General features: G+C 52.3%; 15 protein-coding genes, 1 non-coding gene and 1 pseudogene across 17 annotated transcripts; 6 read left to right on the top strand and 11 right to left on the bottom strand.

Moving 5' to 3' along the window:
• Positions 1-943: 943 nt before the first annotated feature.
• On the top strand, positions 944-2604 carry CTHT_0044530 (uncharacterized protein; the record flags this gene model as incomplete). The annotated part of the gene is made up of 4 exons (XM_006694780.1): positions 944-1646; positions 1704-1733; positions 1895-2099; positions 2151-2604. 4 exons carry the CDS (start codon positions 944-946, stop codon positions 2602-2604), a joined length of 1392 nt encoding a protein of 463 aa, XP_006694843.1.
• Positions 2605-3959: 1355 nt separating this feature from the next.
• CTHT_0044520 (homogentisate 1,2-dioxygenase-like protein) lies at positions 3960-5433 on the bottom strand (the record flags this gene model as incomplete). The annotated part of the gene is made up of 2 exons (XM_006694779.1): positions 3960-5307; positions 5366-5433. The coding sequence occupies 2 exons, from the start codon at positions 5431-5433 to the stop codon at positions 3960-3962; spliced, it is 1416 nt and encodes a 471-aa protein (XP_006694842.1).
• Positions 5434-5633: 200 nt separating this feature from the next.
• Positions 5634-7051, bottom strand: CTHT_0044510 (annotated as a pseudogene; the record flags this gene model as incomplete). The annotated part of the gene is made up of 5 exons: positions 5634-5865; positions 6382-6518; positions 6586-6769; positions 6822-6873; positions 6937-7051. Coding segments are annotated over 5 exons (720 nt in total).
• A 2296-nt stretch (positions 7052-9347) lies between these two features.
• CTHT_0044500 (uncharacterized protein) lies at positions 9348-10145 on the bottom strand (the record flags this gene model as incomplete). The annotated part of the gene is made up of 1 exon (XM_006694778.1): positions 9348-10145. The coding sequence occupies one exon, from the start codon at positions 10143-10145 to the stop codon at positions 9348-9350; it is 798 nt and encodes a 265-aa protein (XP_006694841.1).
• Positions 10146-18754: 8609 nt separating this feature from the next.
• CTHT_0044490 (uncharacterized protein) lies at positions 18755-20620 on the bottom strand (the record flags this gene model as incomplete). Its single annotated transcript, XM_006694777.1, has 2 exons — positions 18755-20528; positions 20580-20620. The coding sequence occupies 2 exons, from the start codon at positions 20618-20620 to the stop codon at positions 18755-18757; spliced, it is 1815 nt and encodes a 604-aa protein (XP_006694840.1).
• A 4953-nt stretch (positions 20621-25573) lies between these two features.
• CTHT_0044480 (uncharacterized protein) lies at positions 25574-28576 on the top strand (the record flags this gene model as incomplete). Its single annotated transcript, XM_006694776.1, has 4 exons — positions 25574-26612; positions 26719-28296; positions 28349-28466; positions 28534-28576. The coding sequence occupies 4 exons, from the start codon at positions 25574-25576 to the stop codon at positions 28574-28576; spliced, it is 2778 nt and encodes a 925-aa protein (XP_006694839.1).
• A 2518-nt stretch (positions 28577-31094) lies between these two features.
• On the bottom strand, positions 31095-31220 carry CTHT_0044470. Its single transcript has 2 exons — positions 31185-31220; positions 31095-31130 (listed from the first exon to the last, which is right to left on the bottom strand). It is a non-coding gene; the product is annotated as a tRNA-Arg (tRNA).
• Positions 31221-31552: 332 nt separating this feature from the next.
• Positions 31553-32487, bottom strand: CTHT_0044460 (uncharacterized protein; the record flags this gene model as incomplete). Its single annotated transcript, XM_006694775.1, has 2 exons — positions 31553-32203; positions 32260-32487. 2 exons carry the CDS (start codon positions 32485-32487, stop codon positions 31553-31555), a joined length of 879 nt encoding a protein of 292 aa, XP_006694838.1.
• A 995-nt stretch (positions 32488-33482) lies between these two features.
• CTHT_0044450 (uncharacterized protein) lies at positions 33483-33811 on the top strand (the record flags this gene model as incomplete). Its single annotated transcript, XM_006694774.1, has 2 exons — positions 33483-33653; positions 33716-33811. 2 exons carry the CDS (start codon positions 33483-33485, stop codon positions 33809-33811), a joined length of 267 nt encoding a protein of 88 aa, XP_006694837.1.
• Positions 33812-34595: 784 nt separating this feature from the next.
• Positions 34596-35459, top strand: CTHT_0044440 (RNA recognition motif-containing protein; the record flags this gene model as incomplete). The annotated part of the gene is made up of 2 exons (XM_006694773.1): positions 34596-34672; positions 34736-35459. 2 exons carry the CDS (start codon positions 34596-34598, stop codon positions 35457-35459), a joined length of 801 nt encoding a protein of 266 aa, XP_006694836.1.
• Positions 35460-35985: 526 nt separating this feature from the next.
• On the bottom strand, positions 35986-40503 carry CTHT_0044430 (uncharacterized protein; the record flags this gene model as incomplete). The annotated part of the gene is made up of 3 exons (XM_006694772.1): positions 35986-36015; positions 36075-38413; positions 38463-40503. The coding sequence occupies 3 exons, from the start codon at positions 40501-40503 to the stop codon at positions 35986-35988; spliced, it is 4410 nt and encodes a 1469-aa protein (XP_006694835.1).
• A 2767-nt stretch (positions 40504-43270) lies between these two features.
• Positions 43271-44406, bottom strand: CTHT_0044420 (casein kinase II-like protein; the record flags this gene model as incomplete). Its single annotated transcript, XM_006694771.1, has 2 exons — positions 43271-44176; positions 44248-44406. 2 exons carry the CDS (start codon positions 44404-44406, stop codon positions 43271-43273), a joined length of 1065 nt encoding a protein of 354 aa, XP_006694834.1.
• A 950-nt stretch (positions 44407-45356) lies between these two features.
• On the top strand, positions 45357-46577 carry CTHT_0044410 (uncharacterized protein; the record flags this gene model as incomplete). The annotated part of the gene is made up of 1 exon (XM_006694770.1): positions 45357-46577. The coding sequence occupies one exon, from the start codon at positions 45357-45359 to the stop codon at positions 46575-46577; it is 1221 nt and encodes a 406-aa protein (XP_006694833.1).
• Positions 46578-47207: 630 nt separating this feature from the next.
• CTHT_0044400 (uncharacterized protein) lies at positions 47208-47821 on the bottom strand (the record flags this gene model as incomplete). Its single annotated transcript, XM_006694769.1, has 2 exons — positions 47208-47487; positions 47541-47821. The coding sequence occupies 2 exons, from the start codon at positions 47819-47821 to the stop codon at positions 47208-47210; spliced, it is 561 nt and encodes a 186-aa protein (XP_006694832.1).
• A 7550-nt stretch (positions 47822-55371) lies between these two features.
• Positions 55372-57873, top strand: CTHT_0044390 (phosphoenolpyruvate carboxykinase-like protein; the record flags this gene model as incomplete). Its single annotated transcript, XM_006694768.1, has 4 exons — positions 55372-55535; positions 55597-55672; positions 55736-55936; positions 56530-57873. The coding sequence occupies 4 exons, from the start codon at positions 55372-55374 to the stop codon at positions 57871-57873; spliced, it is 1785 nt and encodes a 594-aa protein (XP_006694831.1).
• Positions 57874-61213: 3340 nt separating this feature from the next.
• CTHT_0044380 (lysyl-tRNA synthetase-like protein) lies at positions 61214-64113 on the bottom strand (the record flags this gene model as incomplete). The annotated part of the gene is made up of 8 exons (XM_006694767.1): positions 61214-61335; positions 61922-62142; positions 62199-62929; positions 62979-63049; positions 63100-63191; positions 63244-63473; positions 63553-63758; positions 63816-64113. The coding sequence occupies 8 exons, from the start codon at positions 64111-64113 to the stop codon at positions 61214-61216; spliced, it is 1971 nt and encodes a 656-aa protein (XP_006694830.1).
• An 878-nt stretch (positions 64114-64991) lies between these two features.
• CTHT_0044370 (uncharacterized protein) lies at positions 64992-67163 on the bottom strand (the record flags this gene model as incomplete). Its single annotated transcript, XM_006694766.1, has 1 exon — positions 64992-67163. The coding sequence occupies one exon, from the start codon at positions 67161-67163 to the stop codon at positions 64992-64994; it is 2172 nt and encodes a 723-aa protein (XP_006694829.1).
• Between the last annotated feature and the right edge of the window lie 1133 nt (positions 67164-68296).

Genomic DNA, 68296 nt, shown 5'->3' with positions numbered 1-68296 from the left:
GGCTCGCTTCAGGGTCATCAGCACCACACTCCTGGCACCCTGATCCTAGCCACAGCCTGATGCACCCTTCACTCTGGGATTTTGGTCCTTTCTGGGCGCTGGCCCTTTTCGCTTTTCTGACCTCTCGTCCACGCTGTCGGTGCCGGATTGGTCGCGACTTGCCTATTGCGGGAACTGAGTGCCAGTGACGAGACGTTGCGTTCCGTTGCTGCGCTCCTTTTGTGCCAGCGTTTCGTCTGGAAAAGAATCCAGTCGTTCTTTCCCCTCTCTTCTGCTGCTGCGTTACTGCCACTGTGGGCCACACGGGACACATTTCGCCAATGCGTCCCTGGTTGCCGCTGCAATCACTGCAATTGAATCCCGTCCGTCAAATCGACCAATCTATCCATTGTCCAGTCTCGGTCTCCATTTCCGGTCAGCGTCTCCATCCCCAATCTCTTCCATTATCCTTCCCGGACCCCCTCCTTTACTTCCCCATCCCGCCGTCGCCTTTTCATTTTCTCTGCGAACCGTGTGTGTCGAGCCACCCGACCCAGATCTTCGGGTCACCCTCCTGGTCCAGCTCAAGCGTTGGTCTAGCTGAACATAAGCTCTGGCTCTGCGTTGTCCCGTCCACGACCCACGAGCCGAAGCTGTTTTTTTTTTATCGGCGAGGCCCCCCGGTGCCACGGCCTTCATGAACCCTCGCTCACTCGTTCATCCGTCCATACACGACCTGTCGTCAATCTGGGCTCGGCTGTGGAAAGTTCGGCTTTCTCCCAAACTGCTGTTACTGCTGCAACTGCTTTCGCTCAGCGCTAACCCCACTAGCTGTCCAGTAGCATTGCTCCAACTCATACTAGCGTTGTCAGGCCAAATCATCGTCGACCGCCAATCCGCTGACAATCACCTCCTTTAAATGTTGTATATTCCGCACTCGATATCGCCGTGAAGGAAGAAAAGAATGTCGTCGCATCGCCCTCATTTACTTCGTCAGTCCGCTGCCGACGACGACGACCATTCAAGCGTCAGCAGTATCATCGAGCCTGGCGGCGACATGGACCCGAACTCCGAACAGGAACTGACTGTCACGGCCGAGGCTCTCTACAACCGACACGTCACCAGTCCGAGGATGGCCACCCGCTCCCTGAGTCCTAGGTCCCCTACGGCATCTCCTTCACCTCCTCCTCAGTCACCACCTTCCCAAAGTCCCCATCAACCAAACCTCATCGCCCAGATGTGCATCAACCATCAAGTTGGCCCATCCATCCCCAATATCGACAGCATCACCACGACCAGCATCAGGGGCAGCAGCCTCAACACGAGTAGCATCAGTGGTGCGAGCATGCACACAGCCGTCAGCGCCAGCAACACCAATGCCACCCCCGCCTCGTCGGATGCCGACTCGTCCGACGAAAGCAACGATGACGATCTGGAGAAGCACGCAGACGTGTCCATGACGTCGTCTGTGCAGAACCATGTCTTCGAAAGCGGCATCCGTTACCATGCTTACCGCGCCGGCAAGTATCCGCTGCCGAACGACGAGACGGAGCAGGCTCGGGATGACATGAAGCATGCTATGACCTTGGGGCTTATGGGCGAAGAATTGTTCTATGCGCCGGTCGAGGAGAGACTTGCAACCCCTGGAGCGCAGGTGCTGGATTTGGGTGAGTCGTTGTGTTCACTAGTTGAGATGTAAGGACTGGGCTAACCCAAGTATGCAGGTACGGGAACAGGCATCTGGGCTATCGAGTGTAAGTGATGTTGTTCTGTTCGTGGCCTCGCCTTAAGACAGGGGTCGTTTCACTGGCAGTTTTGGCTTTGCAACACTGTCTGCGAAACGTCAAGCTCGAGCTCTCATAAACTGCAAACTCATCGAGTGTTCTGGTATCACATCGTCGCTAACATGCCCCAGTGGGCGACAGGTACCCTACCAGTACCATCACCGGTGTAGACCTCTCCCCCATCCAGCCGTCCTTTGTGCCGCACAACGTCTCCTTCTACGTTGACGACTTCGAAGAGGAATGGGTCGACAGCGACGAGAAATATGATTTCATCCACATGCGCTACACTCTTTTCGCCGTCTACGACCCAATTACTCTCGTAAACCGCATCTACCGGTAAGCCCCCGGCTCACCAAAGAGTCAAGCATCCCCATGCTGACTTGTCAGTCACCTCAAACCCGGAGCCTATTTCGAGGCCCAGGAACTCCTCTATGTCCCTAACTCCGACGACAATACCCTCACTCCAAGTACCCCGTACGCTCTTCGCGATTACATCAACTACATGGCTGCTGGCTTGCGTGTCATCGGCACAGACTTACACGCAATTCTCTCTCTTCCCGATATCATGCGTCAAGCGGGGTTCGTCGACGTCAGGGTGATCAAGCACAAGGTTCCCATCGGCCCTTGGCCGCGCGACGACGCTCCCAAGGCCGTAGGGTCCTTGATGAAGAAAGCAATCTTGGAAGGGTTGAGGGGAGTGAGTCGCAAGCCGCTTCTGGCGTTGGCCTGGCAACCGGTGCAGATTGAGATTTTCCTGATGGAAGTCAGGCAGGCGTTGATGAGAAGCGATTTGCATGCGTACTTTACGCTGCATGTTGTCGTGGGGAAGAAACCGGAGTGAGAGGTAAAGACAAGGCTTGGAAATGGTCTGGTTGCTGCTCACAAAATGAGCTGATAGGACCATTGACCAGATGAGTTCAGCTATGCCATGCTTTGAGCGGTCATGGCATACAGGTACCAGAGAGTGTAACACTCAAGTCCACTCTCCGCAAGCAACCTCTAACGAGGACCCTTCCTGGCAGCACCATGGGTAATATGCATGCCCAGTCTGCTCATGGAAAAACTCCCAACAGGAGTGGCTTGTGGGTTCAGCCCCTAAATTCGCACTAAGATCGCCATCTGCGGCTGAGTGCGTTCGATGAAACCATTGACATCAAGCCAATGTCATCTAAAGGTCTCTTGAGATGGAGAGCATTGACAGCTGCACCAAAACAATAAGTGCTCCCACAGCGCTTTCACAGCTGCTGAGCCAGCAATGATTCATTGATCACTCTGGCTACTCATCCCAGCCCTTTTAGTGCTTCTGATCTCACTTCATGGGAAGTCGATCAAAGATCGATGTGGATTGCATCCCATATATTTGATCGCTCCCATATTCTTACCGGTCCAACTGAGGTACTGGGCTGAAAGCTTACCAACTACTTGGGCAAAGCGGTCACAGTGAGCAACCATTTACTGCTTGATAAGCCCCAACGCTCATTAGTGAGCTATGGATATGCAGACGGACTATGATCAGTCCTCTATTCCACTGGCACATGTTAATGTGTGTATACATTATCACTTTTGAAAAGTGCATACGTTTTGGTATCTATCTGTTTGTCTGCATGAACACTTTTTGGATAACGGATTGCATGAGTTCTTATCTTATTTTGCATGCAATGTTAGCAGTGAGTCGGTTAGTTAAAGTTAATTGGTTTGACTTAGGCAACGAAATGATACCCCTTGGTTTACATATACTTTCTATCACTGTGGTGATGAAGTCATGAGCAAGTCAGTGAGGTGAAACCTCCCGGTTGTATGCTGGTTAAGTCGATGCGGTGTAGGGCCGTCCAAACACTTCGCTGAATGGTTTTTAAGCTCAAGGCCAGAGTTCTCGGGTGCCATGTCTCTCCCTCCGCTCAGCCACTGAAAGACAACCTAGCTTTGGGGTAGCTCACAAGTTTACTCTTTGTTGGCGTACTCCGTTGGTCTGAGGAGGCCTGGAAGCCCTCTGTTTAAATGCTTAATGGTCTCAGGATTCAAGTGCGAGCCCTGCCCAGACCTGCTTCCTAAATTAACACAAAACATTAAAGGCTTGATTGATATGACAATCCTTATTCAGGGCACAGGATGAAATACGAAGCATAAGTCAGGTTTATTCCAGGGAACACTACATGAAATAGTCCAAAAGTCAAGACTCGGAATCATGTCCGACATCTACTGCCCTCTCCCCCGCTCACACTCGATCTTAACACCCTTCCAATGCACCTTAACACCGCCCCAACTCCGTTCATTATACTGCTCCTGCACCTTCCGACATGTCTTCAAACCCCACTCGGTCACGCCCATCATTAGACAACTCTCAAACATAAACGCACAGCTTCCCTCACCAACCTTCGCCGGCTTCAGTTCTGCATTCCTGGCCCCCTCATAACTGTCAACATCCGGACCATGCCCACTCATTACATTATGCAAGCTGGCGCCTCCGGGAATAAACCCTCCTTCACCACCCTTTTTAGCATCATAGTCGCCTTTAATCAGGCCCATGAACTCAGACATAGTATTGCGATGGTACCACGGCGGGCGGAAAGTATCCTCGCCTACAAGCCAGCGGGGCGGGAAGATGACGAAGTCAGCGATGCTTGTACCAGGCTTGTCCGACGGGCCGGAGAGGACAGTGAAGATGCTCGGGTCGGGATGGTCATAGCTGATCGTGCCAATGGTATTGAACCTCCCCAGGTCGTACTTGTAAGGATAGTAATTCCCATGCCAAGCAACGACATCAAACGGGGTATGCGGCTGCAGCGTTCGGAACAGTGCGTTATTGAACTTTGCCGTGATGGTGTACACATTCGCGCCATCAAACGCTGTTGTGCCGCAATCCTCATCGAAGCTGGCCACAGGGATCTGGAAATCTCTTGCGTTCGCCAGGCCATTAGACCCGATCGGCCCCAGTTCAGGCAGGACAAACCTGCCCTGGAACAACTCCAGTGCGTAGCCCCTCGCTGGCTTCCCCTCCTCGACCAAGCGAACTTGATACCGCACGCCGCGGGGGATAACACAAATCTCCATCGGCCTGACCAGCAACCAGCCAAACTCTGTGCGAATATCCAGTGCCCCCGTTTGTGGCACAATCAGAATTTCGCCATCAGCAGAGTAGAAAGCCTCCTTATCCCCCATAGACTTTCCCACCGCATATACATACATCGCACACCCCTGCTTCATCGCCGGATCGCCCGCTGCCGCTACCAGATGCAGCCCCCTGACCCAATCACTCCCCCGGTCAAAGTCAAATGGGTCCCATCTCAACTGGTTCGGTAGATATTTCAGTCCGGTCTTGAAAACTTCACCTCCCTGACCAAGGGACTCATTTTTCTCGCTGTCAGGGACGTCCTCGAAGGGCGGGTGCGCGCACGAGGGCAGGATACGGTAGAGCCAGGACTGCTTGTTTTCGTGACGGGGTGCGGTGAAGGCTGTGCCGGAGAGCTTTTCTGCGTAGAGCCCAAGGGGCGGTTTTTGTGGGGAGTTTTGGGCTGTAGGAAGGGCGCTGGGGACGGCCTCGGACCTGGGGGGTTGTCAATGACGTTCAGCGTTAAGACAGCAAGGGATGGGGGAAAACGTACTCTATGTACGAGTCAAAACCATTCTTGTACTCGTATTTCTCGGGAATGTCGAACTTTGTGACGGGCATATTGACTGTGTTGAACTCGACCTGCTATCCCAATTGCTTCAATATGACAAAGTAGGTAGGGAGTGCAGACAGACCCGACGTCAAGATAACATTGCACTCAACACTTGATACAACCCAAACTTCCTCAGGTCAATACCGGGCGACACAACCCTAAATACCCCAGCGCAGTATCACACGTGCTCCCCAGATCCATTCTCCCATCAACCCCCCGAACTATCAAGGCGATCCGAGGCGATCCGAGCCGACGCGACCACCGTAAGTAGGACATACAGCGCAATTCCGCGCCGTTGTGGTGCGGCCTGCGCCCGGGACAGACCGAAGGTAGCCGCGCCTACGCGCGCCACCTGCTTGCCCCGTGCATAGCCAGCCCCACCCCGCAGCTGGCCATCCCGGTCGGAGATGTCTTGTACTGAGCCGAGGGGCACCGCAAGTCTGTCCGGTACAAAATCTTGGGGATGTGCAGTGAGAAACTTACTGCGAAGTTTCCAGAAAAAATTGAGCCTGCACCGGCATCAGTGGCGGAGGAGATCCATGGAGATGAACTGGGAAAAGGTCTGCCGGGGATGCGCTGCTGGGCTCCACACCACCAGGCGGGGTCGTGATGTCATCGACCCACCCTCAGCTCCAGCCCACGCTCACCACAACATCGACGATGGCGAGAGTATAGGTGACAAGAAATCATGACACTGATTGAGATTGGAGAGACTTGCTGACCATTAGGTTCCGCTGAGTTCACCTTAAGAAACCAAGAAGCACACAGAACAAGTCATGATAACCTTGAGCACGCCCAACCCGCCCGGTACATTCTACTGCGTAGCATTCCGTTGACCGCATCGACCTTGACTGATTCGATCATTACCCGAAGAAGCCAACCGACCGAGACGGCAAAGCGACGGACTTGCTGATGATCCTGATCAGAGCGATTCGCCGACTGAAACAAAGGCTCACTACTCTTCGCTCTTCTTCTTCTTCTTGCCCACCGAGACGCCAGCGTCCTTCGACAGGTGGACGATCAGCTTGGTCCACGACTCCTCCTTGTCCCACTCGAAGCCCGCCAGATAAGGCGTGTCGAGTTCGTCATCCGCCTATGACCCAGAGAGGGGGCACACATTAGTGTGGGATTGGAGCAGAACCGCTAGAGTGCATACTCACCCGCTTCTTGTACGCCTTGTAGATGGCATCTAAGGCATCCTTGATGGTGACGCCCTTGAGGTTGCGTGCTGTAACTTCCAGGCCAAGAGGGAAATGGAGGTCGATCTTCTTGACTGGCGGCGTTGTAAGAAACTTCTTGAGGACCTCCTTGTCCTCTACTGTTGTTGGCGAGGTATTGATTTTCCTGGTGGAGGTTAGTGATGTTGGCAATGTGAGTAGCCATTACTGCTACCTACCAGCCCGTTTTTTGGGTCTCCTTAGCAATCTGAAGCTCAATTCCTTGCGCCTCTGCACAAATTGTCAGCAATTGATATAACCATAACGACAAATCGACTAGTAATCGATGCATACCCAGGTCATTGATGTTGTACACGCCGCTGGTATCGGCCTTCTTCACACGCGACTCCTTGGCCGGCTCCTCGAGGCCCTGCACGGCCGAGTCAACCTTGGTCAGCGGTGCCGACATGGTGATTAATTAGGTAGAGGGTAAATTAAGATTTGAGTTAGAGCTGATGAAGTTTGTGAGTGCCTAGGCTACTATGGAACAAAAATGTTTAGCCAATTGATGCTCTCCGTACCTGAATTACGCAGTAAAAGGGTTGGACAAGATTTGATTGAAGAAGAGGACAGAATCTAAGGAGGGGAAGTGCGCGGGGATGAGTTCCAATTTACGTCGCCCACAAAAGCGGCCTTAGCTAAGCCGTGCGTCCAGCAAACGATTCCCTCCTCAAGTTCAGACGTCCATCCATGGCTTCGTCAGCTAAAAGAAGCGACCCAACCACTCATCAAAAGGCGGGGTAGGCAGCACCCTGACAAGCCGCATCACGTTACCAACTCAGTCCTCGGTCAGATCGCGTGACAAGGACATCATGATGGAACGAGCCGTCCGTTAACACCCGGCAGCGGTGTTGCACCCGTCAGCCAGCCAAAGTCGCGGGCACCCTTATGGCCTGCTGCTAGTGGCCCGAGCGTCTTGCAGCACCACTAACAGGCGGCCCGGCCAGCTCCATATCTGGGGTAAAATCTGGGGAAGCCAGGGGGCCCACAAGTTGTTGGCCAATGTTTGTGATTGTCGGCGTGTTGTTTCCGAGCGGCATCTCCTAAATAAGTTATCAGATCTCGCGTTTCCGCTGTATTGGGACCAGATCGCATTTGAGTTTGTTTTTCTCGGTTTTTGTGCTTTGTGGTTTTGCATGATCGTGAGCCTTCATGTCCCAACCACTTGCTGCAGGTACAAGTACATCTGCCCTCCCAACATCCCAGTATGAACATATCTCGCAACTGGTGTGGAGTAGAGTGGAGTACGTGCTATACTGACAGGCTCGGCAGGTTCGACTTCACACTGCGCCACCGGACACCTATGCCTAACTGATTGGGCACTTCTTTGTTTCGGCTCTTCTTTGGCGGTTGTTTTCATCCAGAGTAATATATTTTAATGTTATCGCCGTTCATCAGGGGATGGAAGGATCCGGCGAAGCCCTTCGCAGGACTTAGAGAGCAGTTTTCGTGTCGTATGACATCTCACAGTGAGGGGAAGCGGCGAGCAGCAGGTTCTGTTACAAGGCAGTGGCTGCCCTGCCGCTCTCTCAACATCGCGCAGCGGGGTCGCTCATCATCCGGCACTCGCTCCCACTTTCCACATCTGTGCCGGAACTGGCCCCTTTGGTTCCGCTGTAATTGTGCTCTACCCCTGAGTACGTCCATCCGAGTCAGTTCGGTCGATCTCGCTGACGGTGGGGTTCAGGGGACGAAGACGATATGTCGGCTGTCAATTGTGTTTGGGAACTCGACGAAATGGAAGAGACGTGGTATTTGACAAGAATCCCTCGGTCAGGCCTTCAAACCTCCTCTTGGGGACTCGAGAATCCAGGGACCAGGATTTTCACGGTCCAACGCTGCTTGACAAACCAGGTAAAGTGTCCATTAACAGCTTTTTGTGAGGGAATTATGCGAAGGTCTCCGTTGTGACGTGTTGACACCAACAATCCAGCTGCCTGGACTACTTACAAACACCTTGGATAACAGGAGAGCTAGATTAGCAAAATAGTTCGCAGGTCAGATGCTCCAGCGTCAATGACTCGGATGAGTGCTTACCCTGATCAAGGACAAAGGCGATGGAGAACTGGATATGAGCTTGGTGAGATCTATAACAGGGACCGGGCTCGAGGTGCTGATCTTGTACAGACTCAACGGAACTTCATCCTCGAATCCTCGCTCTTTTCCGCACTTCTTGTTTGTATCAATCTGATCGCCGATAGATAAGATCCTCATGCGCCCCTTCTACAACCGATGATAAGGAAATCGAAAACTTGAGCCAATGGCATATGGTGGATATTAACTGTCCGCCACCTCAGTCTACTTCAGCATTGAACCAAGCAACAGTTTGCGGAGGAATTATGAAGACCAGATTATCGATGCCCCGCTGTGAAATGGGTTGCAATCTGCTTCAAAAGATAGCGCGACAAAGAGCAAGCTCAGTAAGTAAAAAAAACGCCTTGAAGTGGCATATAATCTGCTATACAAACGTTTCACCCATCAATCATTACCATCATCGTTAGCTCGTAAAAGTCTAATCCCGGGAATGCAAAAAACCGTCGAACAAAACGCCAGCACCCGATGCAACATGATGCAGCCCGCCATCCAATGCAATGTAAACCACGATGCAGGAACCACAAGGACCCGATGCACTCAACAAAAAGATACACCACACGCAAGCATCACCAAAGACGCCTCAAAGACATGAAACGAATACACCATGCACCTCAAGGACTCGGCTGCCCCGAGAACCGATATCTCCCCTTGCCCATCTCGCCATCATCAACCCACCTATCACTTTCAACCGGCCACTGGGCCGACTCCAACGCGCGGTCTATACTCTCAAAGTCCACCTTCTCGAACCGGGTGTCAATAGGCGACCACCGCCCATCAAATGAAGGTGTCCGATAATGAGTCCAATGCCCACCATGGGCCCGTTCCCTCCGCGCACGTCCTGACATCCACACAGCCTGTAGCACCACGCCAACAACCATCAACGCTTCGATAACAAGCAAGCTGATCCAGATCAGGTTCAGGAGGTGGTTCTCATCCCGTGGCTCGGTCAGCCACGCCCGGAAAGCATCAATGCCGCGCGACCACGTCTCCCCTATTGAGGTCGTCGATGGTGTTGTGGAAAGGATAAAATTAATCTTCCCCATGGCCCCCTGACACCCCGAGCTAGTCAGACCCTTCAACGTCGTTGCTGCCGTCTTCAACGCATGTGATGCCGCGCCCAAGCTAGCATGCAGACATTGTAACGAAGGCAGATGTCCCGTTGTAAGGTTGCCTACGCCCGTGGAGAAGCTTTGACCCAGTGTGCTTGTAATGAGGTTGAGGTTGAGTTGCAAATTGAGATGCACGGAGCGGAGAAGGCTGGCAAGGACGTTGGGGGCGTTGGCGGCGTTGCTGGCACCGGTTGAGGAGGAGGACGCGAAGACGTCGCGGGTACAGGTTGCTGTGATGCTGGATACGGCTGAGTAAGCGGCCGCGACCGCGGTTGAGGGGTGGGAAGGGAGGTTTGGCATTGAAGAGAAAGGTGAGTTTGACAATTTTATTGCGAGGATGGTTGACGTCCGGACGGAGATGCCCAAAGCGCGAGGTTGGAACGGGAAGTGGAGTGGGTCCGTCGTCTCGTGCTCGCTTGGCTGTGATCTGCCGTGATATATGACTCTGAGATCACAATCGCGCGGGCGTGACAACCAGATATCTTAAGATCTAATAAGTTCGAAGGGTATCGTTGACCAGAACTCCGAAAATCTGGCACCGAGAGGCAGAGCAGTTTGAGATCAGAATTTTTTCAACGCCCGACGTCGAAAACGTGGTGGGATGTTGGCAGTCGATCGCCTCCCAAGCGGTGAGGGTGCAGCAGAAGAGGGGTGGCGCCACCCCTGTCGGCGCTTATGCAATGCGCACTGCAACAACACTTTTGAGATCTTGCGTTTGGGTTTTGGGCACTCTCTTTTGTTGTTAGGCGTGTTGATCGTATTCGCTCTGGATTGGACGTTGCGGCTTCAAGTGTGTAAAAGGCCGTTGCCTTGAGTCAACTCAACAGTTGCCAAGTAATTTGATTATGTAGAGGCATGCATTGTATGAGAAAGGGGGATCCGCTTTGCTTCGCGTTTGCTTTGTTGGCGAAAGTTGGCAGGCTTGATCTCTTGAGCGACAGCTTGGACAAGAAATTTTGCTTCTGGCTACGCCGCGTGGTTTTTCTTTGTCAAGCTACTTCGAACCCGGCCTGTTCCTCCTATCGCTGCGGATTGGGACGGGGTCTCGGCTAGGCCTTTGTGTTGTTTCTTTGCCTAAGGGCCATTATCAATCTCAATCAGTTGAGGTGTCGGGCTGGATAGAGATGTGTTTTCAGGGTTGTTTTGAAGAATGAGACTCTCTTCTTCGAAGGCTAGCGCGCGACCGCGTAAGGAGCTGAATGCTTCGATTTGCGGTGTGGAACTCTCTGAAGTTGCAGGTCACTGCACGAGCTGCTACTGTGTTGCGGCAGGAAAGTGGAGGATGGGAAGGATCGCAAGAGAGAATGGATGGGTGGGCACACACCGCCTGCCATACTTGGCTGGGCTTTGAGTTGGGATGTGCCACGGTTGAGAAGGGATGGTGATGAGGTTGGCGATGGTAGTCGTGGGTGAGGGAGACGCGTCTTCGATTTGAACACGTTGATCAATTTGATTACATCTCTCCTTGTGTGTTACCTTGCCTTGACTTTTGATCCGGTCAAGGCGTCGGCCTTCGAGCAGCGGCACCGAGATTGCGTGGTTACAGTCTTAGGCTGTTGAATATTATTGAGTTTATGCGTCTGACGAGGGAGGGGTACGCGGTGGGGTCTCGGGGTTCCATTCCAGCAAAACGACAACCGCTTTTTTACCCCCGCCCTACATCGCCACCGCAGGCACCTCAGCCAGCCAAGAATATTGAATACTGAGACGTGAAGTCAATTGAACTTTTGACAGCTTCAAGTTAACAGCAACAAATGTGCAAGAATTTCATTACAAGTGCTTGTAAAGCATTGACAGATTATTTAAATGAGTATGTACAATTCTTTCGGATGGAAACGGTATCTTGTGGGTGCAAAACTTGTGTGCAAATGTGTCACGACCAACAATGACTCTATCTGGGAGAGTAGCTTCCGTGCTACTCACTGATCGAAGTAGAAGAGAGTTATGACCCATCAAACTTGGATATCCGCCCCCAACAACCGAACATTGGGAAAGTGTTCCTCAACACCCAAGGATGTTGACTCTCAACAGTCTGTGCTGTTGAGGAAGAGGGAAGGGAAGCCACAAGAGTGCATGAGATGTATATAAATTCCAAGTAGGGCCAACTGGCCCAAGAAAACTCTAGTCAGCAATACAAAGTGTTGCTTACCAACTGGTGACCACAACGGCCACTTTGGTTGTGTGAGAACTCCTGTCTCTCAATCCAGCAGCCTGGCAACCATTGAACCCATCTCAGGAGGTCTGTCTGGATCGTTACAAAATGTGCGGAAACATGGTTGTCGTTTCGCAGGGTTCGCAGAGCGAAGGGCTGGGGAGGAGAAGTCTTTGTTGGTGTCGAGGAGGACCAGAAGAAACTTGACATTTTGAGATGATTGAGAAAGAATTGTATCAGTACTACTGCCTACTTACACATCGGATTACACAAAAAATATAATAAGGTTTTGATGCCATATCTAAGTCATATGGAGGCTTCGTTCGAGCTTGCTTGCCAGATCGTTTGCACAGGGTAATGCTGGACTCTTGCATTCTCCGACTGGTGGAGCCTGCCAATCGCCGAGTATATCTGTGTAATCAGCCAAGCTCAATGCTGTGTGCAAAATCTATCCCTTAAAGTCGTGTGATGAAGAACCAAAATCTCTCATTCACACTACACATCACCAACGGCTAGTTATGACGGCATCGCCGCTTTCAGGGTTGACAGATACTCAACGAGTTTACGTCAAGACCGAAGCGCTGCCTTGTTTTACTTGTTGGATACTCATGGATCTCCTCCTGGCCACAGTTCAGGCCGCTTTCCTATACGCAGTAGGCTTCGTTCTGCCTTATCAACTTCGAAGTTGTTTAATAGCCCACACCCGGCGTGTCTTCAATCGGTTCAACCTTCAGTCCTATGTATCTTCACCGGCTCGAATCTGAATTTTGCCCATATGAAGTAATAAAGTTGAGGTCTGAGCCTAAACCGTACACAACTCATATCTCTTTTCTTGAGGGGTTGGATAGTCCCCTGTCAATTTTTAGAGACAAGCCTCGAGACCTTATGGTTTCCGCTGGCAATCTTGTCCTCTAGCATCATTGGCCGAACGAGATGCTTGTGGGTGTGATGCGGGCACTGGCTAGGTATTTCTCGCACTGCCTCTTTATATCTTCAGCCACTCAGGACAACTGCTGTTGTTCCACCGCATGTTCTGAGGCGGCAAAAAGTTGTGAGAGATGCATACGTTACGGTAAAGCTTACAGAGACGTGGTTGATCTGGCAACGCAGCGATGCTCAGCCATTGCTTCTAGGCAGTGCCAGCTTATTAGACAAGGTCACAGCCATCAAGGCAGTCTTTTCGCTCTTCGATCTCTTAATCCATCAGGATCCCGCCACTGGGCCATGTTGAAACTGCGGGTTCACTTCACAGAGGGAAAACAACTGCGGTTCCCTTCACCGATATTGACTAACTTGCCACCTCCAGCGCCCTTCTAAACTCCAAGTTGATTTTGGCAACGACATGGAGCCGGTTACAGCAGTTGGCCTTATTGCGAATATCTTACAATTTGTGGAGCTCGCCGCAAAACTGTTCAGGAAAGCACGCGATATCCGGGATGCCAACTCAGGCGAATATAATGATATTAGAGTTATCGCAAAAGAGCTGCGTGCCAAGGCTGGGATTATAATCAGTGCCTCTAAGGATGGCACCCTCCCAAAAATTCTACAAACTCAAGACGAGCATCTCAAAAGTCTCGCAATCCAATGCGATCAAACCGCGAGTCAGCTTCTGGAGGCTACTGAGTCGTTGGAGCTTCGACAAGGACAGAATTTTTGGACATCCCTTCGTCAAGCGTTAGCATTGGTCTGGCAGGAACGGGAGATCAACAATCTCTAAGCCAGAGAGTCGACAGGATCGGAAACGCTTTGAGCAACAGCATAGTTACCGAACAGCTGAGTGCAATGTCCCAGAGACTTACAAAACTCGAACATCAAAACAAGATCCTCGAAGCAGCCAGGACTAGTGAAATACAACGGTTAATTGAAGCCGTTGATGATCTCAGGGAATCGCTTAAATCTGGCGACCACAGGGCTCGAGCAAATGATGCATTGCTGCTTTTGAGCGTAGCAAAAGACGAGGCCCGGTACACAGTTGAGCAGAGGGTTTTGAACAATTTTCGATTCCATAGAATGGATGATCGATATTGGAACATTGCAGAACCGCACAAGAACACATTTACATGGGCTTTCGGGACTCAGGAAGGTGTCGACGTGCCCCTTTCATCCATTGCAAAGTGGTTTTTGTCTGACAGTGACTTATTCTGGGTATCGGGAAAGCCCGCATCCGGCAAGTCAACTTTCATGAAATACCTATACAACCATAAAAAGACCAAGGATGCCTTGAGATCATGGGCGGCAGAGAAGCCGGCGATCTTGGCTGGTTTCTTCTTCTGGTATGCCGCAAAAGATTCGTTGCAGAAGTCTCAGCAAGGTCTTCTCCGATCTTTACTGTACCAGATCTTCCGCCAAAGCCCGGATGCTATCTGGAATGTGTTTTCAGACCTCGTCAAACTGCCACAACAAAACCATGGTAGCAACCTTCAGCTTGCATCTTTACAATTGCCAACGCCACCTGGGACGGTTCGTGAACACATTGATCTACTTCGAAGTGTCTGCACTTGGCTTTCTAAAAGTGGTCAGCGTTGTTGCTTTTTTATCGATGGACTCGACGAATACGAAGGTTGGCCGAGTGATATGGTCCGACTGATCCATACTCTCCAAACTATTCCTGGTGTCAAGCTCTGTATCGCCAGCCGTCCATGGAATGAATTTGAGGAGGGCTTTGGCAAGAGAAATACCTACAAGCTTTACATGCATGATCTCACCCGTGACGACATCAGAGTATATGTGCGTGAAGAATTTGCAGGCGACGAAAACTACCAGGCCTTTGAAGCGAGAGAGAATGGCGCTGGTGCCGAGTTGATTCAAGAGATTATTGATTCCGCACAAGGAGTATTTCTTTGGGTCATCCTTGTCGTCAGATCATTGAAAGAAGGACTTGTCAACGGAGATAGTGTTGCATTTCTCCGGAAGCGACTCCAGGAGTTTCCAGCAGACCTCAACAAGTGTTTTGAGAAAATCTTGTTTACCGACATCGATCAACTTTACCGACGAATGAGCGTACTTATGTTCACTGTGGCTCTTAAAAGCAACATGAACCTTCCACTTACAGCCTACTGGGTCTTCACGCGGAACCTAGACCTTCAGGACATGAAGGAATATGCACTGGGAGATATCACTCCTGTCGAACCCAGCAAAGTCGGCACTCTATTTGAGCAAATGAAAAGACAACTCAATGCTTATTCCAAAGGTCTCTTGGAAGCAAAACGCATGCAAAACCGACCATACATCGCAATAAATGACACAATCACTTCGGACAGAGATTGGCTGGACTACCCTGTAGAGTTCCTCCACAGAACTGTCAGAGATTTTTTGGCTAGCAGCGATATATCTTCTAGGCTGTTGACTTGGAACTCGGAGGGCCCGTACTTGGATGCTGTTATATGCTCCGCATCACTCGTCTACTTGAAGATGTCACCGACGAAACTAAGACGACCCCCAGAATGCTCCAGAGCGGTCCTTGATTCGTTCCTTGTACACTGCAAAGCTCTCTACGACATGGATTCATCCCAATCCAACATAGATTTATCATCAAACTCCTAAAGGAGTTTTTGAAGACCACATGGGACCCCGATGATCTTCAGCTTGGCCCTGCCCTGTTTGGAGACTGGAAGCTTCCTCCACATTCTACAAAAGTCAACAGGCTCACGGAGCCAGTCTCCACAGATGCGATCTATGAGGGCCTTTTGGGAGTCTGTGTTCTCAACGGCCTGGACAGTTGTTTTTACCGGGTCTTAGAAGATAACAAAAACCTATTGGATCGAGTTGGCTGCCGTACACGCCTTCTTTGTGTGTCTTTAATCGTACATCACATTACCTTGGCTCAATATTTTCTCCAAAAGCTCCATGTCGATCCAAATTCTTCAATCCCTGATCTCTACTTCAAGTTGAAATCGAGCGAATACACCATCTGGAATCCTTCTATATGGATGCTATATTTGCTGACGGTAGCGGGAAGTCGTTATCCCATGTATTATGCGCCGCATTTTCTACCAAGCCGCTGGGACATGGACAGTCCCAAGCAGGTACACGAACTACTTCGGTTACTTCTTGCAAGTGGCGCTGATCCCAACGTTCGCATTCCCCTGCGTGTCAAGCGCACCGTTCTCATGCAGCCTGTACCCCTACGAGATTTGATCAAGGACCATATAGCTGCATTAAGTCCTGAACAGAAGGCCTCCCTTTCGGAATTCCTCTCCGGAAAAGATTTGGACGGACTCCAGGCCAACCAAAAAGAAGGATGGAAACGGAGGATCCAACGAATGCGCTCAAGAATCTCGAGGCGTCCTCGCAACGGAGATGTGGGCAGTTTATGAAGCGTTCGGTCTTCGGCTTCATTGATATCTGAGAGAAGACGCCCATTATATCTTTTTACCGATAAATCCGGAAAATTCTTTGTTGCATGAGTCCTATATTTGACTTGCAGCCACATATATCCTGCTCGAAATCGCAGCGATAGCATCGTTGACCTTTAGTTCCGACTTTGTGAGTTACTGCGAAACACGGATGAAAACTTCGAAAAACATTGCTATCAGATGTTGAGAAACATTATAGGTTCAAGGCGGCTTCAGTGTTTGAGACTACGCTAAACGGCTATTCTGGATTTCCACTATGGCCTACAGGTATATTTTCCACTCAGGCGAAAATCCAAACTACACATACAAATCTGGGATTCGACCAGTCACAGTTAAACAGATGAACACCCGCTTCAACTAAAAGCGGAGACCAACTCCATGCTTGCCGCAAAAGACTCCTGAAGACGAGAGACTGTACAGTCCATCGTGAGATGATGGCATGGCATAATCTCCGTATAACTCTCCTACATAGGACAGTAAAGGACTTCCGCATCAGGCCAACTCTGCGACAACGTCTTCAGAGATGGGCTCAACTTAAAGTCCAACATGACTTTGTCATATGTTCTGCACTACTCTCACTAGTCGAAGTTCTTCCAAAGAAGTCTTGGGCCTTCCACGTTCCAAATGCTATATAGTCTTGAGACAATTCGTACACCACTGCAAAGCTCTCAACGATGTTAGCAGCGAGAACCTCGACCAAGTAAAACGGATATTGAAGCACTTGCAAAAAGCTGTAGACAGAAAGGGATGGATCCTTCAGGACGCCTGCTGGATTTCGAGCATACCAGATAACATCTTAACTCTAATTCTCACATTTATTCGAGAAGACCTGGACGTTCATGCTCACAATTTCTCCTAATGGGAATTTCTTGCTTGCAGCGGTCTCAACCATTACTTTATTACAAAACTGAACACGAACAGCAGTACCAAAGCTCACCAGAATAAGTTGAAAATCTCCTGCTGACAGCCGTTTAAGTGGAAACAGGCCCCTTGTTGATACCTCTTTGACAATAAGAAAATCGGTGTAAATGCAATTCGTGCCTTTTCATGTGACCTGAGCTGCTAGCGTTTTCTATCTGAGTATGCCTTTTGTGGGTTGTTAAGCACACAGCAGGGATGCCCAAGCATTCATCAAACTTGATATTGATCTTGCGAACGGCGGAGGATCTCCTTGACCACTTTTCAGATCTGCGCATCTTGATCTCCCTCGTATAAATACCTCCACGAACATTTTATCCAGACAAGAAGGCAGATTAGAGTCAGGAAAGGGATTTGAGACGAAGAAACAGTTCACCGGACGAGGACAATGAAGAGTGAGAATTAGGAACCAGCTCATCAAAGGAGGAAGCAGAATACTTGGAGTCAAATAATTGTTCATCAAAGAAGGAAGAGAAGCCGGAATCAAAAGATAGTGAATGAGAGAATGGACAAGGAAACCTGGAGGAAGAAAAGCGGGCATCAGGGAACAGTTTAGCAGGGGAAAAGAAAGCTCAGTTGGCTGCTGTGATCGAAGTCGGAAAATGGGAGCAGAACCGAGAGCAGTTCATGTCTAAGGTAAGCTGGTTACAGCAGTGGCAGTCGAAATTGGACGCCTGGCCTGGGCTAAGTAGGGAGAAGATAAGGGACGGAATCAGATGTGTTTAATTGTAGCCAGAAGGGAGTCCAGAAGGAATGTTTGGATGGCTGGCGCTACATGTATACAGCGACAGGAAAGGAGCATTCGCGTGAGGTGCTACGTGCTCGAATCAGTGGGACAGCAGTTGAAGCAACTGTGGCACTACGGTCATTGAGGTTTTGTTTTCACTGGCGGCAAGGGAAACTAGGTCACGAGTGGTAAGCTGGCACGATCAGGAAAGGCGAACAAATGGCTGGCAACCCCCAAGATCAGCGATAGGGGCTAGAATGACGTAAAGGGCGGGGGTGGTCTGAGTCCTGACCAACCGTCACCACCCGAGTATGAAAGAGGGCAGACTGTTTGATGGGATTGCTGGTCAACTTCTGAAACGTACCTAGCTAAGCCATTTATCTCCAAGTAAAGCAAGATTGCAAATATCCAAGCCAAAGCCAAAGCCGAAACCATTCGCCGTTCCAGGGAACCCAAAGTGACGCCTTCCACTGGTCACCGGAAGACGTCTCCACAAAAAAGGAGGATTCAAACGAGAGGAAATACACAAAGAAAAAGGAAAGATACAGTAACGAACGAAAGAAACCGATTCCTGGTCCCACATCTCGAGCCCTACTGATTCCCCTTCAATATACCGACCCATCCAGCGTAGTTGCCATATCCAATTCATCCATTCACCCAGTCATTACCCTTAATCCTTGACCAACAAACATCCCATCTATCCAATCCATCACCAACGACTTAACCATCCTTTACAACCGTTATTCCCATCCGAAACTCATGCGCTCGGCACAGGCACCACACTAACCCCACTTCCCGCTGCCTTTTCCCACTCCCCTTGCCCCAGTCCCTGCACCCCCTTCACCTTATCCCTCTCCCTAACCTCAAACACATGTATTCCCCCTCTGTCCTCACCTACAAACAAGAATCCTCCGTCCTCACTAAACGCCATCTCACTCACAGCCCTTAAACTTCCCCCCAACTCCCTCTCCAAATCCTCCTGCCCGCCAACAGGCGCATCCGGATCCGGCCAGCACCAGAGCATCTTGCCTGACATGGCATCCAGCAGGGCTAGGCAACCCCGGGCTCCAGACTCAACGCCGGAGGCGTCGCAGTACGCGATGAAGCGGCAGTCAGGGGATATACACGCCGCCTGGGCATTAGGAATGCGGAAGGTACGTGTGCTGTTGACGGAGAAGTCCCAGACAAGCACGTACCTGTAGGGCACCTGGACAGGCTGGATGTGGAAGCCGCCCTGGCCTCCGGGGATCGGGACTGCCTTATACGAGGCCGGGATCCAGATGGACACAGCCACACTGCCGTACGTGGCGAGGCCAGACGGCAAAGCAGTCTCGATCTCGGGGTGCTGCCAAGGAGTGACGAGCTTGTAGGGAGTGTTAGCGGGCGCGCCGTCGTGGATTTCCCAGGCGACGAGGAGGGTTTCGTTTTGCGGGGGAGGGTGGCCGGGCCGTGGGGGGCGGGGGCCAGAGGCTGTGACGAGGAGGGGTGAGGTGGAGGAGAAGGCGAGCTCGGGGAATTTGGGGAGGATGGGGAGGTTGCACTTGGTGAGGTCGATGGAGCGGGCCTTTTTGAGGGGTTTCTTGGATAGGGCGGAGGTCCGAGCTACTGTGTATAGGTCGATGGTGTGGGTATCGGAGCGGTAAGTTGCTAGGGGACACCAGGTTGTGTCTAGGGAGTTGGAGCTGCGGGCCGCCGCCCAGCGGTTGGCGGCGTCGATGGTTTGCAGGCGCTTTTTGCGGGACCAGTCGTAAATCTCGAGGGTGTCGCCGAAGCCGGTTGCAATTGCGATGAGGGACTGGGGCTCGGAGAGAACCGCATGAGAGCGCACAAAGTACTCGCGGGAACGTCGCTGCGCGGTCGTGTAGCAGGAGATTTTGAGAGAGGATAGAACTTCGCCTGTACTGACAGACCAGACTTTCACGAGGTTGTTGCCATGTTTAGAGGCGAGAGTTGCAGAGGTCACGCTCACGTCGAAAAAGTAGATGGTTGGGTCCTTTGAAGGCTTATCGGTCGAAGTGAGCTGCTTCCAGTGGTGCAGGGTGACTCCAGAATCAGCGATAGGAGGCTGAAGAGGCTGGTAAAGCTTTTTCCTGAGCTCAGACAGCTTCAGGGGCGACAGAGGAGGGGGCGAGAGAGGCGATGCGGCGCTGCCACTTCCATTCGTAGACGTTCGTTCCAAAGTCGATGCTGCCGAAGACTGTGAATAGTGCGAGGTGTCACCCGAGACACCGGCCTCGGAGCCGTCGATCGATTGCTGGAGAGACGTGCGGTGGGAGTTGGCGCGGTTCAGAGGCGGCACGGCGGGCAGAGGACGATTCGGGGCCGGACCCTTGGGGGCTGGGAAGATGCTAAGGCCGAGGGTTGAGCCCCGCGACGGCCGGCGCTCGGAGCCTGCTTGTGATTTAGCGGTGCCGGGGCGCGGGATGAAATCATCGAAGAAGGTCCTCGGTGAGTCGGAACGGGGGATCGACGGGATTCGCGGGCGGTCATCGTACGGCTGGGACGAAGTGCTAAGCTGGCTGAGCTTGTCACTGCAGCATAGTTAGCAGTGATGTCTTCTATGGAGACGAGAGAGTACATACGCCATGTCGTCTAAGTCGTTGGCATGGGCAAAGGGCTCCATGCTGCCTGCACTCGTCCGGTTCATGAAGCCTCCAGGAATCGGTCTCAACGTTATTAGACCACGTCTGATATTGAAGAAAATCTCAACACAGCTCGCTCTCAAACAGAGTATGTCAGATCAAGTGGAGAGCAAACTTGAAACAGAGAGATGACACAATCAGCGATAGCCGGGGGCCATCCACTTGTTGTTTCTCCCAGAGTCAGCAGCTGCAGGAATCGGCCGACAACCTAGGACCGAGAGAATAGACCAGGAACGCAGCCGGGAGGGTTCATCAGACGGGGGTTGTCTTGTCGCCGCACCGGAGCGCGAGCCAGCGTGGGTGACTCTCCATGCCAGCATTTTCTCTTTTTCCTTCCCTCCTCTCCCCTTCGTCTCTTCTGCGCCTGGATCTCAGCCGGCCAGCCCAGCCCGGGCCAGACTCCATTCTTCACCAATCTGGCCAATCAATAGTGCTGGCTGGGCGTTCTAGCTGTCTTCTTCCCCATGGGCGGTGGTCATGGCACCCATTGCATCGCAACTATTTCTGTGAGAGTTGACTTGTTGCCGCCCCTGGACGCTGCGGTTTGTGTTGTGGGGCTTGGAGAAATGCATGAAGCACCCCCTGTGGCGTTGGGTGGGGAGCAGATGGATCCCCTGGTGGGTCCCGCGTGCGATGCAACGTCGAATCAAGCGCTGCTGTTGCCTTCCGGACTCCAGGAACACCAACCCCGTGGCTGTTGGATTTCTCTCTGTAGTGGGCCCTGGGGATGTGGAATTGGTGTGGGGAGAGCTCCAATAGCCCAGCATCGTTTATTACTGCCTATACTGGCTGTGTCGCCCGCTATCTGCCCATTGACTGTGCTGTACGTAAACCATTGCAACTGCGTCCAGTAACCGCAAGAGGCTGAAGGCTGCAGGTTGTCATATTAGTATCAAAAACTCCCAATCAGATGTGGATGGTTATTGGTATTTCAGAGAAAGTTGACAGACATACAGATGGAATTTTCACATTCGCCTCCTCTGCCCTGTTAGCAGCCCTGAATGGCGGCTAATCGGCTGCTGATAGAAGCGGAGTCTTATCACGATCCAGGACTCCACACGCTCTTCTGCCCCATGGAGAATTGGAGGTGGATTTTCGCCGTGTGGGGAATGCCTGGAGTCAGTCGCGGGGCATCATGGTAACATTATGGTATCAATACTGACGCCCACATTTTGTGGTGAACCCGGCAAATCTTTGCGTGGCTCGACGCCGACGGCCCTGCTCAGGTGCAAGGCTGAATGGCGCCAACGACGCACGAAAACGGCCCGAAGCACAGCTGTGTTGCATCGAAGGCGACCGCACACAAGCCTTTGCATGCAACACTAGCACCAGAGTGGTTTGGTGCATGCAGAGAGATCGTCAAGGGACGCTGCTGCAGGATTGTTCCCCAGCAGATGCACATTCCCGTGAGTTGAGTCCGACCTTGCAACTCTGCCGGAGAGGCTGACCTCGGCCAAGGGGGCGGCGACTTGGCATGATGACGACAACCTCACTCGCTAACTTCAGGTGACCCAAGACGTAAGATACAACAACGCATATCGATGGCAGCAAGCTAGACACGAATGAAATGAAACGACCACTAGCTGACGGAGTCCATCCAAGCTGAGCATTCTCTCCGGCTTTCTTATTGTCTGCTATCAGGTTTTGCCCGGCTAATCTCGAGCTTTCGCCGCTATGGACACTAGCCTACGGGTTAGCTTCGAGCACCGTCGGGAGCCAGCACGGCTGGCAAAGCTACAATCCCAGTCACCATTTGTGATTCTTCTATCGAAAGCACTCACGGTCCACTAGGAGCTGTGGAAAACCCACTTCCTGTCCGCAGTCATCCTGGTTCGAGCAGCCGCACTGGCCTTCAGGAGTTCCGATGCACAATCAAATAGGTCGAAAGAACTCTTTTGCAGCCGACAAATCTGACGGCTTACAAACGCTTGCCATCGGAGAATGCACCGCTGCGAGTGTAAGAGATCGTCTGCCCAGCTTGGCGGGACGGATGTGTGCTAAGGCAAATGCCATGCTACCCTATTGGCTGCGGCACTGCTAATGCAGTGAGAGCCGGGGTTGGTGGCGATGAGATGTGGGCTTCGCTATCGGGATGGGTGGGATGGATAGGTATGGGCGACTGCGATGCAACTACAAGAGGGTTGGCTGGCGTGGCCAGAGAGGCTGCACGGATAGAGGGTTTTTTTTTTGGCTTGTTGAGACAGACACCAACCACGTTTACCATCGCAGACCTCGTTGCAGCATCATCTTGTTCAAATCTAGCAAAGATATCCTTTCCCATCTCTAACGATGATGTCCACTCTGCTAAAGCCTGCAGGAGGACAGGATCGATGCCCCTAATCAAACGAGCTTCACCGATCGATCGTCGCGCTAACTGCCCTTCCTTAGCTGCGCAACATTCCTTCCCCTCCTTCTCCTCATCCTCCTCCACATTGACCCGAGGAGCTGGTTCTGATCCTTCGAGATCGATCCACTGATGCAGATCTTTCTTGCCTGTCTCCATTATAGAGTGCAACCACGCTCATGTCAAGAACTGTCAGTCAGGGGTTGAAGCAAACTCCAGCATAAGCCCTCCATCTGTTTGTCTGGGCGAACGTCCGAGTTTTCCGACGTGCGTTGGTCTGACGTCCGTTTGAGCTCATAAATGGCCAGTGATCGTCCCTTGCTGGAGAGAGATAAGCCTTTTGATGTTGCTCATCTGTATCGTGCACGTGAGCTGGTCACGCGGGAGGTCGGTTGTATGTGGGATGGGAACGGACTGGCAGAACGATGGTTTCGCGGTAGCCACGGTCCGTCAAAGGTAGACCGCGCATCTGACCTGACGATCGTCTGTAGAAGGAGTGCTAGCTATCTGGCCACACGGTGAGTTACTGACACGATAAGTGTTTCTCATTCTCGCTTATCCCCCGTGTTGAGTGTTGGAATGATACTTGAAGGCCTACATAACTTCCTTACATACGGGCATAAAAACAATCCAGAGAGTGAAATTGATGGTTACCGTTTACACTGTCTTGTCAAGAGGAACCTTGTGATTCATTGACAGCATCGTGTGCACTGGGTACCATCCCTTATCTTTTTGAGATTTCGTCTTCCAGCTCAGTTTAAAGGCAAACAGGTTGAGTCCCGAAGCATTGCAGTAAGTACAGACTATGATCTGGATAGGAATTTCGGCTCTCTTGAGCACCTTCATCTTCGTTTCAAGCTGTTCTCGCATCGTTCTCTTCATGTCGCCATCCTCCCACGCGGCTTGCAACCAAGGTCAACACTCTGGCTCTGGGTCTTGGATCCTTCACCGGCGAGATGACCCAATGTTCGAGCGACATTGGTAATAAAAAACAGTCATGCATCGAAAACTTTTCGGGTTCCCTGAGCGACTGCTCAGTATCACATTTCCCGCCCGAGCTACCTTGAACAGCATCGTGTGAACGGCTCTGGGAAATTCACCTTCGACATGAAGTCTCATGACAGAGTTTATGCCGTGAGATAGGCAAAACATCCTCGAGCAATAGGTTTCGTGTTTCTCACAACCAAAAGCCCCAAACAGCTCGCAGAGTCCGATCTGGAGTGAAACCAAACTCCAACCTATTTGTGACGTCCATGCTCTTCTCCTCAGCCACTCCACAAGGCCACCTCAAAATAACACTCTGATGCTCTCCTGATCGCTATTAACATCAACTATTCGAGTCTTTTTTGTCACAAGTCAGGGGCAACGGAGCACAGTCGTGTGCGCCATCGCTGCGGATACCACAGGGCCAGTAAACACTTGCTTTGACATGTTTCAACCTCCCGTTCTTCGAGCGATAACGGCAAATCCTGGGTATCGAAAAGTCTGAGTAAGATATTGTCCAATATTTCCGTCATTGATAGCTACACCTCTCCACCCCATTCATATCTTCTAACTTATCGATCATAGAGCGCCCTTTTAAGTGAATTCCCAAAAACTCCATGGACTTCAGGAAGGTCTTCACAGGAAATCTGACTTTCTCTACTTGAAATCAGGTCTAACAAGTTGAAACCACAGAAGTGAGGTGACTTTAACTTGGAATTACCCGAATTTATCTGCGGTCAAGATAAGCTTGGGTCTGAACATCCAACATGTCCAACCACTTCACTCTCTCCGATCTACCTGCCGCAAATTTTATGATCGTTCACTCAACAATTTTCTTTTATGAAGTCATGTCAATGACTTAAGAGGTCCCCATCATAAGCCCCCTCGCTGAGCCCTGACAAAGCTTGGACCGCAAAGCCACCGCAAGGACTCCGGGCCTTTTGGCTGAAAACGCCCCGTGGACAAGCGACATATCATTGCGCGCGAGTCCCACGCCGTGCAATGATCCTCTTCAGCACATACGGGCTCCTTTAGTTATCTTATCTGTCTTGCTGGGTTGGTTGGCCCCTCTCCCCCCAGCAAAGGCTTCATGTGCCCGGTTGAAGACGCCCCATGGACGATCACGCTCTCCCCGCGTGCCATGTAGAGATTTTCATTTCCACGCGAGGGCCCTCTAGCTCCTCTGTCTGAGAAAAATACGCGCAGAGCTCTGTGTTTGAGACAGCCCTAGAGTCTATATATATTTCTATTCCCGAGACCAAATGTCAGTTTTTTTTCCCCGTTCTCCGGACTCGAAAGTCTACAATCTACAACTCATCTCATAAGGTTGCTGGCTTGTTCTCACTGGTAAGTCTTGCACAGTTCAAACACTGACACTCCAGCACTAACATACTTCCAGGTCCACTCCCATCACACCCTCACTTAGCTGACTTTCTCGTCTACTGCTTGCTTTCAGAAGCTCATTTGCCATCAAAGCTTCGCCTCTTTCTCATCTATCTGCTACTTTCCCTCTCATATCTCTGCTACTTGCCTCAAACGGCCTGAAGCCTTTCGTCAACTTCTCTCCCAACCCTTCCTCATCACAAGTTCCATGCCAACCGTCACCATGTCGGACAGGCGGGACGACATATCCAACCACATCGACAAGGAACACCTTCGCAAATACTTTGACAGGCGCTTCAAGGAGATTGCAAACACCCGGCGTTCCAAGTGGGGTCGCTTCACCACGTCGCACGACAATGCCACGTGCATGCGCAGCAGCAGCTACACAGATGTAGACGGCAACAGAGTCGTGGTCGATATTCTGCCCAACGGCGAGGCTGGCCGTCAACGCAACCTGGAGATCGAGGGCCAGAACATGCGGGACGCCAGACGCATCTGGAGCAACCGCCCGGGAAGGAAACCCAAGCATGGCAGCGCCCCCGGCCGGCTGGCCGAACAGTGGAAGGACCCTGAGCACTGGAAAAGCAGGTATAATTACGACCCCCTCCCGCAATCGAAGTCGACAGACAGGCTGCTTATCCACTCCGAACTCGCGACTATCCCGTACAAGTCTCCCCATGCCCCTCCACGTCACCCCAATCCTCCCAGACGTGAAAGGCGTCTTCTTCGGCCCCCACAGACCATGCGTATCTTGTCGTCTTTTGCATTGGCTTCTTCTGGCTCTGGGTCTCCCTATGCCTCTGTCTCTGCGTCGGGTGCCCCGACTTTATCCACTTCAACCTCGCAGTCCTCTGTTCCGTTTCTCTCTTCTGGCTCTGGCTCGCGCACCTTGCCCGGCCGGGTTCCTCCCCCCGAGGCCTATACCTCTCAGTCCGCATCCCAGAGGTTTCTGTTCGCGTCGGATGATGAGGATGATGACAAGTCTGACAACGAGGGCGCCGTATGCATGAAGCCTTCGGGCCGTCGTGTTGGTACCCCCCCTTATTTTTTTCCCGCTCCCTTGGCAACGGCTAGCACTAGCTCCGCCGCTACTGGCAGCTCTAGCTCGGTCATCACCTCGACCCAGAAGCCTTTAAAGTATGAGCCCCTGTATGTGTCCCCTGAGGAGCCCAAGAAATTCCAGCCTTTTGAGATCCCCATCGTGGGCCATGAAAATAGCGAAGTCAGACTGGCCTTCTCCGACTCTAAGGGCAATTACGATGGTGAGTTTACCCCCTTCAACGTCTTCCCAATCTCTTTCTCGCTTTCTCCCCCATCCCCCCTGTGATGGAAAATCCCTAATAACAGCAGGCACTAACTCTCACAGAGTCTCTGGAGGCCCTCTGGCATTACTACTCCTAAACGCCGCCGCGGGCGTCACCCCCTCCTCCCTCCTTTCCTCATCACAGCAGCAGCATATTAACCCTCGTCCCCGTCCCCAACCTCGACCTATCCTTCTGCCCCCATCACCTCCATCTCATGTCCCCCCTGTCGTCCATCTCCGTTGCAATGAAACCATCTGGCTTGGTGTCCAGGCCTTTCTCAAATCATCCGGGGTTAAGCTAGATCCGGAGGTGTATACACTGCCGTCGGTGAGGCTTGGGGATTTGCAGGCTGTGAGGAGGTGGTTTAATAGTGAGGGGCGACGTGTGGAGAAGGAAGGGGGTGAGGGGAGTGAGAAGGAGATGGGAATGAAGGAGAGGAAGATGTGGGTTACGAAGAACTGGAGGGCCGGTGACGAAGGTGAGTGGCAGGATCCGGTGGCGGGAGTGTTGGGGGAGTGTGAACGGCGGTGTGAGCTTGCTATCGCAGAAATCATGTCTGTTTTGCGGGAAGAAAACGAGGAGATTGGCGCAGCTGGGAAGATGCTTTGGTCGATGTGGGAGGAGCTGGAGAGGAGAGACCGGTTGATGAGTGCGCCATTTGATATTCCTCTGCTACCGGCCACAAGAAGGTGGGAGAGGATTTTGGAGAGGGTGAGGGTTGCAAGGGCAAGGGAGTATGAGGAGTTAACAAGGATGGAAAGGGCTGAGGAGGAGCGGTTGGAGATCGAGCGGGAGATAGAGAGAATCAGGCTGGCTGAGGAGGTGCGACAGCAGGCCCTGATGTGGTTAGATCCTCAAGCAAGGTTGATGGCGAGGATGGATGGTACATGGAACGACAACGACAGTAACGATAATCCTTCTGGTATCGAATCCGCCAACTTGGATGACAACAGAGAAGACATTGATGACAACCCCCTGCAGCCACCGCTCTTTATCCGGGCTGCTGACGTCCCTTCTTTCCAGTCCCCTCCCGAGCAACAACAACAACAACAACAACAGCAGCAGCAGCAACAGCAACCACCTGGGCCCCCGTCGTTTGGCTTTGGTCTTGACATCGTCGACCGCGTGCGCAACGAAAACATACAACAGTGGTGGGAGCGCGAGCAGCAGCGGCGGGAATATGAGCAGGTCCAGGTCATCAACGTTCCCGTCGAGGAGGAAGAAACCTCGCCAGCGCTGGATTCGAACACAAATCCCCAAATTGCTAGCAACACCAACAACTTTGAGTCCGGCGATCAATCGCGCTCTGAGAGAGCAGAGAGAGTGCCGCTGAGATACCAGATCGCCTTGGAGTACCAGTGGCAGTTGGAAGAGAAGGAGAATGAGGAGAAAAAGGAGAACGAGCTTTCTCACGGTGGGAAGGAGCTTGGCAGTCTGGGGGAGTACGTCCTGCAAGAAACGTGGGAGATGAGGGAGGAGAGGAAAAATCAAGAGGAGGAGCGCTGCAAGAAGGAAGAACTGACTCGGAAAGAAGAGAGAGACGATGTGAGTCAAATGATGAAGAGTTGGGATGATGAGCGGCTGGAGAGGGAGGCTGTGGCCGGAGTGTTGGTGGGGTGGTTGACTTGCCGGAAGGAACAATGTAAGTTTTTTCTTGGGAGTTACGATCTTAGATGAGTGCTTACAAGAAGCAGACGATAAGATTGCCAAGCTCCAGGGCGAGCAGTTTGCCAGGGTTGTGTTCTGGGAAAACGAGTACACTTACCGGATCCCTGGCGGCCTGGTGCGGTGGCTCAGGGCCAAAAAGTTTAAGTTTTTTTTTTTTTTTTTTTTTGCCTTTCTTCTCACATCAGGGTCGCCATGCTGACAACTGACGCAGCTTCATTGCTCCTCATCCATATCTCGACGACCGAGGGCCTTGAACGGATCTCTGATTGTATGATATGGCTGACATTTCCTCTGTCTTTGCTTCCGCTTACAGATTGGACCTTTTTGGATATGGAGAGTGTACGATATGACTTGTACCGTGCTCTCGTTTCTACTTTTGGTCTTGGGCTATCTTCACATTGGTGTTGCGCGAGGTACCTGTACGATAATGTTAGTTATATCATGCTTCCCATAACTCCCGGGGTCTTCATCGCTATTGGTTACGAGAATCCTGCCTCTTGATCTATCCTGTACTATTTCCAATGGTGTTCGGTTGATCGACATGACCAGAAATGTCCGAAAGATGATCTCTCTTTTTGTCGACGAATCTACTAAGCGAGCGCAAAAAAAGGCTTAGACCGTCGAGTTGGACGCGATTGTCGTTGGTATTAGCCCCGGAATAGCCAATTCCAAGACAGTAACAGCTGAATGGGACTCTCAAGCTTTCCTTTAAATTTCCTGCCGTGCGTTTTATTTACTTACCTCTACCTACCTATGATAGGCAGTTGACGAGGGAAATTATTCACGTTAGTCAAAACTTGGTTTTGTAAAACCAGCAGAGATTCATTGAGCCTAGTACCTTGCTTTCAGGATTCGTAAGACTGCCTTGATGCGTGATTTTGCTGCTTTTATTAGGTTCCCCATAATTTCCGTAGTCTCGTGGTAGTTTTTTTTCGTGACAGTGCTCAAGAACTCCATGATACGAAGGATATAAGAATAGCGGTAGTGAGGATGCTTATATGTTCGAGCAGATCTTACGCCAGCTTGTAGAAATTTTGGACGAGTTTGTTAAGAGCCCTTTGAATAGCTGGCTTACTGTCCTTGACCACGCTGGCAGGATAGGCGCCGGTATGTTGAATCAACTTGGGGTCTTCGATAGATGAGGTTTCCTACAGCTTAAAAGTGCTTGCTGCGAAGTCTGCAGTTAACTGCTCTAGCTACCTTTGAACCCGTGGAACAGACACACAGACTTGATTGACTCAGCGATATTTCCTGCCAAAAATTAATGGTCTTGATTTCTTCCCAACACATCTTTTCCAGGTCATATTACATTTCGCTTTTTCCTGGTCATAGCACCATTCTTTGGGTCTGCATTTTCTTTCTTTTCAGCAGCGATTGCCGGCAGCTGAGCGCCGACATTTTGTGACCCGAGTATATTTTTCCATGTGCCTGATATGCTTGGGCAACTGGACGATATTCTAGTAAAGGCCCCACATCTTGTGTGCTAAGAGAAAGACAAGATACGCCTCTGTGCGACATAACGACTTCTGCTCTGCGGCGGGAGGAGCGCGATCGTGAACAATCTCATGCGTGGGCTTGTCTTTGGGAGTGAGTCTCTTGCAGGTGGCCTGGAAGATTTCCTTGAGCATTGCGAGGATGAATCGCCAGTCGGTGAAAGAGAGGATGCGATATTTCTCCTTAAGCAGGCCGCTACGACACGTGTGCGCTTTCTGGGACGGTAGTCCTGAGTTTGGAAAAGAAGCTGCGCAGTCGCGGAGGTTGTTCAATATTGTCTACGAAGCGGATGCGCTTCTTGCCTTTAAGCTCGATAGATGGCTCGTGTTTTGACTGCGAGAGGGTCAGGAACTCTCGCGTGTTAGAATGCTCAAGTTGCCATAAGTACTTACCAGAGGCAGAGGCGCTATCGGCGATAACGCTAGATGACAGGAAGATATCCGGAAAAGTTTAAACCTCGAAGTTAGTGTTTTGTTCGTCCAGCGGCTTGCTGGAGTTGTGTTCCCAGCAAGCAGCCGGAGGGGACTTGACTCTCTCGAAATGTGCCTCCGCCATCCACTCCGTTCGTGCGTTGCTTCGTGCAAATTTACGCGTATTTAGGATATGATTTAAATTTTTACGGAGAGAAAGATGGTCAAGGACTTGGAAGTGAGAGAGAAAATTTATCCTGAGTGCTTGGGCAATAAGGAAGAGTGGGTGCGGAGTCTGGAACCCGGGCGAGGGTCTACCACCACAACCCTTTATAGCAAGCAACAACAGTTAAATATCACGCTATGCTACATATGATATTACTGCACTACTGAATCAAATTCTTAGTGTACGCTCATATGATTAACCCCAGTGTACGACACGCTTGTCGCGCAGGTTAAATCGTCGTCATGTGTGCGAGCTGCATCCAGCTGGTCTCGAATACCCAAATAGGTAAAGAACCCAGCTCAAATACCGAGGAACAGACACCAAAATTATCGTGTCGATAAGTGACTGGCAAAATTCCCCTGTGAGTGCAGCGGTCCGAAGTTTTCCTCCATGCTGAGCAAGTCATAGCCAACACCAGCGCACAGTTGTCTCACCTCCCAGTCATCACCCCAACTTAGGGTTACCCCTTTTGTTTTCTATTTCCCTGATTTGTCACACCTTGACATCTCCACAGCAACCTTCTTTTCATGCCAAGCCCTCAACCGAACCCTGACAGTAACTCTCATTAAAACCCTCAAGTACATATCCCCACCGTTTACCCTCCACTTTTTGCACATTGACAAGTAAAAATGCAGCAAAAATCGATCAGACTGGGACTCGAACCCAGAACCTTTACCAGCAGGAGAACACAGACATTGCACAATTGAATGTGCGGGGATTGTCTGCGCCAAACCGGAAAGTAACGCGCTACCATTGCGCCATCCGACCGTGCTCTCTGATTGGCCAAGAAGGCCTCAATCCTAGAATTATTAAGCAATTATAACAACACGGGCTCTTGGGGAGTCCTGGATCATGAATAGCAGGGTATAAGAGAGTCATGTGTGAGATATTTGATTTGATGTCAATCAACATCAGGGTGTTAAGAGTCAACCGCAAACATCGAGCGTCACGCGAAACCAGGACAGTTATGTCAGGCAGAAGGGGGGAAAAATGCTTCACGGTCAGACTCAAAATAGAACGATGCATCCCACCAAGCTAAGCACGTAAACACTAAAACTGGGTATCTCAAGCAATTTACAGAAACAACAGCCAAACACCCACTACTCCTCAATCAGATCCCCCTCCTCGCCCTCCTCCATCCCTTCCATCTCAATATCTCCCTCCCCATCTCCTCCCCTCGACGCCAACTGTATCCTCCCCAATCTTCTCCCTACCTCCGCAATAACCCTCGCAACACCCTGCCTATCCAACTCCATTTCAACTTCCATCATTCCCCCCGAGTCGCTACTCGCCCGATTTGACAGTCCCCCAGGAGGGATGGGCAGGTCCTGCAGTGCCGGCGGCTTGTGCTGCCAGGGCGCGGGCGAAAAGCCAAGTGGGACAGAACCAAACAGACCAGAGATGGGGGCAGGGCAAGGTGCAGAATAGGAATTCTTTCGGGGCCGTTTTTGGATGGACGGCGGGGTCCCGAAACAGGCCGAGCTCGGGCCGGCGACAGGAGCGGGGGTACCCGCCCCGCTGCCGAGAAAACTGTTTGCGCCGGGAGTGGGCACAGATGGTGGGCACGGAGCGTGGGGCAGGACCGGGAAGACGACGTCCATTGGGGTGAAAATGTACTCACCCTCGACTTGGGGCTCACCCGTGGATCTTCCGTCGGAGGTAAGGTCCATCTGTTCGGGGCCCGGCAGCGCGGGCAAGGAGAACGAGCGGGGAATGGCAGCCGCGGCGGCAACGCTGTTTCTGGAGGAGAGCTGTTCCGGTTAGAAGCATAGCTAGGGAGTTAGGAGAGAAGAAAAGTGAAGCTTACGACATTGTCGTTGGTCTTCAACCAGAGCGCCAACGGCAAATCTTTGGAGATTTTGCCCCAGTGCTTTCGGTCCGGTAAGGGCTCTGGGGAAGGCTCCCGAGAGCACGTCCTGTGATCGACCGAGCTTGTCCCGGGGGGCATCCCAAGATGGGTCAGATGAGTGTTGCTCAGATTGGTGCCAGATGGGGGAGCAGAACGGCTCCGTCTCAGCAGCGTTAAATCCTTCATTTTGCAGTTGGACAGTATGTGCTGTCGCTATGACAAGACAGTTGAGAATGAAGACGTATGGGCAGAACCTCGGTACATTTTGGAGAGAAATATAAAGGGTAACAAATGAGAGCTAGAGCTTTTTCTTCTCTCTCGTCGTGAAGTCACAACTACGACAGAAAAATGGGTAACATGAAGAAATGCTTAGTTTTGCTCAGTTGCTGAGCAGCTGGCGGCACAATATGCAGGGTAGAAAATGCAAAAAAGAGGATTGATAGTCTCCCCGTGTATTTATGGGTACAGAATCTGTAGAGACGAAGATGAGATGAAAGATGGATGAATGGGAGCGGTACAGCTTTCCATGTTACGGGCTCAAGGGGCTTACGGGTTGGACTTGGGATCGGGTGAGGTCGATCGCAATTCTGTTGCGAATTGCGATTGACTAAAAGCCTGCTTGATCACTATCTTGAATAAACAAGGATCAAAACATTCGGATACCTCTCCTTGAGACCAAAGATGGCAGCAGTTGAGCTGCTCGAGCCTCTCACTCGGAAACTAAAAGTCGAGGATGGAAGGTCAGAAAGCTGCCCTGGTCGTCGACAAGGTCTCGAACGCTGCCGAGCATTTGAAAGCGGGTTCCGGTGCAAAAAGCGGGCCCATGCATGTGCGACCGGGTTCGGTGGTCTTTGCATCCCGGATCATCCAGCTTGTCACCTGCGCCCATGACATCATCGCCGGAACATCGAGAGGGAGGGGTTGAGGACAGCGAGAAGGGCTCTCGAAGGCTACAGAATGGCATAAGGAACCCTCACCGTCCCCAACAAGCCCAATTTCGGCATTTCCACAAATCTCCAAACGCATCGCCCGAAGATCAGGCTAACACGCCCACTTTCGCGACCTTCGCGTCCCGTTGCATGTGAAACCCCCTGACACGCGGCCCAATCAGTAACCAACAAGCCCAACCAGATCAAGCAATTTTCGATACAGCGCACTGCAATCCCGGGCGATCCGCCGTTATGGCCGACACAGTCGCAAAGAAAGCGGTGCCTGACCGTGAAGAAGGCGGCCAGTCTCCCAAACCCGAACGCTCGTGGGGTTGCCAGATGCACGACCTTATGGGTAAGGGCAAGTTCCACGACAATATCGACTGCCAAGAGCTGGAGAAGCACAATAAAGAGGCCATTGAGGTCGGCACTGCCTATTGCCAGAATGCCTTACAATAAGCTAATGCTGACTGCCTGATGCACAGCACTTGGCGTCAAATCCTAAAGGCGCCATGGATGACGAATTGACGCGCAAGTATCCGGAGCATCCGCGTCCTGGGAGGGCTGGGAGCTTGTTCTGAGCTGGCAGGCGGAAATCGAGGACTGTGTGCGGTAGTGTAATTACTGTAAGATAATCAACTTGGCAAAGCTGCCTCTTTTCCACATCGGATGCGCCAAATCTTTGTCACGAGTTCATTGGTCGGGGCCTCCTCAATAGGTGCCCCATAGAGCCGAAGATTGCAGACTTGCTTTTTTGCGATCACATTGTTCTGAACTTCAGCAGGCGCCTCGAGTAACACAGGCATAACATTACGCAGCGTGATAACCGCTCCTCCAGCCGCGGGCCGCTGCGCCACCGTAGCAGCCACAGCACACTGTCAAGGTATGACGAGGCCCGTCAGAATCACATGCTTGGCGGGGGATGACGACAGTGGGACATCGGCCAGCAGGGTAATCGCCCCTCACAGGCTACATACTGCTAACCGACCGATTACTTGCCCTCCCATCTCCTGAGCTAAAAGCAACCTCGTGTTGTGTCGGCTATCTTGGCGCCCACAATCCACCACGCCACCCTCACAAGCTCTTTTTCATTTATTTGGCGCTGCCCAACCGCTGCAGGGATCTCGACCTATTTTCTTCTCCCAACTCTTTGCCTCTCTCTGCGAGGATTCTTGCGTGCATCGTCACTGATCAGGCACCGAGCGACCGATCTACATATAGCCCACTTTACCCCGCCCGCTTGTTGGGAAAGACAGCCGATTTCCCCGCTTGCTCTTCTGCCCACCTAACTTTCTTTCGACTTCTCAAATCACCAGCAGCTTTCCCAGGGAACTTCCCAGTCAACACCCAGAAACAACCTCAACCATGGCTACAACAGTGCACGTCAAGAACATCGGCCTTAACACTGCTGACAAGGAGATCAAGGACTTCTTCTCTTTCTGGTAACTCTTCCCCTCCCCTCCCTCACCCTACCCATCAATTAATGCCCAACTAACCCTTCTCAGCGGCAAGATCACCTCAATTGAGATTACTGCCGGCGCAGAGACCAAGTCGGCTACCGTAACATTCGAGAAGGAGACCGCGGCCCGTACCGCTCTGCTCCTGAACCACACTTCACTTGGCGGCAACGAGATCCTGGTGGAAGGCGAGGCCTCGGCCGAGGGCCCTGCCACCCCGCCCAACGAGCCCAACGCTGCTGCAAATGGCGAGAGCTCTCCCGTGATCCGCCAGGAGGAGAAGCCCAGGGCACGGATTCTCGCTGAGATATTGGCTCACGGCTACTGCGTGGCTGAGGCCGGCATCCAGGCTGCTATTGCTCTTGACGAGAAGCACAACGTTACCCAGAGGTTCCTGAACACATTGAAGAACCTTGATGCCAAGTACCACGCTACCGACCGTGCTCTTGCGGCCGACGCCCAGTACAACCTCACCGGCCGTGCCACTTCGCTCCTGACCGGCCTGTCCTCGTACTTTGAGAAGGCCTCCCACACTCCGACTGGCAAAAGGATCGTCGACTTCTACACCGCTCATTCCAAGCAGGTACAAGACATTCATGCCGAGGCTCGTCGGCTGGCTGATCTGAAGAAGGAGGAGGCTGGTGGTGATCCGCTTAAGGCGTCCGGTCTCAATAAGGTTCCCGGCCTAGAGCGGGTCCTCAATGCTCTTACTCACAACAATAACGCTCAGCCCGCTGCGCAGGAGGCTCAGCCGGCTGCGGCTACTGCTTAAGGTGTGAAATAAGGAAACAAGGGATGAAGGATGAAAATTGGGGGTGTTTTCTTGCATTTGTTACCAGTTTGTCTGTCTTGGTGGCATTGTCTCGTGTTAGCTTAGGGTTTGTTGCTGCTGTTGGGCTACTTGCTTTTGGTAATGGCATTTGTTGCTTCAATGAACTGATTACGACCATCTTGCTGAGTTTTGTGTTGTGATATCGCTGTTTTTGTCATCATCCACAACTATCCTTGGTATCCTGGTCACTGCCACCTTTGTTTTGATAAAAAAAGGATTAGAGGCTTGTGTTTAAAATTGATTAGTATATGATATTTGCTCTTGATGCCATGTATCACTGTCTATCAAACTCTATTGTACTAGATTGCCCTCTAGCCAACCCAGCTCTAGATATTACCGGCATGATGCCATGTAAATGGTTTTTTATCTATCCAAACCCCAGTGCAGTGCAATACTAATTGATCGTGCAATGCCAACAATGTATTCAAAAATTCGGCACCACCTTCTCGCTTCACCACGTTGTGCATTACCGCTTGTTGTAGTTGAGGAACCGGCTCTGCAATTCATGTCAGCTCCTATCCACACTCTCACCATTGTCAAAAGGAGGGAACTTACGGCCAAGAAAAGAATAATCAGATTACTGCCGATAAACGCGATGTATATCCCCATATCCCGCCACCGGTGGTCAAAGCTCAGCCCCAGCGGCTCATAAAACTGATCGCCCACCTTGTACGCGCAGTACTCGCATGCTGTAGTATCGTTTCTGACCAGATACCCAGCCCCGCCGCGTTCAAAGAACGGCTGCATGTACTCCCCGCACGTGGTGCCTGGTGGCGCGGTGAATGAGTTCAGCTCGTGCTGAGTGCAATGTACGGGCATGTCATGCAGCGCGGTGACAACCATGCCGGAGATGAGACGTGTGAACGGGTTGAGTTGGTACAACCAGGTGCGGTACCCAGCAGGCATCTGGGGTGCGGGGATCGTAACACCGCAGAAGAGGGAGAAGGTGACCATGATGAAGGGGTCGAACTGAGAAGAGATGAACAGGGACGGTGACAGCGCAGCGAGGGCCTGGCCCAGAGTGACGGAGAAGAGCTCGGTGATGAGGACAATGAGGAACTGGTAGCCGGCGCGAGAGGACTCAGACTGCAAGCCGGGGATGTAGTACAGCGGCAGGAAGAAACAGACCGCGCAGAGGATGGAGTAAGGCAGCTCGGCGACGAGGAGGGAGAGAGCGAAGACGAAGGACGAGTACATCTTGGAGGACTGCTCGCGGAAGAAGAGAGCGCGCTTGACGTGATACATGACCTCGATCTGAGAGAGTATGAGGGCGGGGAGGACGGTGACCTGGAACATGACGAAGACGCGGTACTGAAGGGACTGACGAGAGTCATCCAGATTGAGGAAGGTCAGACCTGTCAGCAAAGCGATGACGACGTGGTTGAAGAGACGCGTAAACAGGTAGTTGGGCGAGCGCCAGTGAGAGACCATAGCACGACGGACAACAACCTTGACCTGATGCAGGAACGGCGAGGCATACTCCTTCTCGAGTTCGGGGTTGAGGTTGGCACCAGCGGCACGGCGCTCTTCCTTCAGCTGGCGAATCGTCTCCTTGACGTTGGCGAACTCGGGGCTGTCAGCCCAGATGTCGGCCCAATCGCGGTTACCAATGCGGGGAGACGAGCCGGCACCGATCGCCTCGAGCATGAACTCGGCGACATTGTCAGAATCCTTGGCCTCAGCGCCGTGACGCTTGAGATAGTCGCGCAGAACACAGGCATCCTTGCCAATGTCGCCGAAGTAGACGCAGCGGCCACCGGCTTTGAGAAGGAGCAAGCGGTCGAAGTTCTCGAACAAGGCAGCGTTCGGCTGATGGATGGTGCACAGGATCGCCTGGCCAGCAGCAGCCAGCTTTTTGAGGAAGCGAACGATGTTGAACGCGCTCTGGCTATCCAGACCGGAAGTGGGCTCGTCCAGGAACAACAAGAGCTGAGGCTTGGCAGCCAGCTCAACGCCAATCGTGACACGCTTGCGCTGCTCAACCGTCAGGCCGGCCTCGGGGGTACCGATTACAGCGTCCGCAAAACTCTCCATCTCAAGCAAGGAAATAATCTCCTCCACATAGCGGTACTTCTCTTCCTGAGGGGTATCGTACGGTTGGCGCAGATCGGCCGAGAACCGGAGAGCCTCACGAACGGTCTGGGTCGGGTCGTGAACATCGAGCTGCTCGGCGTAGGCGGTACCGCGCTGGAACTCCTTGCCCGGCTTGACGCCATCGACGAGAATATCGCCAGTGATGACGCCAATGTTCTTGCGTGCGGCGAGGACATCCAGAAGAGTCGTCTTACCGGCACCGGAAGCGCCCATCAGGGCAGTCAGCTGGCCAGGCTTGACGTAACCATATATGTGATCCAGCAGACGACGGGTACCACCAGGAACCGGAACGTCGTAGCAGAGATCCTCCCAAGTGAGAATGCTATCCGACCGGATGTTGATTTCTGACGAGTCAGACTCTTCACCCTTGGCCTTGGACATCTTCTCCTCCCTTCTCTTGCGCAGCTCCTCGTTAAGCCTTTTCCTCTCCTCATTTGGCTTCTGGAACTCCTTGGCCTGGTTACCACCCATGCCGAACCTGACAGTTTCGCCAGTGACAATGTTCATAAGCAGGAAAAAGACGATGATGGCAAGCACAATGCCCCAGTTGCGCCAGAGGATGCCCTTGCTGTACGAGAAGCCCTTCTCGAGGTACGAGGAGCCCGGGATCTTGAGCGTGCCAGGAGATGAACCGGCCAGCGTGCAGACCTGGTAGTTGATATTATTGTACTCAGGGCCAGAAGGAATAAGCGATTCGGCCGTACAAGTCATCTCAGAGCGCGAGAATTCGTTCTGCATAAGCGACGCAAAAGTCAAGCCGACAGGGTTGATGTAGTAGATCCAGCGGAGCCAAACTTGTTCTAGAGGGGGGTTAGCATTTGGCTTAGAAAAGAGAGATAGAACACCTACCAGATTGGTACTGAATAAGATAACCCGCAGTCGTAATCATCAACGTGATACCAACTGTCGCAAACTTAACCGCATAGTCGAAATCAGGGCTTATGCACCCGAGAATCCGAAAAAAAAGGGTCATGCACAGATTGGCCGACAACAACAACAGGTAAAACGTGAAGAACGCTCCCGCATCTCTAGCCAGATTGGTCATGAAGTACACAATCAGCGAGAAGACGAGTACCTGCGTAGCTGAGAACACCTGATCGACAAAGATCTGCGCAAGCCACAGCGCTGACGGGCGATGGAACGCATACGCACGGTGCTTGTTAACCACTGCGCGACCCGTCATCGTACCCGCAAGCTCAGAGAACGAAGAGAACACATTGTGCAACAGCGAGATGAACAGCAGACCACCCTTGCTGAAGGCAGCGGCCGAGGTCTGACCCAGGTTCAGATACAGGGTACCTAGCACGATAGCGATAATAATATTCCTCAGCCACGACAGCACCAGCGCCAAGACGTCCTGCTTCTTGAGCAGGAACTGCCTCTTCATCAGCGCCCACACTTGCTGATGGAAGCCCACAGAGTAAGGCGACTTGTGGCTGGCACCACCCCGCTTCTGCTCACAGACCGCCACGCGGAAGTCCTCGTGCTTGTCGGTCTCCTTCTCCAAGTTCTCCTTGTACTGGCGCATCTCCTCCTCGAGGTCGGCATAGTACTTGGACGCTTTGAACGCAGCCTCCAGGGTCTCGGGGCTGTGGGGCGCGTTTTCAGCGGACCGGCCCTCCTGATACTCGCGTTCGAAGGCGTCTGTACAGCCGGTGACATAGTCGGGGGTCGTCTGACGGGGACGCGGCAGGAAGCCAAGACCCTCGAAGTAAGCACGGGCTTCGGACGCAGGACCAAAGTAGACTTGCCGGCCTTCGTCGATAACCAGGACCTTGTCGAAAAGCTTGTAGATATTCTCGGAGGCCTGGTATAAAGACACGAAGGTGCTGGTCTTGTACAGATTGGTCTGGATGCGTAAGGACTTGACAAAGTCGAGGGCGGTTGAGGCATCGAGACCACGTGTGCTGTTATCCCAGGAAAGGATGCAAGCATTCGAAACGAGCATTTCAGCGATGGAAACACGCTTACGCTCGCCGCCGGACACGCCACGCACGAACGAATTTCCCACGATAGTCTTGCGCGTATGCTCAATGTTGAACATCTTCAGAAGCAGGGTGATGACCTTCTCCTTGAACTGCTCACGCGTCATTCCGCCAGGAAGCTTGGCAGGGGCCTTGACGTCGAGGGCAAAGCCGAGGGTCTGCTCGACCGTAAGGGTTGGGTGATGAACGTCGTCTTCTTGGTTATAGAGAGCCTCGCCGCGGTACTGGCGGAATTCCTCAGCGGTGAAGGGGCCATAGAGCACCTCACCAGTGATCCCGGTGTATCCATGGCGCTGGTTGGCAATGGTCTTCAGAAACGTTGTACACCCAGAGCCGGGCTTTCCCAGGACGAGAATCATCTCACCCGGTTTGCACACACCTTTAAAGTTATTCAGAATGGTAACCTCAGTCCCTTTCTTGCCGAATCCAAGCAGATTCTTGATAGGGGTAATGAAATCGAAGAAGTCGATAAACGCATCCGGAAACGTCTTAACATAGTTTGTCGAGCCACCAATGCCCTTAACAGTCAGCCCATCCCAGTACACTCCAAGATGCTTGGGCCTGATACCCGCCTGCCTCTCCTCATCCAGGTTACCGCGTAGAGCCGCCTCAAGGTCGAACTGTTCAAATGTCTCCTCGGAAGTGGCCAGGCCAGCCTCGAGGGCCTTGTCGTTGTCGCCGGCGTGGCTGCAGCGGTGGCTGACACGAGACATACGGGATAGCTCGCGCTGAAGCTCGGCGAAGTCAGCCTCGGCTTGCTCTACCGAGACACCGGTAGGCCGGGTCGTGCCATTGGGATTGTTACGACGAGCCTCCTCGATGTGCTCCTCGATGCTACGGGCAGTAGTCGATGAAGTCGACGACGAGGGCTGCGCCTCGGTGGGTACCGGTTCCTTGGTGTCCATGACGGCCCCGGCCTGGAAGCTGACAGAGAACTATCAGGGTGATTCCTAGGGAAGTCAGGAAATTCGATGGTTCGGAAGGGGGTAGCTTCCTCGAATGCTCTGAAGCTCTGCGACTGAACAATTAAACCTCGGGTATGTAGCAGAAAAACTGTCCACGAATCAACAAGTCACAACAGAAAATGACAGGGACAGACGAATACAATTGGAGGAGGACGGGCGAAGAGAAATACTCATCTCCAAACTCCGCGCCGTCTACGTGAGTTGCTGAGTCGGAGAGTGGCAGGAAGAGGCCTCACAGCTAGGAAGTAGAGATCTTCATGAGGACGCTTGAGGAAAGGCCAGCGAACCCAGCAGGGCGGGTGCCTTTCTATGTAATCAGCCGCCATTCCAGGCCAGGTAACCCAGGCACAGGGAGTTAAAGCAATGCCTTGGGTGAAAGAAAAAAAAAAAGCTGCGCGCTAGTGTTGGAACGCAATTGCTTGGCATGGCCCCGTCATTAGAAATCAACATCCTTTGCCCGCTTCTGCATGCTCGCGTTCGATGACACAACCTTGCCGGCGGCTCGTGTCCCGATGGGGCAGCGCCGCGTGCCTGCCGGGATATGAGCGGTGTCGTGCGCGGGCGTCTCCACCGACTGGAGCGCGGAGCGGATTCCAGAACTTCATTGCGACCATCGACGGCGAACATCCGGGGGAACGCCGGCTCAGAGAATGGTGAGGGTCTTGGAAGGTTCATGTTTGGGATTGAGTCGTTGAAGTTGTTCGTAGCACTAAAATTCCGATTGAGCTTTTTTACGTCGAATATACTTAATCTTTTCAAAAGACATCCAACTTTGGCCTCTGCTTACGGGATATCCAGCTCAATGGAACATCTGGAAAAAGGCGAAGGTGGGGGAGGGACATCGAACGCTCAGTCCAAGTCCCCATCCCAAATTCCCTGGCAATATCTCTCGCTCCTGCCCTCCGCCATGTGGAGATGTTTGCCCGCGCGACGTCTCATTGGACACCCTGGCACGGGGAAGCAGCTGCTGGTGATGTCGGAGCACATGCTGCCCACATCCCGAAAGCCAGATCCAGATATTGATCGAAACTGGGCGGGCGTACTTTGGTGGGGGCCAAGCTGAGGTTTGAGTCAACCTGAAAGTGAGGCCTTGACATGTCGTTCTTAGTTGCCGTGTTTGGAAAAAAGCCAGTTCAACGAGCCTCTGTGTCAACTTCTCTTCAGGGGAAAGCTGCAGCTGCAAAAAAGATGGCTCAGCTTTGTGCTTGGCCTCGGCGGTGAGCCATGTGGAGCCGAGTTCAAAGTTGGTTTTTGGTTTTCGGATCCTGGAAGTTGTAGAGTTCGGCAAGATCCACGCCGGCAGATGGAAGCATCATTTGGGCTCGGGGACAAGTCACAGCCTGATTCATGCAGACAGACCAATAGGATACTAATACGGCCCTATAAGCCACACCATCGGCCACAAATGTCAACTTTACGTCGACTCCACCGATTTTCGTCTTTGGGCTGTCTCGTCAAGTTGCGAATTGCCCCATATCAAAGGGTTACTGTTTGATAGCAGCTCATCCCTAAGATTACAGACGGTGCCGCCCGCCGTTCACCATAGGTTTGAGTGGAGATGAGAAGGCTTTCTAAAGCCAACACCACCAAGCGGTGACCACAAATGTTCAGTCGATGGAGGCGCAATGAATCAAATGGTGATTCACCGCCAATCTGTCGATGGAGGCAAATGTGTAGATCGATAGTTTGAGTCTCGCTGGAGTCGTTGAGACATGTAGCCCGCCAAATGATGCAGCAACCGCAAGACTATTTCACTCTTTCCAAGCATGTCCGTCAAAGACCCAAGTACCTCATGCAGCTGTGAGTCATGATATGTAGCTCAACACTGACAGCCATGAAAGTTGATGTTGTGGCAACGTCACTGATCTTGTTAGCCAAAAACATGACTGCGATGGTGAATAGCTAGTCCATAAGCCCAGCTCTTTGAATCAACATCTAGTATTGTGCTGATGGATTGCTTCTATGCACGGTCAACATTCGTAATGACCCCTTCATTTGTCGAGCATGCTGCAAACGTGCTCGCCCGGAGAAAAAAAAAATTCCAAGTAGGTAGTACTATCAGCCATATGGCAAGCAGCAGGGCATCGGCCGGACAAAAGGAGAATGTGTAAGAAAGACAGGTGAACTCGGCTGTTGGTGAGTCAAACACAACCGCGATCTAGACTTATCCTCAGCAGACCCCAAACATGTTGGAGAAAATACGAATCATCATGCTCCATATTACCTAAGGCAGGTACTATCAGAGGCTCCATTCGGTACATCATCATCATCAGAGCGTGAAAACACTTCCAACTCCCGTTCCCACGCTGGCCTCACCCATCTCCTCATCCGCCTACCCGTCCTCCTCCTCGTCCATGCAAAATGCAATAGCCAGCCATCCCGAACCCGGCCGCGGCAACGCCATATCCGTCTCTCCATTTCATCACAAAGGTTGCTGCGCGTGCTGAGGAAAGCAAAAGGAAAAACGCCGACAATGCTGAGTTGATTCGATGGGATGAAAGAGAAAACGGACATGGCAACCGTTATTGTTTGGTGTTGTTGTTCTTGTTGAATTGTGGTAGCGGTTATGTGTCATCCAAGTCTCCCATTATTCTATTGACAATCAAAGAACCTGAAGACCTGAGACAGAGACGGGCCGACACGAGAGTAGATGATTGGTATTAGGGATGCAAAGCAACACCCACGGACGGCCCGCTTCTACATTCTTTCAGAGTTCTGACTCGCCTCCATTAGTCTCGAGAGCCATAGGACTGCCGGTGCCATTCCTTGCCTGAGCTTGCGCCTGAGCCTGCTCGCGTTGTCGCTGTCTCAGCCGGAGGTTACCAGGAGGACGCCTGCGAGGCCGGCCATTGGTACCCATGCTCACATCATCATCCGAGTCAGACTCAGCGCCGCCAGCGGCAAGACGTTGTTGCTCGTGAAAACGCCGTGTCTCGTCGAGCACACTCATATCATCAGGCTTGTCGCGCAACCAACGCATGCGCGGACCAGCGCGAGACCGCTCCGACACTTTGAAACCATAGATCTTGGGCTCATAAATCTTCCCACGACCCAGACCGGGAGCGATGTTACGCACATACATGCCGTTGAGCATGGGTTCCTCGCCACCGTTCTGCGGGCGCGGCAGGTTGGCGGCGTGCTCGGCACCAGAGCGCGACAGATCATACTCGGGGAAAGTCATCAAGAATAAAGCGCCAAAGGTGCGACCGAAGAAGGCGCCGTCGACCGTTTGGAAGCGACTGTTAGGCGGAACGTAGACGTCCAGACACGACGGGCAGAACAGCTTGACTGTGTCCTCGCCCGGTATGTCGGACAGACCGACGGGCAGGGTGCGGGTTTGGTTGCACATGGTGCGCGGACACACGCCGAAGTGGCCCAACTCGTACTTTTCCGACATTTGTTGGATGCCGGCCCGCGAGCAGATGAAACGCTGGTGGATCAGGCCGTAGAGCATCTCGGCGGACGATTCGATCAGCGACAGGTCACTAGCCCGGCGACCGCGTCTCCTCCCGCTGTGTGACCTGCGTTCTTGCCCATCCGAGGCGTCCTCTTCTGATTGCTCCTCCTCATCTTCGTCCTCCTCGTCCTCCTCGGGTTCGACGTCGAGAATCATCTGATATCAGTCAGTCCCACAAGCCTGAAGATCGGAAGGGCGCAAACGTTGTTCAATGAAAATAAGCATACCTCCAGGGCCTCTTTGTACATGGCGACCTGCGACTGCAGGCCAGTCAGGTTGAAATCATCCTCAATAAATTCCTCCGACACTTCAGCAAAGTATTCGTGTCCCAAGAGGGAGCAGAAGGACGAGATCCAGGACTCGGGGGTCCCTGATGAGGTCGACATGACTACTGGATGGGCAGTGGTTGTGGCTAAGTATCTGAGCGCCTGGCGGCTGGGACAGAGGGTAGACAGTCGCGACGAAATGGAATTAAGAGAATCAGCTGTAAGACAACGTTGATCGCGTGGTAGAACGTCGGCCGACGCGTTGGCGGCAGGATGGGAGGGAAAGTTGCTTCTATGATGCGGGCATGATCGAGCGCAGGGGAATTGCGCGCAAATCAAGCAAGTCGGATGCCGTACCGAGCCAGTAGACGTGTTAAGAGTGGCCCGGAGTTGACGGCGTCGATATTGTCGAGCTCAAGACTTCTCAGGTCAAAGGTTGGCTGGCTGGTGCCCCGCCCACGGTTGAGGTTTAGCGATGGATGCCTCGATGCGGCCGCAACAGCGTTTCCCAATTCCTGCTGGGAGTGGATGGCTCGTGGGTGGGCAGGCGGCTGGTGTGCGGCTGGTGGGCCGTGGCTGCCAGCTGGCCTTTGCGCCGCACACCTTGTGCTACCGGTTCAAGGGTTAAAATTGATCCCTGCCATCCAGCCAATCGCGCGCCTGGCTCTCACGTGTTTCCGCGTTTCTAGAGCCTTGGACCGTTCCACGCCTCTCACGTCGATGATTCTTCAGCCGCCCTGCCGGTTGCTGCCGAAGCCGCGCCACCCCTGCAGCTAATCCGCTTGCTGCGCGTTGGTCCACCGTGATGCCCTCCCCTTTCGTCACACATTTCCCCGCACTTTGCGCTCTTCAACCCGATTTTAGGTCTCCGGCCGGTCCGCTCTCCAATCCCAGTTACAACCTTTCTAGCCTTCCCTCACCGTCTCCGGGGGAATTTTTGTCGTCATTGACGCTCTAGTTACTTCGGATCTGTCATCGCCGTCGCCGTTTTCGTCGCTGCTGCCGGCCTTACGCCATGCACCCCCTCCCTTGGATATCCCGTTGACTTCAACCTCACTTCGTTATTGCCAATGCTTGTCTCCTCGCCGTTCTCACGCCGCCTTGTCGCAAATACTGGGGATGTCTCCCAGAAGGTGCTCCGCCTAATCGGCCCTTGCATACGGCGCAATTTCGCGTCTGACAGCTCCCCTCCGTCGGGGACCATATCAAGAGGGAAGTACAGGTTTCTTGACCTTCTTCCCCGGGAGCAGGAAAAGTGGATGACGTTGCGTGACTTGACTTCCCACAACTCTAAAATCGCCGTCGTCGTCATTCGTGCCAACCGAAATAAGAAACAACAAAAGGCGTCATCGACGCAGCCGGCAATCGCTCTCCCTGCCCTGTCGAAGTGGTTCACCTCCTCCTCAGGATGGATCGACTTCTCGGCGACTCTCGAGCCACATAGTGAATGCATGGTTCCATACGAGCTCCTGGTGCCGGCCACAGTTGTGGAGGAGTTGCCGCAAGACAGCCCCTTGGCCACGTTTCTCCAGTGGCTCGCCAAGCAAGAGCAACCCCTATACCAGCAGCTGAAAGACAGCCTCGAGTACAACATTAATCTGGGTCGGCTAGTGCCTAAGGCGGACACAGAAACCTCTAAAACGCGCTTTATCCGTTTCGAAGCCCCCCTGGGCCTTTTGCTCGCCGCCCTCAAATTCAACAAACACCAACCCTCCACAACCGGCCGCTTAAACAACCTCTACGTAGCCCAAGCACGAATAGAGTTCCTCCCCCATGAACTCCAAAGCGACCTTCCTGTTCCCGAGGTCATCACCTCCAACGGCGACGGTGACCTCTACGCCTCCAGCGTCTGGTTTGGCCTCCAACCGACCTACACACCCCTACACCGTGATCCAAACGATAACATATTCGTTCAGTTGTGCGGGACAAAAGTCTTTCGGATCATGGCCCCCTTGGCGGGGGGACGGATGTTCAACAAGGTGTGCACCGACCTGGGTAGGGAGACAGGTAACTCGAGGTTGCGGGGCATCGAGATGATGGAGGAGCCAGAACGGACGGCCTTCTTCGAAGCCGTTTGGGGCAAGCAGGCCCCGGTAACTAGTATTCATGAGGTGGTGCTGCACCCGGGGGATGCGATGTACCTGAGAACCGGATTCTGGCATAGCGTGCGAGCCGTGGGTAAGGAAGGCAACTTGAACGCGTCGGTCAACTGGTGGTTCCGCTGGCGCAATATAAACCATTCGAAAGTCGAGGAGGACGGGAAAAACTTTAAAAGCCAGCGGCACAAGTAGTGTCACTTCCATCCACCGTGAGGGATGAGCGACCACATGAATCCGTTTATATAGCCCCAAGGAGGTTGGGATATGCCACCTAGTGGGTAAACCACGGATATGTTTAGCAATCAGGGAACTGTCTGCTTAGATCTAATGTCAGGATTAGACATTTAAAACTTTAAAGATACCCTTCAATAGAAGCGTCTACCGCCCGCGAGGGTCAGAGCTTCTCTTATTGTACCGAAGGAGGGCGAAACAACAGAACAATTTTGCTTCACTTCAGAGCAGTTATCGCGACAGGAAGAGGAGTACCCTATAAGGTTGGAACTATCAAGTCCACGTTCCCTCTAAGGAGCATCGCATTTTGAACCTGACATGATTTTTTTATCTTCCTAACCAGCTCTCCAACCTATCTACAATATTACGCCCAATTCCTTTCTAACATCATCCCCCTGGACTCTAATTTTTCCCCTTTTCTCCTGCGTTGTGACCACTCCATCCACTCTTAAACCGTATACTCTTTCCGGTCCTCACCGCATATCAAATCGCTTCATTCTGATAAAATTATTCTCTTATTACCCAACCCCCTATTCCGGAGGGCGAGAAATCTGCATCCCCTTGCTTAAAATTTGAGAAGCAACTCATTGCCTAAAATTTAGGAAGTAGGGTTCCAGTTCTAGCCACCCACTGCTGGTATTCAGGCAAGTGCCCAAACTTCTCGCGTTGTCTCTTCTCTGTAAGCGCAACACCAGTGATGTTTTTGAGGAGGAACGTAACGAACGCCGGGCTGGCGTAGCAAAGCACGAGAGCTGATAAGATGTCTAAGCTAAGAGCAGACCGCGCCTGTGGAACAAGGGCTACACTGTTGACGGCGAATGTGGCGATACCCGTCCAAACGATGATCTCACCGAGATAGTTTGGGTAGCGGCTAGAGGGCATTAGTCCTGTCAGAGTATTGCACGGAGCCAAGATTGAGCATACCAGAAAGCCCTCAGGCCAGTCATCAACCACCTTCCCTCCTCAGCGCCCTTGGCTTTGCGCTGCATCCATCTCCACAATTGTCGGTCCGCGATGGTCTCGAGGAGCAGACCGCCAGCGTAGAGAGCCAAGGCGGTGATGTCAAGTGAACTTGGAGCTGATGCATGAGCAGCCAGGACCAGACCGGGAACCGCATTGACCAAGACGACGGGGATCAGGGCAAAGAAAACCCAGGCAGCCTGTCCTATCCAGGCGATACTGAAGAGCAGAGGGCTGCTGCGCATGTCGTCGAACCGGGAGTCGCGTCCATTGTGGAATTGAATACGTTTCGACAGATAGGTTCCTACTTCGAGGGAGTTAATTATGAAAGGAGCGCGGCAACAGAAAACTCAGCACAATAGCATTTGCCCACTTCCAGTTCTCCGGAATGCGTGATCCTCCCTCTTATGCATCTTCGCCACACATCCTGAACATAACAAAGCGTGTGCCTGCGGTTGTCGTTGAACGGAAAAAGTTTGTCCCATAAGAAAAACCATCGCAAAGCCAGTCAACCCCAGAATTCCCTTTTGACACGCTCTCTCAACAATAATAGTAAGGATAGCGATAACCGAGAGTGAAATATAAACTCACGTCGAGTAGCCCATAGAAGGATAGCAGAAGTGAGAGCTAGCTTTCTCCAGTGGAAGCTTTTTAGAAGGCTGAAAGACGCGTCAACTCCCCAGGCCCAGCTGGCCAGAGTGACCTTGATAAAAGCCAGCAAACCAACTGTGTCGAAATAGCGTTCTGTCTGAAGGAACACGGCAGGGATACTGGCTAGAACTTGAGGTAAAAGCGCCGTCATAAAGGCATTCCAGAGAATAGCACCAACTGACATTGCGGGGTGATGAGATTTGGCTCAGGGTTGTCAGTGTTGCTGATGTAGAAAATTTTGGAACTTAGGGTTCGTGTATTCCGTCATAGGAGAGGAAAATGATCGAGCCAGAGTTGCAACAAGGTCGACGATTGTGTTGGGAAAGAGTTGCCACTAAGACCGCATGAGCGCTCCTCCCGATTGAAGGCAGCTCTGACTTCTGAGAGATCATGAAAAGAAGGAAGGACCAATTGACTCCTTAGACCGCGAAATCATGCGTTTACATATTGGCTCTTCCCCCGCTCCATCCAGTGTTAGTTCAATCTCCATCTTAGCAAGACATTCGCAAGTCCCAAGTGCTCTAGAGTTTGTCTCACTTAACAGTTGTGTTTTAAGCTTTCAGAGAGACAACTGTGCCATCTTCTCTCACAAAGCGGTCATGCAGCATCATGTATTGGACATATATCAGATAGTGATATAGTATCTAGTAGAGAACAAGGTGGATCACAGAGCGAAGCCCTATCTAGTATATTGGATCATTCTCTGATGGAACTGAAAGGAGTCAAGTGTAAAAGAGAGATAGGTGTTATGGAGCTTTTGTCAGATAGACACGAGGATGAGGGCTTTGCTCTTCTAGTAGAGAGCTGTCTGTGTTGGAAGTAGATTGTGGACGCACAAGTTTTGTGAGCAAGCGAGCTTCCGTGCCAAGTTCGCATATCAGTTACTCCGAGTGCGTCACACCCTCTGTGACACAATATGTACAGTAAAAGGTCAATCAAAGTGAGACACATATGAAGAACATCGCAGTCATCGGACCGCACCATGCAGCAGTCTTCACAAGGGTGATGACCCCCAGGATTTTAATAAAAGGTCTCAAGTTCTCCAGCTCTGCCGCTTGGCTCAGGACACTTCCTTAAGGTGCTCCAAGAGCACACTTGTTTTATTGGTCCTGACTACACCAATCACTGCATCCGGTATGACTTCTTCCACCCTTGACTAATGAAATCATCTTCATGTCCTTGCATTTGAGCAAGCCCTCTTGCGCTTTCAGGAGTGTGCCATCTGACCAGTTGATCGTGATGGATATAACCTTCAGTCGGAGAGAGAGATCCCTTTCATCTTGTCGCTCTTTAGATGAGTTCGAGGATGTTACGGATGAATGCATGGACGAACAAACTTCTTATACAGGTGCTAAAACTCTTGGATAAAATGACCTGCTACTGCTGCCAGCAGCGCTCGAGACTCAGCCCTCGGGACCGACATGTTCCGGGAGCTGTTATCAAGGGTCATTGTGCTGGCATAAACGCTAAAAAGCTAACAGCGACAACAAAAAAGGAAGCCTTCGGTGAGCAAGTCAACCCCCCGCAGCCAATCCTCAATTTCGAGCACTTAGACCACTTGGGGCCTGAGCGTCTAGGCGACCAGCTCGGCGTCGGAGAGCATGCTCCCGTGGTGGCCTATTCTCACCTGAAGGCCCGGGGCGGGACCAGCTGAGTCTCTTGATGACCGGGTTTTGTAGGAAGGCCGCGATATCGGACGAGCCGTTCGCGACGATGACGAGGACAAAGCGCAAAGCTTCCATCGAAGTTTTCTTGATCTGCTGCAAGCGAGGAAAGAGATCATCGGGAGAAAGTTAGCGCTAGACATGATTAAAGTTTGTCAAGCTGTGGCCGCTGGCAGAGTAACTCTGGAGCTTTGTTTTCTATGTAATGTTTTGGAGAAGAAATCAAGGTCGAGGGAAATGCTGAAAGACTTCCAGTAATGTTCTCGCAAGTACTTCTGGTCATGGGCAATTTTTGCGGGTACGGCTTTCATCTGGTGTCCCTTCCGCAAAACAAGTTGCAGGTTCTTGACCTGACGGTTCAATTGACGATGATCTTCTTGAGTATTCGATAGATATATGAACAGCGAAGAGCCAATTTCTCTTAGATCTCCATCATCGGTTCGACTTTTTGGTAACTCCTTTGTCACCTTCTGCTACCATCTAGGTGTGTCAATACGTAGTCAATAGCTTTGCCATGGCTGTCATTTGCTCAAGACGATTGTCCAATATGGAGAGACGAACCATAAAACTCATGCTAAGAGCCTTGCATGATAATGACAATCCAGGGTCAGATATTGGATCGAACGCTTGATACAGAAGAATTACATTAATTCATCATGAGATCTAGACTAATCCCTGACTCACAAGGACTCATAAGATCCCTCCTTTTCTGACCATTGCGGCCAATGATGCTACTCTCCTCTATCTTCTTTAGTCCTGGAGTATCCATGGGTCGTGTAGGTATCTTCTATTTTCAGCATGGCAGGTTCTGAGGCGGGTTCTGAGGCGGGTTCCAAAAGTTGAGTTGACATGCTCCCTTTACGCTTGATACAAAGCTCGCAGCTGAAACATCAAGAGCGAACGAGGTTTTACTGACCTGTTCATAGACACAAGGCATTAAGAGAAGAACTACTTTGTTCTGCCTGTGAATGCTATAACATTCTGACCTTTGGAAGTCCATAATCCCACAGTTCACATTTACCCACGGTATTCTCAGCAAACTTTGCAGTCACCTCCATCCCAGGCACGTGAACAGCAGATTCTGTCGTCATGAACAACAAGCAGACTGTATTGCGGGGAAGGGGAGAGTCAGTTCATCTCACATTGCATCGCATCACCTGACAACCGTTGAGTCGGCAGTTCGTCAAAGATGCTGACAGCTTGACGAACGAAACAAGCTCAAACCTGCCAAGGGGATCTGTCTTCCCCAGGCGAAGCAAGCAGGCACACGAGCTGTGGAGAGAGGCTAGGTCAGGCCAGGCCAAGGGACATGACAAGGACCAGACTGACCTGGCAAGTGCGGGACATCCCGTCCGTCGCCCTATGACGGAGACAGGACGGGCCCAGGGCACTGGCGCTTAGGGCGTGCCGTTCTACCGGGCATAAGGTGAGGCCACCGTTTGCAGTTTAGCTCATTACGCGACTGTTAATCTTAGAATTGCTTGGTGTTCAAGCAAATCTGCAGTCCTTGCAGGGTCAAGAGAGGAGTAACTGTAGTTTAGTCAATCTCCGAGGTGAACAGCTGTCAATATGACCGCTTCCTCCCCAGAGACCGCGAGCAGGCGCCGATAATGAGTGATTTTTCTGGTCTTTTGAGACTGACAGCTTTAGAACGCAGTCTTGGGGCCCATGTTCCTTAACAGGCTAACACTGAAAGACAGGAAGAAGCCATCAGAAAGAAGGAACTCATGCGTTGGGATTCGAGGAGTCGATCAATTACACCTACATGACCAAAGGCCTGCCATAAAGTCAGAGACTCTCTGTCTTCAACCTCATCATCATGACCAAACTGTTCCTGGTGTTACACTCGGCCATCGTCGGTACACGGATGTTTGATGTTCGGCAGTGGGACCCTGTGGTCGTAGAGGTTGCTGTGATCGGTGAAACGGTGATTCGAGACCGCCAAGACCAAAAAAAGAGCGGACAGAGCCGCCGCCAAGAAGTCCCGAATCGGCGGATGTCGGGGGATCGGCACATTTTCATGGAGAATTTCGCACGCACACACCCCCTTCGCCGAGCAGCAGACACACCCCCCGACCGAAGAGGATTGCCGGTCCAATGGGGCGGAGCGTGCGAGTGTCACGAGGAACGGAGAAAGTCCAGGTCCAATGACCAGGCAACAGCCAGCTTGTTGACACTGTGTCGGCCACGCATGAATCGCGGAAAAGACACAGTGCGAGGGTGAGATCGAATTAAGGGGCAAGGGAGAAACCGGAATCGAGAAACGAACTGGTGGATAGGGCGCCATCCCCAGATTTTTTTCTTCCCTATGACCAGGAAAACTGTGTCTAGGAATGGGAGGGCAGCTGTAGAAGCTGGTGGAGAGGACAACCCAGCGGTTCTGGACTCCTTGGCAGCTGTAGGTCGACAGTTTGGTAAGAAGGGATTTTGAGATTTCCGTTGACAGGATTCTCTGGAATTCCAGGTGTTTGTGATGGCTGCATCGTGTGTGCTTGTAAGTGACGGCTCAGCTCTTGGCGAAGATCGAGACCCAATCCATGTATTTTGTCAACATCCAGAATGGCTGATTGTCGCTATGACCAATGCACGTTAACGCCTTCTTCTCCTTTCCAGGGTGCTAATTTCCGTGCAGATACTTCGTGACCTTCAGAAATTTGCAAAACAGTCATCACGAACTTCCTCCATCGAAGTCAGGTTTTCTGTCCAGCGCTGCTCTCCGCCGTTTGCAAGCAGCAAGCAAGTGCGCGTGACCGTTTTCGATTTTTCTGGGGCATGTAATCCCAGCGCTTCTTAGGATCGGGTCTGGGGCTGCTGGAGTCCGGACCGCCAGTTGCCGTGTTCAGACCTGGCCAGCCAATCATTGTACACAAATTGCCAAGGGGCTCAAATCACATGCATGAACGCATAGGCCACTTCCATATTTGGATAAGTGCCAGGCTTATGTAAGGCACAGCCCGGCGTTTTACCGAGAGGTCTGATGTCACTTTTGTTGCTGCGATGACAGTGTAACGCTCTGCTTTCAAGAAGAATCAACAAGCTCGCTGCGGACATGATCTGCGACATCAGCTCTCGCGTCGAACTTTTCTTTACACGTAGCGTTCTATTTTGGGCAGGTACACAGAGCTCGTGGTCGAGACCGCTCGAAAGTCGCAGAAAACCCTAATTCCGCATAACTTTGCTGGGTAATTGTGGCTTACCAGCCAGGGCTCGGGCAAAGTCGGAACAGCTAGATGCTGCGTCTTTTGACCTGGCTGGTGCCCCGCCAGCGTTTGAGCCTATGACGGAACACTGTCGGCAACGAAAGTGGTGTTCGGTGACAGGGTGGGGTATCTAAAAAGGTGTGTGAGCTCGTACGTACCTGGGGAAGTGGAGGGCGGGGCAATTGTTATCGCGACGGAATTGCGCTTTTGCTCCTTTCGCTATCTGCGAGATTGGAAGCGTATCTTGCGCAGATTGCCCCGTGCCGGAACCCGTATCTGCCCGCTGATGACGGCAATTCGGCGTCAATTGATGAGACTGGGACCGGAAGGATACGGGTATCAACAACTGTCACTGATAGGGACAAAAAGCATCAACAGCCAGCAGGACGGGAAGCGGTGTTGACAGACATCGAGAAGAGAATATCAGGTGTTCCTGATCGATGAGAGAGTGTGGCATGCGGATCCCATTCCCTCGGGGACAATTCGCGGGGAAGCCGCTCTATCGGGATTGGGTTTAGCGGCGATCGCTGAGCCTTGTCAGCTCGTCTGCCGTCCACAGGCAGAAACATTTTTGAACGCGGGGTACCATTTTCAGATGGCTCTTTCGAGAACAGGTCGGAACCTGGAAGCAGGAGGTTGCCAAGATCTGGGCGGTCCACGGCCCCGGTTTGGGGATGGCAAGCGTCTGGACGCCTTGGCACGCAGCGCGGTCAAGCATGGAAATCTGTGAAATGCTGTTGCTGCAGCATGGTGCTGCGTGCCAATCGATTCCGTTTTGGCGGTCCAGAGGGGGGCTTTGGCACGTCAACAGGCCTAGCCAAGGCTGGCCTCTCTTGTCTAGTCCAGTCATCTCCAGCCTTGTCGTATTGACGACGGCCTCGATGCTTTCATCGCTCTCTTTGCTCCATTTGCCTCAGGAACTAATTACTCTCTCCGCTTGATAGCTCTAACTTATTGATCCCCTGACTCGCAGGTTTTTCATCTCTGCCGCGTGAGCGCTGAAAATAGCTGGCCAGACTTTGCAGAATGACGGCGTGGTAGCTGGGCGGCAGGGTTTGGGCAGGTTTTGATCTCGGGGGAAGTCATGTGGCCAGGCCCAAGCTCAAGGCGCTCAGCCTTTTGTGAGATGAGAGCTCCACTTCCCCAATAGGGGAGCAAAACCAACGTTTTCTTGGGACGGTGCACCCTGTTTTTCCCGGCAGGAGCACAGGAAGGGGGATGTCTCAGAAACGGTTGAAGGGAAGCACAAGCCACAATCGTGAAAAGGTACCGGTGCTGCTGGCGCTGCCAGGGCAGGAAAGCTGCATCTTGTTGCCACCAACAGCAGCAGCTCAGCTTCCCTGGCGCAACCGTCGCGAGCAGCTCTAGAGCAGTCAACCAGAGTAGAGTATACAATAAATGCAGACCTCAAACAGGAGCTCCCGTCCTCACAGCGGAGAGCACTGCCGACAAACGTAATTCATTTAAAAAGCGTGCAGATGTTGGCTAGACTGGTCAAGCACTAGCAGCACAATGACGTTATAGGTACCTGGTGAAGTTACGAAGGTACGTCTGTGCCGTTCGGCCATCAGCCACCCGGACAGCCAAGGGACAAGCTGCTGCATCACCGTGAGCCAGTCCCGAAAGGAAGCAGGGGTGCGTCGGGGCGCTCCGGAAACAATTCGTGGCCAAAGGCCCAATCACCGCCAGCCCGATGCTACATCCACACGTACCGGGGCTCAGTGCCGGGCCTGGAAACGCTTCTAGAGTCTGGCCCAGTGATGGCCCATCTTTGATCAGGGATCCCAGAAAGCACAGGCATCACAAGGTAGGTACCTAACTGCCTACACATAGAACACACAGGCGACAGAGCACACAGTTGGATCCGCAGAGCCATCGCAAACCGCCCTGAGAATGTTGTCGTCATGCCTTATTGGACAGCACGCCCGTGCCCACGAGCTGTCGTTCTACTTAAAAAATGGCGTCTCTGTCGTCGGCAACCTGTCTCGGGAGCGGCAGCTTCGTGAACTTTGTCGCCTAAGTGTTATCAGCTGTGCCTTTCACACCTCTGCGGTTACTTTGCGTGCTTCCAGTTCCCGGCCTGCGTCCCCGGCCGTCCCGGTCTCCGCGTCGTCCCCTGTCGCCGTCTCCATCCGCAACGCTTGTCAACCCTGCAGTGTGTGGGCTCGCCGTACACACACCCCTTCCCCATTGCCGAACTGGTGCGAGTTTCCGCTGCCCCTGTCGACACACGCCCCAAGCCTTCCCGAGAGGCAGCTCGTCAGAAAGCACTTAAGAACCATGAAGCACCCCGTCGTTGCTGGCAATTCGTTCTACTCAAGCTCATCAAGCACAACCGTCAACGGCCATAGCAGCCAGCTTCTCTCTTCCCCAGAACTCTACTATCCCGCCAACATGATCAACAACGCTGTCAATAGGACCGGTCTTCACCCCGGCGGTGTCCCGTATGTGCTATCCCTCTCAGTCACAGCCAAAGACATTGATGCTGACTAAACATCTCACCAGCGTCCGGACGGAACACACCGAAATTGAGCAGGAGCTTCACGACAAGGCTCACATCGACTACAACCGCGTCGCGATTGTAAGTGCCCTCGCCTTGCCCGATGTGAAGACTTTTAGCAGATAGCAGTGCTGACTAGCCCAGATCCACAACCCCTCTGTTGCTCAGCTCTACGAGGATGCCCTCGTGTACGAGACTGGTACCGCTATTACCTCCAGCGGCGCCCTCACAGCCTACTCTGGCAAGAAGACCGGCCGGTCACCCCAAGACAAGCGCATTGTCAAGGAGCCGACATCAGAGAAGGACATCTGGTGGGGTCCTGTCAACAAGCCCATGAGCCCTGAGGTAAGCTTCATTCATTCATCCCTCGATGTCTGTCAAATACGATTCCATTCGTCTGGCCTGGTTGTATTGCCTTTGTCCGCGGATAGCCGCCGGCTGAGGCGGCAACAGATTGGCAACCAAAGAATGAACTGTGTCCTCGGATACGAAAGCGGGACAAACTGGGGAAAACTGCATTCCAAGACAATTGGTCAAAATGACCCGAAGTAGCAATTTCCCCATTTGTCCTGAAGCTGCGTGGCAATCAGCGGCGACATCGCAAAGATCTGTTTTGCATGTCTACCCGAGCTTTGGGCCGAGCCAGCCAGCCCCTATCGCTTTCGTCATAGCTGCACCCCCTCGTCCGAAACGGCCGGGGAAGTGCCCCACACCACAGCCGACTCCCACAACGCTCCGCTGGCGCCAATGCCGATCTCCCCCACATCGGCCCCGGACAACCCGGAGTCACGTGATGCGGTGATCGACGATCACCAGATTACCATGGTGATGACGACGGCGATCGCAGTCACGGGGACGACGGCAACAATGAAGATTGACTTGATTTCATTGATTTGTAATCCCAGCAATAACAAGGAGCCCCCGCTAACACCCAGCAGGTCTGGAAGATCAACCGCGAGCGCGCCATCGACTACCTCAACACCCGCAATCGCATCTACGTCGTCGACGGCTATGCCGGCTGGGACGAGAAGTACCGTATCAAGGTCCGCGTCGTCTGCGCGCGTGCTTACCATGCCCTCTTCATGCGCAACATGCTCATCCGCCCCCCTCGTGAGGAGCTCGAGAACTTCCACCCCGACTACACCATTTACAATGCCGGCTCCTTCCCGGCCAACCGCTTCACTGAGGGCATGACCTCGTCAACCTCCGTCGCCATCAACTTTGCCGAGAAGGAGATGGTCATCCTTGGCACCGAGTACGCCGGTGAGATGAAGAAGGGCATCTTCACCGTCATGTTCTACGAGGGCCCCATCAAGCACAACATCCTGACCCTGCACTCCTCTGCCAACGAGGGCAAGGACGGCGACGTCACTCTGTTCTTCGGTCTGTCCGGTACTGGTAAAACCACTCTGTCTGCCGACCCCAACCGCGCTCTGATCGGCGACGACGAGCACTGCTGGAGCGACCGCGGCGTCTTCAACATCGAGGGCGGCTGCTATGCCAAGTGCATCGGCCTCTCGGCCGAGAAGGAGCCCGATATTTTCAACGCCATCCGCTTCGGTTCTGTCCTCGAGAACGTCGTCTTCGACCCCGTCACCCGCGAGGTCGACTACGATGACGCTACCCTCACTGAGAACACTCGCTGCGCCTACCCCATTGAGTACATCAACAACGCCAAGATCCCCTGCATCAGCAATAGCCACCCCAAGAACATCATCCTCCTCACCTGCGATGCCCGTGGCGTCCTGCCCCCAATCTCCAAGCTCAACCGCGCACAGACCATGTTCCACTTCATCTCGGGCTACACCTCCAAGATGGCCGGCACTGAGGACGGTGTTCTCGAGCCTCAGGCGACCTTCTCGTCCTGCTTCGCTCAGCCCTTCCTGGCCCTTCACCCCATGCGCTATGCCAAGATGCTCGCCGACAAGATCGAGCAGCATAACGCCAACGCCTGGCTGCTCAACACCGGTTGGGTCGGCGCCGGCTTCGCCCAGGGAGGCAAGCGCTGCCCGCTCAAGTACACGCGTGCCATCCTCGACGCCATCCACTCGGGAGAGCTGGCCAAGGTCGAGTACGAGACCTATGAGGTCTTCAACCTCCAGGTGCCCAAGACCTGCCCCGGTGTGCCCTCGGAGCTGCTCAACCCCAAGAACGCCTGGACTGCTGGTGCCCAGAGCTTCGAGACTGAGGTTAAGAAGCTTGGCAAGCTCTTCCTGGAGAACTTCAAGAAGTATGAGAGCGAGGCTACTGAGGATGTTAAGAAGGCTGCGCCAGTTGTGTAAAATGGGGTTTGAGCTTGAAGTTGACATATAGTTGGATAGACTGGGTACTTTTCCTTTTTTGTTTCCTTGTCTGGTTTGCTGTTGAGCTGAGCATTGGGATACCGGCGCTTTTTTTTTCCTTGAGGTATAATATGGGGGAACTATATACAGATGGAATGCATGGCTAAACGCCTGCAGTGCGGACTTTTGGAACTCTGGGCATCATCATCACTTGGGTTGAAGGTAGAAAAACTGGCTGCAAGTGACCAAGCTGTTGGGTAGTCAGACTCGCAGCTGGTAGATGAGCTGAATTGACAAAATTGTGCGATGACATTTTCGTGACTCATTCGTGATTCACTGCTCACTTTCCTGCCTTTTGGCTTGTTTGAGATAGTCTTTGCACCGTAAACCTCAAGCCCTAAGTGCTTTGGGATTAGGACCACTTACCCATTTCTCTCTGTGACCCCATAGACATGCTCTCCGTCTCTTTGGTTATTCGTGGACTGCCCGCATCTTACCACAATAGGTGTTCAGGTTTTAACAAGAGCCCGGCAGCCTATAAGCAAAGTATATATCTTTGTTTCTTCTTTTCATGCACTCTTTTCTTTTCTCCAGTTGTGTGATGTCTACACGGGAGCGTTCAGGACATATGCTGCGAAGAAAGTCGCTCTGTTTTAGGAAAGGTGCTCGTGATTGTAATCTCAGGCACACAACTTCTTGAAGTTGGAAGCCTTGTCAATGAGCCATACTTGTGATAGAGTCTGGTGATTCAGCAACATCCCAAGTTCATTGACTGGATCACAGTCCAAAACACAGTGTCTTGTGAATCCAAGGGAAGCCTGTTCTGGAAGTCTACACTGATGTCTTAGCTTGCCCTGCAATAGTAAGGATTTTGAAACGCCACTTGATATTATCTTGTCCTTTCTTCTTTCATGGTTGTGGTTCCCCGTTGCAGAGGGCTCGTCTCGAACTTTTTCGGTCTTTACTTCACGAAGTTTATCGATCAAACAAAGTTTATTCCACAATCAAATGTCAACAGATTTGATGAGAAAAAGGAGAGTGGTCCTGCAGTACGAGGACATTGGGACTGGCATATCACTGAGCTCAGGAGTACTGGAAATCTGCCGTTGACCAAGCGCTGGAAGGGCACCACGTTTGGATCCTCCTTGATGCTTTGGACGAGGCTGAAACAGAAGAACGCATATCCAGGATACATTCAGGCAAAAAGATGTAAAGACGAATGAAGCGCGCTCAACCATAAGATTTTTCGATCAATTTCTCAACACCATCAACACGGAATACCCTTCATCTCACTTCAAGTTACGTATCTGCTTCAGAAATTCAAAGAGCTTGCTGTACCCTGCTTATACTACGAATGACATAATGCCGGCACCATACAGAACCAGATATGGGAGACATACGTACTTATAAAGTATGCAATGTTGTACTGATTTATCATGCACAACAGAGTAAGGAGGATGGAACTTCTCAAGGGAATAATCTCGACTACTTTTATTGAAGACAGAATAAAGAGACACAACAGTCTATCTTGAAATTCCATGTTGCATCCTAGGATCATTATCCTCCCAACCACGATGTCTGTGGACGGTCTTTCACACCACCCTTGGAGACAGAAAAAGGAACATGACCAGGATATAATCAAAGAGATCGGAGTCTCATGAATCTACTTGCAGTCACTGACCTCTTTGGTTCTATAAAACTGATGCATAATGAGAACAAGATGCTAAAAGCAACCTTACAAAGCACTTCTGCTGCTGGGAGAAGACTCCAATTTACCACAGCCAGATATCACTAGTGGTATTTTGTTGAAGAATTGCTCCAATCCCAATTCGACTTGCTCAGTCATCCCAAAGAGCACAGTGACAAACTGGTCAACGCCCTCCGAGAGAAGTTCCTCCTATAAAAAAATACCCAGCATCAGGAGAAGGATGACAAGGAAAGATATGCCACTTTGCTCCATTATTGCGCTAACAAAACATTTGGTGAAGCGGCTGTCATTGTTAATCATCTGGTGACACAAGTTCCACAGATTGCCAACAATGTTGATCCTGATGATGACACGCCCTTGCATTTAGCAATTGAGAATCATGGTCGCGAATTTTATAGTGCCGTAGTAAGAAAGATCATTCTACAGTTCCTTGGAATTCCAGAAATGGATATCAATATGAGCACCCCGGGAAACAGGTCACAATCTACGCGGCAGTTCGTAGGGGTTTATTTCGAGACCTGAAAAAATGTTCTTTGGAAATGATGCTGTTGTCGATCATCAAATGGTGAGGGATCAACCCCACTACACATGGCAAAGACATCGGGCAATTTACCACCTGATGCACTGGAGCTGATCATCATTCAAGGCCAAGGCGCTATCGCCGCAACTTACATACGGAATTTTTACGGGAACACATCCATCCATAATGCTCTCTTTAGTTGGAGCGAGGAGGAGCAGTCAGAGCGAGTGAAACTGCCCCTCAAATATGCCAGTGGTTTCGATCACACATGTCATCTCATCCGCCCATCCATTACTTCCATCGATACCCAGAGGACTTGTCTTCCACCATAGACAGGTCCCAGTTACAAACATACCAATGTACAGTCTTTCCTTCTTGATCCCGTTGATGTACATTGGCTTTATTTTCGAGCAAGAGCTTCATGCTTTCGCCCAAGAGGTAAATCGTTGCCAGGATAAGAGTTACAAGTCCTTTCGAACTCACTTCTGCAATCCACATCCACTCCTGATGTATCCAGGAAAATTTTAAGCAATTCTGGCCCTCTGATGGCTGCTGAGTGCAAACCTGTGTAATCAAGCGCATTGCATGATGGAAAATAAAGCAGAGAGAGGTAGTGAAGATCTTACAGAAAGAAGGAGCTAGAGATGATGACAACCACCCAGAGATTACAACACAAGAAGGACAAAGCGATGATCAACCACGAGGTCACAAACGCGGACGCTCGTCCACAAGTGAACTGGTCTCGGAAAGCTCTCGGCAAAAGCGCTGGCCTGGGCTCCGGGCCATCTTGGCGATCCGTTGACTCCGTTCAGGATCCACCTTCACCGGTGATGGCGAGCTGACGGCGCCGGAGGTATCCCAAATCTTGTAAGTGGACACAAGCCACATTGTTAATGCTCAAGGTTTCGATGAAAAAGCTAAAGCTGTGTATAGTGGACAGGAGAAGACAAAATAGAGTATATAGGAGGGCCAAAAAAAGGAAGATGAAGATAAACGAGTGATATGTCAATTGAGATAGTATAAACAGCGAGCTCTAACCCATGTCATTTTGTCAGCACTTCGTAACATGATTTGTTGCCAAGCCATATTCCACATGATATCCTGCTCGAGAGTCAGGGAGCCGAGTCGTCGTTGGGAGGAGGCATCGCCGGCCTGAAGGTCAGGTTGTGTCCGGTGTTTCGGTGATGGCCGCCGGCCGGCCGAGCTCCACCAGGGCACTGTAAGCCCACCGATCCTGTTGGCAGCGATACAGGGTCAGTGGGTATATTGATCGAGTATAGAAATGACTCATTGCTTTTACCCTTTGTTGGCTCGGGGATGATAACTCCCAATTTAGGAGTAGTCGCCAAAGAAGCTCTCCAGGACATAAAGTGCAATGAGTGGCAATGTTTGACTTATAGGTTGTACCACTGCTATTGAAGCTTTACCTTTGCGTAAAACTCCAAATATAGTGTTGTGTGCTCAGCGGCAAATATCAGTGAAGGAATCCCTGGTTGACGAGAACTGCTCGCCACTTTCCCACTGATAACCCCAAACACTACATAGCCAGACAGGTTCAGTTCGACTCGAGCAAAAAACCACCTACTACAGCGCTGCAAAAACATCAATTCACACTTGGCCCTACATGACATACCATGCCAACTACATCAGTGAATACTACCCGTTTTCTATCTTTTTCCTATCAACATTTCAAAACCCTAACAGGAAACCTCTATTACTACCTCACGCCGCGCTTCAGGTCCATTCCAAGGTTTATTTGTGGGCTGCGGCACAGCCATCAGCATTTGCATCCCGTAACCACCAAGTAACTCATCACTTACGGATACCCTCCTCAGGGAGGGGCTGAACGTTCGCGATTTCAGCCGCGAATTTCTCCTTGGGCGCCGTCTTCTCCTCACGCAGGAAGGGGAAAGCAATGACTTCGCGGATCGAGTAGTTGTTGGTGATGAACATGGCCAGACGGTCGATACCCAGGCCCCAACCACCCGTCGGAGGCAGACCGTACTCCATGGCGTGGAGGAAGCTCTCGTCGATGAGCTGACTGCAGAGATATTAGCATTACATCCAACATGGAACGATTTTGTGGGTTTCACATACGCCTCATCGTCACCCTGGGCCTTCTGGCGAGCCTGCTCCTCGAAGCGCAGGCGCTGGTCGAAGGGGTTGTTCAACTCGGTGTAGGCATTGGCAATCTCCTTCTTGCAGACGAACACCTCGAAGCGCTCGCACAGACCCTTCTGATCGCGGTGGTACTTGGCGAGCGGGCTCATCATTTGCGGATGGTTGAGGATGAAGGTCGGGTTGATGCAGGTCGACTCGATGAACTCGCCCGTCAGCTTGTCGATCATGCGCGCGTTGGTGAGCGGCGGCGGGCATTCGACGTTCATCTTCTTGCACAGCCGCTGCAGGAATTGGTTGGTCTCCTCGGTGTGCAGCTGATCGTACGGCGGGAACTTCTCGCCGGTCACGCGTTCCAGCTCGGGGATCATCTCGACGCGGCGCCAGGGAGCCTCCCAGTTGACCTCAAAGGTCTCGCCGTGTTGTGTTGTGAAGGTCGTCTTGTAGGAGCCGGTTAACTCCTTAACGAGCGATGACACGAGCTCCTCCGTCAGCGACATCAGGTCGTACACATCAGCGTACGCCCAATAGAACTCGCACGAAGTGAACTCGGGGTTGTGGGTGAGATCGATGCCCTCGTTACGGAAGTTCTTGCCAATTTCGAAGACCTTGCCGAACTGGCCGACAATCATCTTCTTGAGGAACAGCTCAGGGGCAACACGCAAGTACATGTCCATGTCAAGGTCATTGTGATGGGTGATAAACGGAAGCTGTTGAATTAGCAAAAACTTCAACCAAATCTCAGGTTCCGCAACCTACAGCAGTGGCACCGCCAGCAATAGAATTCATCATCGGAGTCTCAACCTCAACGAAGCGACGCTGATGGAAGACTGACCACAGTTAGTATACCAAACCTTCTCCAGAGCATTACAGTACGTACACTCGCGAATAAAGCGCACCATACGGCTGCGCTGCCAGAGAATTTGGCGAGTCTTGTCGTTCCAGAGCATGTCAAGGTAGCGCATACGAGCGCTATTTCCGTCAGAAAATACACCTTACACAGATCCAAATAATCAAAACTCACCGCTGCTCGCTATCCGAGAACGGGAAGCGCACGCTTGGCAGCATGTGCAGGCAGGGACTGAGTAGGACGATCTCGGTCGCAAAGATGGACAGCTCGCCCTCCTTGCCCTCAGCTTGGCGGTTCTTTGGGTTGGTGCGACCAGCGAAACCAACAATTCCAATGATGTCTCCACGGCGAATGTTCTCATGCTGCTTTTCGAACGGCAGAGCACCCTCCTTGACGTTCTGCGCCTGGCACACGATTTGGATGTGCGTGCCGATGCTGACAGCGTCAGCCGACGTGCGGATATCTGCGTTGTCAGCAAAGAACCACAGCGGTATGAAAGAAGAGCATACCGTAGAAGATCAGCTTGGAGCCGCTGGCGCGCTTGTTGTAGATGCGGCCAGCAATGCGCAGCTCGCGCTCGGGGCAGGTCTCGCCCGACTTGAGGTGACGAAACTCCTCATGGAACTTGGAGTCATCGTAGGTGACCTGGAACTTGTGCGGATACGGGTTGGTCTCGGGATTCTTGAGTACTGTTGTCCCGTTAGCGTCCGCTCTTCACATATGTTCCCCTTTTTCAATATACATACGCTCAGCGACATGGCGCGTGCGGATCTCATAATACTGGTTGGGATTCAGATCCTTCTCCTCGTCGCCGCCCGCAACCTTGGGTTTAGCAGTAGGCTTCGGGGCAGCCGCCGCCTTAGCCGCCTTGTCGGCCTCACGCTGGCGCTGCTTCTGGCGCTTTTTCAACTCCGTCTTGGACACCCACTCTCCCGTCACCTCATCCAGGTGGAGATTGGCCATCTCCTCCGTCGGCGGCTTGGGCGCAGCCGCCGGGGCAGCAGACCCCTCGTTATTGGGGACGGAGGCGTTCGAGGAAGCCATGGTGGTAATTGCTTTCGCTTGGTTGGCGATCAATTGGTCGGCTGTGTGCTGATGTGTTGGTGGGGTGTTGGTTTGTGGAATGGCTGTTGGTTCGCGCCGGGCCTGTGAAACTTCCTCGAAAAGTTCGAGCGACACAGGGGCAATTTTATAGGATTTAAAAATTCGAGAGCAGCGGAATCACAAAAGGTGCGCAATTGCGAGTCCCCTTATGGTTTGCTGGCTTTCTTAAGGTCCGACGTCGCTGTTGTGTAGACGAGACAAGACGAGAGGTTTCTCCTTGCGGTCCCACTTGTTGGAAATATACCCCGCTGTGGGGTGAATTTTTTTGCTGAAACTTCAGGGATCGGCGGGGTGAGTCATGGAGGGGTTGGCGTTATTGATATCACACTTGATGTGGCTTGTGTGGCTGCGTTGAGCCAAGACATGGCTCATGTAGGAGGATTGTGAGTGAACTAACCCTAACCCTGTCTTGCAATCGTAGGATTTACCCACTTCACATCTTCGTCGGTCTTTGGCTCTCTCCCAAGCCCCTGAGCATCACGAGGAGGGTTGTGCACGAAAGCTTGAGAAGGTTGGTTCAAGAATTTGGAGAATCGCCAGTTCGCATGTCACCTGAGGGGACCTAGGCATGTTTCAACACAGAAGCTAGTGTTTCCCGCCTTCCCCGGCTGCTTAATACGCACGGAATTGCTCGACTTTTTAATGGTTGATCTGGCGGAGGAGCTAAAAGGTCAGCTTGTGACTTACAATGGCACTACCGAATTTTGATCTATATACGATATGTCTATCCACAGAAGCTTCCTATTCACACTCCGAGAGAAACTGCACCATGTTCCCAGTGTCACTCTTCTCCCCCCTCTTTTTCCCCCGCTCCTAGGTCAGCATCCCGTCTCCCACCCAGGCATCCCGCCGTGCAGAACTCCGTGATGTGCCATTCCTCCAACTATATGCGCCGCAGCTATCTCATGTTGCTGGGTCTGCTGATGTTGTGAGACCTGAGCCATGGCGAGAGCATGGTGCAGCTGCTGCTGCTGCTGCTGGATCTGAGCTTGCACCGACTGGTGTTGCTGAAGATGCTGAGGCAGTGTATGCTGTGGTTGGGGATGGATCTGCAGTTGCGTCTGGGGTAGCTGCGGCGAATGATGTGGAGTTGCTTGGTGGAGGGGCTGCAGATGCGCATGTGTGTATGTCATCGCTGCCGCGTTATTGGACGGTGTTGTATCCGGGACCTGAGCCGGGCCCGGTTCAGGATCTGTGTCCATCTCGGCGTCGCCGTCAACATCTCCTTCAGCATCGCCGTCGACATCATGTCCAGTTCCGTGGTTGGCATCTGGATTATTTTCGCTCGAACCTGCGGGACCAGAGTCTGCATCGGCATCGGCGTCTCCGTCCGCATCGCCATCTGCATCACCGTCTTCGTCGCCTTCACCATCATGGTCACTCATGGATTCATCGACATCACTTGCTGCTCCTGTAACTTGGGCGGTTGTCGCCAGCACCGGAGCCGAAGCGGATGCTGTCCCAGTTGGCGTAAGTGAAAGCGCCGTTGAGGTCCCAGAAGGGGGATAGCTCGCGACAGGAGTGGGCATCGAAGTGGCCGGCTGCGACAGTGACTGTTGATCCAGTCTAGCAGTTGACGGTGTTGGGCTTGGTGCCCTGGAAACAAGTGGTCTCTGTGCCTGTAAGCCACCCAGGACAGTCCGCTCCGCGACGATGACATCCTTCCATCTATTAATGGCAGCCGAGACAACGTTAGAGAGGTCTACGTTGCGGTCAGCCAGGCTTAAGCCCAGACCGTTCTTTCCGCTCAACAGCCCCTCCTCCAGTAACAGACTTAGCATCTTCTCATCCAAATACAGTGTCGAAGGGGAAACAACTTTGAACTCGCGTGGCTCGTCCTTGTTGCGAAGCTGGTCGACTTCCAACCGCAACTTCGCGATCTCCTGTTGAAGTAGACGATTTTTTAACTTAAGCTCATTATTATCCTTCTTTTTCCGGCCGACAGCGCGTGCAAGCTCCAGTCGCCACAAATGGTCACGTTGCTCCTGCGGTAAGGAGCTCCAGATCATGTAGGTGGCATTCAGATGATCTTCCACATGCTTTTCCATCTCCTCGGAATCCCGTTCGAACCTGCTGACCTCAGTCTTCGCGTCATGCTTCGCTGTTTGGCCTGCCGATGCGTTTGCCAACTCTTCAGTTGCTGATGCAATCTTGGTGGCCTGTTCAAGCTTCCAGCGGCGGAAGTGTTCCCGGAAGTACGTCCTCAGCGCCTCCAGTTGGCCCTCATTCGGCGGCTGGATGGACCATGAGGTGGGTGTCGAGTGCTGGGTAGAGGCAAACAGAGTAGGTGGAGGATCCAAACACTGAAGAGTTAGGGCTGGAAAGTCGAACGAGAAAGGGTCAAAGTCGAAGGGTCCCGTGCGCGCCTCGAGTTGCTGTCTGTCATCTGGGTCAGCATGACCCGACACAAGTGGCGCAAGAAAATCGGGGGAAACGCACTGAGCTGCTCGAAAAGACGCAACCAACTCCCTGAGAGCGAGTTCTGCAGCTTTTGCCCTGTCCTTGGCATCCTGGAGCTGCTGCCTGATGTCAAATTGCAGCTTGAGTAGCTGCCGACGTTGTTGGGTTGGCGTCGTAGCTCGCGTATACCGTCCATCTCCTTCTTTTTCCAAATCGGTCATGTCCCAAAGGCTGTTGGAGCCATAGGCCCTTGAGATTACACTACTCTCCCTGGACAAATCCCTCAGGGTCAAAGGAGACCGCGGGGCAGACGAGTTGGCATCACCGCTCTTGCTCGCTGTGGCAGCAGCGGGAGTGCCTGAAATGGAGGCGTTCCTTCGGGAGCCCTTGGGCTGTCTGCGGGTAATATTGGCGCGCAACTTCCGAATGGCTTCGACATCGTGGATGCCATCGGGGGCCTTGGGGTTGTTGGGCCGGATGTAGAGGTCCAGATGACGGCCGAGAGACGAAGACGTAAACGCCTGGTGACAATACGGGCATTTCTTGTCCTTGACGGCCTTCGGCGGAGGTCGAGTTGCAGCCTCTGCCATCTTGCTTGGTTGAGTGGAAGTGGTTCTCGAATGGTGGTTTTAGACTGGACCAAAGCCTGACTGCAGTGTTGAGACCGGACGCCTGCGGTGAGTAATTCCTGATGTATCAGGTGGGATACTCCTTTTGAATTACACATCACCCGAAGGGAGATCCAGCCGTCGGGTGATAGAGGGTGGCATCTAGTGTAAGTAGCGGCTGCGGAGTGTGAAGGCGGGCCGATGACGAGAACTGGGGCCTTTAAAAAGTCTTGTCATGATGGACGCGTGTCTCGAATGATCAAAAGCTTGCAAGAATCCATGCCGGGTGTTTCTGACAGACCCATGCTTTCCACTTCATCAAAAGCGGTTCGTTCCATATTTTGGGTCTGGTTTCCTGACTAAGTATCACGACCGGACCGGGTAGGCATTGACCAAGCAGGGCCCTGCTGGTCGTTAACGCATGTACCTGGGCTGTGGGCGCTTGGTGAGCCGTTGGACTGCATCCGCTGCAGGGAATCCGCGTGATAGTCGGATCCGGAGTTGCATGCCGCACGTAACATATCTGTGAGTGTCGTAAGTGGGAGTGCGGGAATTACAGACCGGGCTCCAGGGTCTCGTTGTCTTTCCCTCGATCGAACCTCGACCTTCATGATCGATCGCTGCGGTGTAACAGTTGTTATCCTCACCACAAGTAAACCACAAACGCTTGGCCTGTCGGCGACTAGGTGCGCGGCTCGGAGAGCCTGCCCCGAGCACGCTCATCAATTCTCATCCACCCTTAGGTGGACTCTGACATGCTCAAATCGGAAAACCCCCTGCTCTCAGGAATCAGATTCCTAGGATCAAGAATCCTGGAAAGCATGGAAGCCTCCACCGAAGACGGCAAAGACCAGACCCGGCGGAGGGCACCGTTTTGCCGGTCAGGGGCTTGGCGGTGATCATCGGGCTGGACCGCATGCTTGATCTTGGGAGGGTCCCAGGGGCTCGGTTCGAACAAGCAATCTGCTGATGGGCCTGTCTCATGACAATGGAAGCTTCCAATCTCTCTTTTTTAGGCGGGCATATTCTGACGGCTACTTCATTTGTTCCGCGCAGAATTTTTCATCATCCCAATTCGTATTCCTCCAGATTGTCTTCTAGATCCATTATTCGGA

The sequence above is a fragment of the Thermochaetoides thermophila genome (assembly GCF_000221225.1).
Source record: "Thermochaetoides thermophila DSM 1495 unplaced genomic scaffold scf7180000011818, whole genome shotgun sequence".
NCBI lineage: Eukaryota > Fungi > Ascomycota > Sordariomycetes > Sordariales > Chaetomiaceae > Thermochaetoides > Thermochaetoides thermophila.
The sequence above is the reverse complement of the archived record's forward strand: the minus strand, read 5'-3'. Positions and strand labels throughout refer to the sequence as shown.